Source organism: Cannabis sativa, chromosome 1 (assembly GCF_029168945.1).
Source record: "Cannabis sativa cultivar Pink pepper isolate KNU-18-1 chromosome 1, ASM2916894v1, whole genome shotgun sequence".
Taxonomy (NCBI): domain Eukaryota; kingdom Viridiplantae; phylum Streptophyta; class Magnoliopsida; order Rosales; family Cannabaceae; genus Cannabis; species Cannabis sativa.
In genome coordinates, this window is record NC_083601.1 from 49711469 (window position 1) to 49783557 (window position 72089).

The 72089-nt window shown below is 33.1% G+C and overlaps 4 protein-coding genes across 4 annotated transcripts; 2 read left to right on the forward strand and 2 right to left on the reverse strand.

Moving 5' to 3' along the window:
• Positions 1 to 1042: 1042 nt before the first annotated feature.
• LOC115705217 (GATA transcription factor 8) lies at positions 1043 to 4336 on the reverse strand. The gene is made up of 3 exons (XM_030632484.2): positions 3922 to 4336; positions 3054 to 3303; positions 1043 to 2344 (listed from the first exon to the last, which is right to left on the reverse strand). The coding sequence occupies exons 2-3, from the start codon at positions 3279 to 3281 to the stop codon at positions 1529 to 1531; spliced, it is 1044 nt and encodes a 347-aa protein (XP_030488344.2). The 5' UTR covers positions 3282 to 3303; positions 3922 to 4336; the 3' UTR covers positions 1043 to 1528.
• Positions 4337 to 15885: 11549 nt separating this feature from the next.
• LOC133034985 (uncharacterized) lies at positions 15886 to 16542 on the forward strand. The gene has a single exon (XM_061110579.1). It carries the CDS (start codon positions 15886 to 15888, stop codon positions 16540 to 16542), a length of 657 nt encoding a protein of 218 aa, XP_060966562.1.
• A 24355-nt stretch (positions 16543 to 40897) lies between these two features.
• Positions 40898 to 45123, forward strand: LOC133034986 (uncharacterized). Its single transcript, XM_061110582.1, has 3 exons — positions 40898 to 41122; positions 41692 to 41753; positions 41919 to 45123. Exons 1-3 carry the CDS (start codon positions 40898 to 40900, stop codon positions 45121 to 45123), a joined length of 3492 nt encoding a protein of 1163 aa, XP_060966565.1.
• Positions 45124 to 63440: 18317 nt separating this feature from the next.
• On the reverse strand, positions 63441 to 69106 carry LOC115706398 (protein ENHANCED DISEASE RESISTANCE 2-like). The gene is made up of 21 exons (XM_030634038.2): positions 68665 to 69106; positions 67996 to 68070; positions 67860 to 67913; positions 67684 to 67749; positions 67544 to 67596; positions 67298 to 67428; positions 67158 to 67204; positions 66970 to 67070; positions 66673 to 66768; positions 66508 to 66572; positions 66321 to 66392; positions 65884 to 66030; positions 65481 to 65788; positions 65117 to 65180; positions 64856 to 65031; positions 64622 to 64723; positions 64432 to 64482; positions 64200 to 64343; positions 64016 to 64111; positions 63821 to 63922; positions 63441 to 63716 (listed from the first exon to the last, which is right to left on the reverse strand). Exons 1-21 carry the CDS (start codon positions 68803 to 68805, stop codon positions 63621 to 63623), a joined length of 2187 nt encoding a protein of 728 aa, XP_030489898.1. The 5' UTR covers positions 68806 to 69106; the 3' UTR covers positions 63441 to 63620.
• Between the last annotated feature and the right edge of the window lie 2983 nt (positions 69107 to 72089).

Genomic DNA, 72089 nt, shown 5'->3' on the forward strand with positions numbered 1-72089 from the left:
TCAAGATGGTTGAGTCTTAAATCATCCATGCATGACTGGTTTACTGAACTAATTCAGATGGATAGGTTGGGAATCAGCTCACTAAACTAGCCACTAGCCGAATGCTGCAACATCGGTTCTATACATTTGTCTGTTTCCTTTGTACTCGATAGGCAATTAAGTTAGTTGGCTTTTAATTCTGTCCAACTGCCTCAATTGTCAATAACTATAAATAGACATAACAACCCTACACTTAAGACAACTTCAACCCCTAGAAGAGCTCTCTCTACTATTTAGTTCTCTCGAGTTGTACTCAGTTCTAGAAAGTTAGTGTGTGAAGGAGGGATGTAAAAGGGTTTATGGTGTATCTGATTGAGACTCCCCACTGTGAGGAATTATTGTAACTAGTATTGTACACCATTGATGAGTATAATTGAGTTCAAAACTCTGATTGTAATGTGTTGAAAGTCAATAAAGAACACTTTTTTGTTGCCATTGATTTCAAGCTAAGTTCCAACTTTCTTGTTCATTTTCAACTAAAAATTTGTCAGTTTACATTTGAGTACACATAACCAATTTACTTGGACACTTAACAAATTTTTTTAAATAGAAGTGTAAATGCCAAAACAGAATAAATTTTACCGTCAAAAAATAAATTTATAAAGTTAAAGTGTTACTATCCATAAAACTTTATGTAATTTTGCCCACAATATCACTTTAAAAAATGATAAGAGTGTGTTATTTGTTCTAGATGATAAGCATGATTGTGATTCACCCAATAGCTTTTATTATTTAGGGAACGTACCTTTACTTTGGAGAGGAACTTTATACAAGCTTGCTTTGTAAAGCAGCAAAAGGTGTACTGAACTATTAAGCCAATCTATAATGCAAGTAAGACAAGCTTTTCATCTGAAAGACACACTACTGACAAAATCTGTCCCATTAATACGATTGGGTACATACAACTAGTACTTACTATTACAATTTATAAACAAGGTAAAGTAAAAAAGAAGAATACTACCTCATTTCTTGAGAAAATAAATAAAATAATTAAGAAAAGAAGTATAACAAATTTCAAATTCCATTACTCGTCTCAGAATTTTCGCTACTACAAATGAACTGCAAAAAGAATTCCCTTACAAAAGGAAGTACACGAGAAAAGAATACAAAGAAAGAAAGAAAAAAAGAGAGAGACAAACACAGAATAGAGCTTAACAAACCTAATATAACCTCGAGGACTTTACTAATCATCAAACTAAACCTAAACTCTCTACTCTCTTAAACTTGCATATTCCTTTTTTCTACCATATCTTCTTCCTTTTCAGTTCTCTCATTACAATCCTTCCTTCTCTACTAGCTAAAAATATATGGTCATCTATGTTTGCTCCTATTTGCCAACCCCCCCATTCCATCCCTGTACAAAAAACCAATGAACAAAGAAATGAAATAAACAGTAAGCGGATATAACATAATAGAGGAACTAATAGGGAAGCCCAGTAAAGAAACCATTTTCCCAAACTGGGAAAACAACTCCTTCCCTAGTTGTTCCTCACATATAATCCAGGGAAATGCTGCTATTTGTATTTGGAATAAGTTCCGGTGTGGTGGCCTCGTTCAAAGTCATCGCATTCGCAGTTCCAGACACAGCTATCAGCTCACCACCCTTGTTTCTCATCTCAAGAACTTTCTTGTGGGAATTGGAATGCAATGATGGAATGAATGTTGGGCTAGCTGCAGGCCTGTATTCCGGGTAGAGCCGGCCTGATTTGTAGCGAACACCACAAGCGTTGCAAAGGGTTTTCGGCCCCATAGGCCCTGCTCTCCACTGAGGTGTCTTAGTGATTTCACAATGCATACACTTCCTAACTGCTGCTTGCAAAGTTGGATTTTGATTCATCTCAGTAGGGGGTGCAGGGAAAGTTAGTCTGATCTTCTTTTTCTTCTTTTGATCCACTGGAATTTGTCTAGGAATCTTAATCATTGGGCGAGACTCAGCGAAATTCTCAGAATCTGATGAGCTCTTAAGGCCAACAAATGGCTGCGGGGTGTCAATCACCGAGGATGTTGGTGAAATCAGTTGAATGGCAGGGCGGGGATTGAATGTGGCTGGCCGAGGACGCTTGCTGCGAGCACGTCCACGCCGCCCTCCAGGGGTGGTGGCTTCGGGGCTGCGAGGTCCACTCTTCTCACCGCAGCAAGAAGAGCTACTTTCGAGAACTGAAACCGGGCTAGAAGTTTGGAACTGTTGGCGGGATGAGTCCTTGTTTAAAGTGGACGAGTCTTCTTTGTTCATAGTGAGACTTCCACCAGAAAATGAGTCCTCCACAAATGTGGAAAGCCATTCCAATTGGACAATGTCTTCATACTGAAATTATAACCAAAAAATAAAAAATTATCAGTTATGACTCAATTGTCAATTCATTCATACCTTCTTCTAATAATAATGTAACATTGAAATTTAATAAAAAACAATGATTGTATTAATTCATAAAAGTTAAATAAAATATAAAAAAGGGGGGCAAAGTAAAGGACAGCCAGGTAAGAATAATAAAAAAAAGCACAGAGCGCCATAATTCACTTTCAAACTATCACATGACAAACTCACATGACATCCATTAATGGAGCAATTATTCAACAAGTTATCCACCGACATTGATAACGCACTGTGATTTTACAGAAAGCACCCTTCTAGACGAAGAGAGTGAAATTACCTAAAGGTACCCCTAACCAAAAGGGACCGATTTCGAAATTTAAACTCATTTTGATTTAGACATGAAGCCAAAATTTGAAAAAGAAAAACAAACAAAACCACCAAATTAGAGACACAACGATGTTGACATCAGTGGGCAATAGGCATGAAGATTTCATGGGTTGCCAGCCTGGCTTAATTTTGTATTAATCGGAAATTTGAAAACGACGCCGTAATTACAGGTTATGACGTCATTTACAAAAAAAAAAATTACTAAAAGTTTGTTTTAAAAAAAAATTAAATTATTAAAAATGGTAAGCCAAACACGGAATTAACGGGAAACTGATGAAAACCATGTGAGGGGGAACTACTGACTAATACTCACCGGAACAGAGAGCTCGGCGGAGAGGTCAGAAGCACTATTGCCGGAGAAAACCGAGTCGGAACCGGGGAGCGAGTTCGATTGAGTTGACCAAATGCTTGGGAACGATTTGTTGTCGGTGCTTGGACCCAAGCCGGCGTCGACGTCATCGCTTGGGAAATCAAGAAGGTCGTCGATGTGGTCGAAGAAGCTTCCGCAGTCAATCTCGTCCATGAAGTTTGGTCCGATCATTTTCTCGAAATAAGAAATTTTCCTGAGAAAATAAAAAAAATATTCAGAAACAAGGAAAATGAGGAGAAAAATTCTTTATAATGGGGTCGAATTTATAGTGAGAGACGAAAAATAAAACGAATATGGGCAAGTTGGGAAGCAGACCGTGTGGCGCATGTTAGCACTAATTTAAGAAAGGAATTACTATATATTTCACACTCTAATTTCTCTTGGAAAGAATATTTCAAAAACTTTCTTAATTCACTAAATTACGTAAGAAAAAAAAATGAGAGAAAATAATTTAATGGAACTGCAAAAAACACGTTTGGCCCATTCTACCGCTTAGCTGGTTCCAATTACCACGTATTACAACTTCTCATTTTTATTCTTTGAGAAATAAATTGAGTTTTGAAGATTATCTTGTGAAAGTTGAACTTGGAATATTCAGCTAAGAACTAAGCAAAATTGATAACAATTAAGTGAGCAGAAAGGAAATTGAATTACTAAATTGAAAATGGAGTAGGCTAATTTGTACGTACAAAGTACAAAATACTGTTCCTCAAATTCAAAATGTGGTCAAATTAGACAATGAATGGCTTCGTTTGTGTGTTTGCCGACACTCAAAAACAAAACAAGTTCAAGGCAAAATCAAGAGCCAAACCTGTAATTCAAAATGGCTTGGTACTAACAACACAATCGTATGTAATTCCCGCGCGAAACGAATGTAAGTATAGTGTGCTGTAAGTTGTAGCTAAGAACCCTAACTAAATTGTCTAGTGTGAGTGAGCAACTCAAATTATAGAGAATGAGAAAGAGAGAGAGAGGTGTGGTGGAGTTGCAGAAGAGAGAGGGAATGGTTTGAAAGAAGATAGAAGAGAAGAAGAAAGGCTAAAAAGGAAGAAGAGAGAGTAGTGATGGTAATGGTAGGTGAGGCTCCTCCTTCATTGCTAGCTGGCTTTTACTACTCTCTCTCTCCCTCTCTCTCTCCTCCATTTTTTTTCCCCTTCTTTCTGTCGTGATGTTGAAGTTTTCTCTCTCTACTTTCTCTCTTTCTCTCTCATCTGATTACACACGGGTCCCACACTCTCTTTCTCTCTCTACCCCCACCGCTCTTCTCTCCTCCATACCCGCCAGACCGACACTCACAAAAAAAAAAAAAAAAAAAAAAAAACTCAACGCCAAACAAACTCCCTTTTCTTTATTTCATTATTATTAATTATTAAATTTTCACGGATTTTCACCGCTACCTGATTTAATTTTCTTTTTAAAATTGGAAAATAAAATTAACCCCTGCAGTAATAAAATTGTTTGATGAATTTTGAAACTGAATGACCTTACAATAATGAGAGAAATTTTTTCTTTTTTCACTTTTTTATCACTTTGGTTTGGAGAATAGATTAGATTGGGCAGATTGCTGACAAAGAAAATATGTCAGGGAATAATAACATGTTTATTATCACCGTATAACTTTCAAATGATAATAATTAATATAGTTTTTTTTGGGCAAAATTTTTTTAAACTGTGGTTTTACTTATGTTTAATTTTTGTAACTTTAAATTTTAGCGATAAAATTCTTTAAATTACTGAATTATTAATAAATTTAAAGTATTTTTAAGTTAATGGGTTACTTATCTGTACACTCTTGTACACATGACATGTTTATATTGGTATACTTAATATTATTATTTATAAATTATTTTTAAAATTAATTAAAATATTTTAAAAAATAAAATATATTATAAATTTTGAATTATTTTTATATTTTTAAAATAATAATATTAGATGTATCAATATATTTAACACATGTACAAAAATATACATAAGCAGTATATATTAGTAATTAACTGTAAAAAAATGAATGACAACTTAAATTTGCAAGCAGTTAAGTATTTTGAAGGTTTTTCCTATTAAAATTTGAACTTAGAAAGTTAAGTGCAAGTAAATTAATAATTGAAAGGATTTAACCGAAAAAACTCTATTTAAATTTTATTGAAAATAAAATCAGTGATCAATTCTTTTGAAATTTTATTAAAAAAAAATTCTTTTAAAATTAGTATCTAAAAGGTAATTCAACTAATTTCAAATTAAACAAAAAAATTGAAATTAGTTGAACTCCCTTTATTGTAAAAGTGAAAAATATATTGGATACTGGCCTACATTTTTTCTTTAATATTTTTTTTTATACCTAACGCCCTTATTTAGTTAATATATTTTTTTTTCCAAAAAATATTATAGCTGGAAAAAATAAAAACATGTAAATATTTTTCTCCCAGAACAAGAATATATTTCAGTATCTGTATTAATATATGGGAAAAATTTGGAAGCTTTGTAATGTATATGCATCAATGGAAATAGTTATTTCCCTTTATGGTATTTAAGCCATTTCATAACAAAAAGAAAAAAGATGATAAAATAAATAATTGGATGAATTGGAACTTAATTGTACTCATATAATGTACGTAAAATAAGACAATTTAAATAGAGTTGTCCCTAGTAGTCAGTGAATCCCTTTAGTTATACAGTTTTTGGAAGCTTATTTATTGTTAGTTTACATAAATATCTTGGTTTTTTTTTGTTGGATTTCACCTATATTAATAAACTTTTTTTTTCTATATTATTTTTTCATTTATTTATGTTAATTTTGTCTTTTTCTTTTTAAGTAAGTTTTATTTTTATTTTTGTCATTATGGGTCAAAATCATGGTGAGTCAAATTTGGTAATAAGTTGTAATTATAGGATTTTTAAAAAAAAAAAAATTGAGGGGAGTTGTAATTATAGGATTTGTTATCTTAAATAGTTGTTGCACATAGAAAATAATAATGAATTCATATAAAGATTATGAAACAGCATATGAGCTCGTGGAAATTTTTTGTGTGGATCTTTTTATTTGTTTACCTGAGTGTTGGTCTAATTAAAACCATTAAAACACATTTAGGATACTAATTGAAATTAGAAATTTGTCCACTATGTGAAATACTGTTAGACTGTCCATTCAAGTGCAACTTCACCAATAATTCTTTTTTATTATTTTTGTGTCCAAAAAATGAAGCCAATAATCCCTTCAAAAATTCCTAACTACTTGTTCTTATGGCACTCATTGTTTTTTCTTTTTTTTTTGATAACAGAAACTTTATTTAAAACCAAAGAGGCCTAAAAGCTAAAGTTCATAGTGGCAACAAAGGGTGCCACTTCCCTTGAAGAAAACTGCCTAAAACAACCGGCAGAGGCAGCCCAGGCTGCTAAGGAGTGCGCACCCGAGTTCCAACTCCGAGGAATCCAGCACAGGTGGTGGTTCGGCATCTGGCTGAGAAGGAGAAATGTGTCATCGAAAAGCCCTCTAACCCTCCACTCCGGCGACTGGCCAGAAGAAAGTCCCTGCACCGCCGTCTTGCAGTCAGACAGAATAGTCACCCTCGGCCAAGAATTCTGCAGCAGCCCAAGTGAATTGCCGCAAGCTCTGCCTCAAACGGAGACGACACTCTCCTCTTAACCGTGGCTGCCTCGAGTACCTGACCCGAAAGATCGCAGACTATGACAGCAGCAATCCCGAATTCACCCCGAACAGCCGCATCCACAAAGACATAGACATCACTCCGAGGTATCTCCCTTAAGAACTCCCCCAAACTGGAATTGTGCTCCTCATGCCGAATCACCACAGAAGTCTCCTCATTAGGCCAATCCGCCACCAACAAGGAGATCGCCTGCTGGATGCTAGCCACCACAGGCCGCACTCCCTCATGGAAGGAAGTATTTCTAGTCCTCCAAAGAATATAACAAAGAGAGATCGCATACTTAGAGAACAAGGCAAGGTCACTATCAATAAGGGGGGTACCATATGGTTTTAGTAGCCACTTAGTCATGTCCAGAGTGTCAGAAAACACCATAGAATCCGATCGAAAACCCCAAGGGCCGGAGCGCCAAACCTGGACAGCAATATCACAATGAAAGAAAAGGTGAGTTGGTGAATCGTCACCTGAATTACAGAGCACACAGTGAGAGTTATTGCCGAAGATGCGTTGGATCCTACTCCCAAACGGTAAAATGTCCCTAGCAAGACGCCAAAGGAAAATCTTAATCCTCTCATGCCCCTTATCTTTCCAAAGAGTACTCCACATTCTCTCCTCAATAAGACACCTGTCACGGATGCAAGCCAAATATGCCTTTTTAACCGAAAAGGAGCCATCCGGAGATGACTTCCAGAATAGTTCATCATTAGCATCCATGGTGAGCCGAGGGACAGCAATAACATCCTTCACCATACTTGGAATAAACCAACTCTCAAGGGCCTCAAAGTTCCAATCACCCCGTCCTGGGATAACCAAGGAATTGACCATAACTCCTTTCTCACAAACTCTTGGATTGAAGGCAGCTACATAGCTCTCCCAATTGTGTCCAGGCAGCCAAGGAGAGTGGCAAATGTCCACCGAAGCTCCATTCCCCACCACAAAGCAAGTCTCATTCCGGAGGAAATCCCTAGTGGACATGATGCTTTTAGCCCTGAAAGACCAAGACTTGGACTTAGGAGCACTCCAGAAGGAGTTCGATCGCCGAAAATACTTATCCTTGAACAGCTGGCACCACGGGGAATCAGTACCAGCAGCAAGGTGCCATCCAAGTTTAGTCACAAGGGCGAAGTTAAATTCCTCAAACTTCTTGAAGTTAAGACCGCCCCACCGTTTTGGAACACAAATAGTATCCCAATTAGCCAAAGCCATGAACCGGGTCGAATCATCCGACCCCTTCCACCAAAAGCGGCGCACCATTCTATCCAAAGAATGACAAATGGATTTAGGGACTACGAAGGTGACATAGTATAAGTTGGGATGCTCAAGGCCACAGATTGTATCAACGTAGTGCGACCCGCGAGAGAAAGAAGTTTAGATTTCCACCCCTCGATCCTCCGAGCCATCTTGTCAACAATGAAGCCAAAGTCCCTTACTTTGCTACCAGAGAAAAGAATCGGGTTTCCAAGGAATTTATCACTTCGGTTTAGATCACGAAACCCCATCAGCCCCTTGATTTCACTTCTAAGGTCCGCACCCACGTTGTCCGAAAAAACAATAGCAGACTTGTTCGAATTGATTCTCTGACCCGAGTTCCTACAATACACTTCAAGGCACCACTGGACCTCCAACACATTCTCCTTATTAGCTTCACAGAAAATGAAGGTGTCATCGGCATACATAAGGTGGGAAAAGGGAAGCCCATTCCTCGAGTGAGAGAAGCCCTTGATCAAGCCCCGATGTTCCGAATTTAGGAGTAACCGAGAGAGCACCTCACTACAGAGTATAAAAAGATAGGGGGACAAGGGGTCTCCCTGCCTGAGACCCCGTTCCGGAAAGATCTGCTTAAGCGGGCCGCCATTTAAAAGAACAGAGAAGGCCACAGAGGAGACACACTTCGCCACCAACCTCCGAAACCCGACATCAAAGCCAAAAGAAGCCATGGCCTTGTCCAAAAAGCTCCATTCCATCCGATCATAAGCCTTAGACATATCCAGTTTCAAACCAACAAACCCCCTACGGCCCTTCATCTTTTTGAAAGAGTCCATAAGCTCATGAGCAATCATACCATTCTCCGCAATCCACCTCCCTGAGAAAAAAGCCGACTGGAAAGGGGAAATAAGGCGAGGCAACAACTTCTTAAGACGGTTGGCTAGAAGTTTGGAGATGATTTTATAGGAGAAGTTACACAAGCTAATCGGACGAAAATCATCGAAACTCTGGGCATTAACGCGCTTCGGGATGAGCACAATAAAAGTCTGATTAAGAGTCCTAACGAACTCCCCTGTCTGGAAAAATTGGGTAACCGACCCAATGACATCTCCACTCACAATATCCCAGTGGGCTCTGTAGAAGCGACCCGGCATCCCATCCGGACCAGGAGCTTTCAACTGACCCAAGGACCAGACAACCGCTTTGATCTCCTCCGCAGTAGGAACCCTCATCAAGTCCACATTATCCTCATGAGACACAACCCGAGAGATACAATCAAAAACCTCATTCTCCAAGCTGGGATTACCGGAGGTGAACACTTCAGAGAACTTATTACAAAAGTAATTTCCCACATTGGCCCGTCCTGTCACCCAATCCGAGCCATTATCAGAGACTGCTCCCACAAAGTTGCGTTTGCGCCGGATGATAGTAGAGGCATGGAAAAATCTAGAATTCCGATCCCCATCCTTCAACCATAACTCACGGGATTTCTGCTTCCAAATCTCCTGGTCTCTCTTATTTATCTCCTCCATCTCAAGAAGGATATCAGCTTCAATCTTCAGGCTATCGGGGGAGGGTGGCCGCCCCTGAACCTCAATCAGCAATTTATCCAACAAAGCAAGTTTTTCCTTACAGAAACCAAAGACTTCCCTGTTCCATTTAGCAAGACGTCTCCTAGACTCCGCGAGTCTAGTCACAAGTTGGAAGCTCTTAAAACCCCTGACCTCAATCTCCCAAGCCTGACGGATCACTTCCCTACAACCAGGGTCACGGGTCCAGGCATCTAAGAATCGGAAAGGAGTAGAAAAGCACTCACGATCTAAAAGGAGATCCAAAAAATTAGGGGCATGATCAGAATCTTTGATGGCCAAGGATCTAACTCCCGCCTTAGGATAAGCCACGATCCAGGAAGAATCACCAACCACTCTATCCAACCTTTCCCGAATAAGATGGCTAAAGTCTCGACCATTAGACCAAGTATAGAATCCTCTCACACTGCCAAGATCCACGCCTCCAGACACATCCAGGAAATCCCTAAAGATTTGACAATCAGATCTCGCCGGAGGGGAGCCTCCGACCTTCTCGGCTTGATCAAGAATCAGGTTCAGATCCCCCACCACAACCCACGGCTCAACAACCGCGGCCACTTCAATTGAAAGATTCTCCCAAAAGGTCACCCTCTCCCCGCGGTAAGGGGGGCATAAACACAAAAGCAGGTCCAAACCGGGCCATTAAGAACCCTCGAGAAGCGAGCAGTGATGGTTGAAGGAGTCGACGAAACAACCTCAATCTCAATGCCCTCTTTCCAACAAAGGCACAACCCGCCAGCAGCTCCACTCGAGCCAACAACAACCCCACCAGCAAAGCCTAACCGGCGCCAAACACCATCCATACGCCTATGAACCAACTTAGTTTCCATTAGAAAAAGCACATCCGGATCCTGATCGCGGATAAGGTTCCGGAGAGCTTTTTTTGCCCGGGGATTTCCCAATCCCCGACAATTCCACGAGAGGAGCTTCATGAGGCGTTGGGGGGCATGATACGGCCCGCCTCCTCGGCCATAGAAAAATCCTGAGTAGAACCCTTTAGAACTTCTTGTGCAAGACCCTTCCTAGGAGCTCTCGCATCAGATTTAACCGACTCTGCTTCCATCTCCGTGGCCGCCAAGAAAGCCGGAGCAGACACAGTTGCCAAACCCGGTTGGAAACCCGAACCAAATTCAATTTTGTCACCCGGGGTGAACTCATCCATAGGTTGACAAACATTCTCCAAATTCAAGCCAAACGATCCTTCCTTAGATCGCAAACACTCCATATCAATACGATGCCTCTTCCCTGAATCCTCGCCTTCCGATCCATTCGAGACACCAAGGCTCTGGTTCACCCCACTAACCTCCCCAAAGACCTCAGGGATGCCTGTCTTATCAACCACCTGGATGCAACACCCTCCCTGGCTTTCCGCCACAAACTCACTCCGCCGAGTGCTCTTACCAACACTCTTCTTCCTCTTGGAACCACTTAACTTATTCGGGTCAAAATTACGACCAAACATAGGGGGTTTAGGAATACCTCTTGGCCTAACAAGCTTGGGTTTTTTGAGCTTCTGAATCGGCAGAGGATTGATCCGCGGCTCCTCCTCATTTTCATGCATCGCACCAAATTTAATAGGGCCCAATTTCTCCTTGAAGATATTAGCAACATGTAGCACATGCTTGGTGGGGAATTTGGAGAGATCAACATAGTCATTATAAGCTACAGGAAAGGCCTGTTCGGAGTTCTAGGTAACTACACCTTCCATACCCAATTGCTCCACTCTAGTCACGGCAACAGGAGAAGAGGGAATCACTGCCCCGGAGCGACTACCGGACCCACCTCAATAGGACCACCATTAGCCTCACCCACCCCCGACGCAATACAATCGGATTTTTCCAATCTCCGAATGTCGCTAATATCATCAACCTCAAGAAGCGCAAATCCGTTCTCTAACTTTGATCCATCTCTGAGCCAAGGGCCATAAAGCGGGACTGTACGTCCATCTTGAACTGTCACCGTTCTTTTCCGACCCGTGCAAGCTTCTTCCTCATGGCCAATAACTCCGCATTTGAAACAAAACACCGGGAGACGTTCATATTTGAGATGGCACCACCATTTCTTCTTCCTATCATCAGTTAGAGAGACCCCAGCAAGAATCGGAACTTTAATATTGAGTCTAACCTGGAATCGTAAAAAGTCATTCGCAATGATCCCATTTCGTCGAACTTTTTTGGATTGGATGAGGGACCCCATACGAGAAGTCATGTTAGCAATCCAGGCGTCCGTCATAAACGGCATAGGCACCCCAAAGGCCTTAACCCATATATCTAGAGACTCAAGATTGGCAGACCTCCAATCTCCATCTTCGGGCAGGGCCGTCACCAACAGGAAACCACCACACGGATTCCAAGGCCCATTTTCCAGAACCGACTTGGCCTCCCTCGGGCTATTCAATCAGTAAACAAAGATCTTTGGCGATGGCTCCTGCAGACGCCACCCCGGCGAGAGCCTCCACATCCCGGACAGAGCCCGTCGCAGAGTACCCAAAGAGACCCCGCGTTTGGCAAAAAACCGGCCCACCACCGTCCTCGCCACAGTATCACGAGCAACATCATTATCGGGTTCAACTTGAATGGAAAAATCATCAAAGCAAAAATTTTCCGTTTCCTCTATCAGCTCTTCCACCGCTTGAACACTAGGGCCAGCCATAACTACGTAGAAGAAGCAAGTATCCTTTGAAAAACAGAGCAAGGAGATTGGGAAAACCTGGAAAGTCACAGAAGAAAACCAGTGCACAGAAGGGGAAAACCAGCAATACGGCGCAGAAGGATTCAGTAAAAAATACCTTTCCTTATTCCCCTTTTGTGACAGGGTATAAAACCCTAAAGAATTTTGTACAATGCTTGAGGGCACAGGCCACTACCCTGGGCCATACGGCCGGACGCACGGAGCGGTACGGGGAATTACAGTACGGCAGCGCAAAGGTAACGTCTTGTATGAAGAGAATTCAAACTTTTAACCATCCGTTTTACATGTCCATTATGGCACTCATTGTTGTTCTTGTTATTCTTCATAATAATAATAGATTTTACTTTTTTTTCTTTGACAAAAAATTTGATTTAATTTCAACAAATTTTTTGCCCAAGATCGGTTTTTTTACATAGAAAAGAAAATTAATTATTAAGGGTGCGTTTGGAAAGACACAATGTAATTGGATTTGTGTGTAATTGGAGGTAATTACATAATTTGGCATGTTTGTCTCACCATGTAATTACACTGTAACTGTGTAATTAGAAGTAATTGAGGGGTTCCAATTACACTCTCCAATTCTCATGGCCCCCCATGAGAATTAAATGTAATTACACTGTGTAATTGCAAAAAACTTTCCATATTAAACATTAGCTACTAATAGAATATTATTTTCCCATGTAATTACTAACTATTTTGCTAAACAAGATATTAAGAATTCATATGTAATTACCACCTCATATCCAAACACACCTTGCATTTTAAAATGTAGTGTAATTACTACACTGTGTAATTACCACCCTAGTAATTACCCTACTTAGTAATTACACAGTTACTTCCAAACACACCCTAAAGAAAAACAAAAATACTAAATTTCTCACTTTCTATAAGTATATGAAAATAAAAGGATATTGGCAGCAAACTCACTTGAACTTTATATTTTTTAACACTTAATTACAAAAATTAAAATTTTAGTGGCAAAAATATCCAAACCTCATTTTTGTTAAGGATATTAACGGTTAAACCACCTGAACTTTGAATTTTTTAACATTTAACCACAAAAATCAATTTTTTGGGGCAAAACTACCTAAACTCGCATTCCGTTTTGCTTTGAACCCCTCCGTCCAAAAAGCACAGTTAAGTGCCACGGTGGACTGTCCATATGTACACACTTGTACACGTGGTAAATTTTTAGTGGTCCACGTAATATTAATAGTTTCAGGCGTGTGGATCAATCAAACTCAAGAAGTTGGTACGATCAACCTCCTATTAGCCCACAAATCGGCCTGGCTAACCAGGAGAATCTCATCGACGGTCAAGACACATTTTCAACCCAAAGACTGGCTGATCAATACTAGTTGTCCAACCAAGAGTTGGTCGACCAAACATACCTCTCCAACCATGAAGTTTTGGCCGGCCAAGGAATGTTGTCTAGACAAGAAGACGTCACAGTGGGCCCATTTATAGAAGCATAGTTGGATCAACTCAAAAACATGATTAAAGACCTGTCCAGCCCAAAGTCGTCCGACCTATAACTTGACAATCAAGGGAGTCACCATTCTCTGCATACATTAATGTATTGCCCATATCCAAGTTCAAAATGCCAACTTGGAAGATGTACATGGGGAAAGAAGATTACCTAGCACACATAAAGTACTTTAAGATCCAAACGGATCTCCAACAAGTATATGGAGATGTGCAATGCCAAATATTTCTGGCAACCCTGGCTGGAATAGCCCAACAGTGGTATTTTAAGCTAGCCCCAGGCTAAGTTTTAACTTCATATATTTTCCTATTCTTTAGGAATAAATTGATCAAGGTTCCTACTGATGACAATGATGCAGACATGTTGACAAAATCACTCCCTGCAGCAAAATTTGATCATTGCCTAAATCTATTAAATATTGACAATAGAATGTGTGCCTAGTGACTTGAAATTACAAAGACAAGGTGGAGAATTGTTATGTTTGTGTCATAGTCAATTAGGTGTAACTTTTTATTTTTGGTCAATGACAATCAGGTAACAGTTTGTTAACTATCTGTATTAGGAAACTTCTGCTTGTCCCTGTATCTTGTACTATGAGGTATTCCTATATATACCTCTATTCGTTTCTTATTCATTACTGTACTATTGTAATATTGTTACCATTCAATGAAAGACATAACTGTTAGTTGTTATTCTCTCTCTCTCTCTCTCTTGAGTTTGTGTTCTGGTGCATATGTGTGTTGTCTTTGGTTTCGAGCTGAAGTTGAACAAGATCAACATGCTTTGATCTCCAACATATATATATATATATATCTTTATATATACCTCTGGACTATTTTGGTGAGAGGAGAAAGCGAGTTGGTAACTTGGCCTTTGGCGCTAATTTTGGTGACAGAGGAGAGAGAGAGGAGGAGAAGGACAGAGCGAGAGTAATATTGAAAAAATGAGATCTATTTTTTTTTTGGAGGGCAAGGTTTATATCTTAAGAGACCCGAAATAAAATGAGATGAAAATTGTGTTTTATATATAATGGTTATCCCTGACAATTTAAAATCGTCAGAGATGTCTACTAAAAATCCCACTTTTTCGTGCTGGGAAAGAAATCTTGCTTAAAACTGTCATCCAATCCCTTTCAACTTATGCTATGAGTGTATTCCTCATTCCGTTGGGTATTTGCCAAGACATTGAGAAAATTATGGCAAACTTTTGGTGGAAAATAAAAAGTTCCCATGGACAAGGAATCATGTGGATGTCTTGGGATCGTATGGCTACACCTAAAGACTCTGGGGTATGGATTTTCGACATCTCCATGATTTCAACATTGCCATGTTGGCTAAGCAAGGTTGGAGACTTCTTTGTTCACCATCGTCTCTTGCTAGTCAGGTGTATAAAGCTAAATACTACCCTCGCGCTGACTTTTTAAATGCTGAATTGGGTAACAATCCTAGTTTTGTCTGGCGTAGTATTTGGAGTGCACAAAATTTGGTTCGTCTTGGGGCTAGAATAACTATTGGTACTGGGCTTTCAACACACATTCTCAAACAACCTTGGCTTCCTGATCCTGTCAACCCCTATGTCTCTATTACAGGACCGGGCCTTGATGAGTACATGGTTAGTTCTCTCTTTGATGTTTATACTCGAAGCTGGGACGTCTCTCTTGTCAAGGATATGTTTAACACTTGGGATGCGGATTTAATTCTTGGAATCCCCTTTAGTTCTGCAGCTGTTGAAGATTGTTGGTCATGGACTGGTGATAGAACAGGCGACTACACTGTAAAATCTGCTTATTCCATGCTGCAACTTCAGAAAAATTCTCGGCCTAGTATGAACAATTCGGGATTCTGGCACAAACTTTGGCACCTTAAAATACTACCTAAAGTGAAGAACTTCATGTGGAGAGCAGTTTCTGATGCTCTACCAAGTTGTCTCCAACTGGTTACTAAGTGTGTAAGTATTTCCCCAACTTGTCCTGTTTGCCTTCAACTTGTTGAGACAGCTTCTCATATTCTTCTCAACTGCCCTCTTGCTTTAAGTTGTTGGCACAAAGCTGATTTGATCCCTCATGCTGATTCGAATGGCACTATTGGACACTGCTTGACAGTGTGTTTAATAGATATGATGATGATGTTATTTGCCTTGTGGTTATGATTTGTTGGGTTCTTTGGAAAGCAAGAAACACCTTGGTTTGGGATAAAAAAGCTTCCTCTTCTACTCAAATTTTCACTTCGGCTTGGGTTACTCTTGATCATTGGCGAAAAGCTCAAGATAAAACATGTTTATTATCATCCTCTCTCTTGCATGATGGTAGTAACATTGAGCAATGGACGACACCTGCTTCTAATACGGTTAAGATCAATGTCGATGGTGCAATATTTGAGAAGGAAAATGCCTATGGGTTTGGTGTGGTTGCATGTGATTCGAATGGCCAAATTATTGACTTTATTGCCAAGTATTACCATGGGACTTACAAGGCTAACGTTGTTGAGGCTTTAGGGGTTAAGGAGGCCCTTAGTTGGCTAAAAGCCAAAGGGTGGAGCACGATCGAGGTGGAAACTGACAGCTTACTCACTGTTCAAGCAATCTTTAGTAAACAACAAATATCTTATGTCTTTGGTTTGATTACTAATGATTGTAAAATTTTATTGTCTTCTTCACCTAATGCTAGTTTACGTTTTATTAAACGATCAGCATATCGAGTGGCCCATTTTGTGGCTAGACGCTCTCGATTCTACTCTGATCGTAGCATTCTTGAGGATAATGTTCTGGCTGACCTTCATGCCATCTTGTATTCAGAATGCTAGTTTTAATGAAGTTGATATTTCATTTTTTTCAAAAAATCCCACTTTTTTGACTTGTAACTGTAATAAACCGTTGGGGATGCCCTACGACCGTCTACAAAATCATCAGAAATACTCAACTATAATCGAGAAATTTAAACAGTCACTTTTATTAGTGACGACCCAAAAAAAAATCATTTTGAGGACCGACAAGAAATTTGCTTTTTATAGTAGTGTTTAATAAACAGATTAGCTGTGTCAACTTGAAAATGACTTAAATTTATTTTAGAAAAATTGAAACCCATTTATTTTATGCAATTTTCAAATTGTGTCATTGTGTATGATCAAAATTGTAAATACGTGCGTGTCGTGTTAGCACATCCCATATTTTTTGGGTTTTTTAAAATACAGATTGTGTTGTGCCGGACCATAAAAAATATGAGTCATGTCGTGCCATAAAAAAATAGGTCGTTCCATGTCGTAAAACAATTTTATAGGGTAGGCCCAACATAAACCGTCGAATTTGTGTCGTGCTTTATTCGAATCGACTGTTTTTCTTAAATAGACCAACTTGTTTTTTTATATAGCCCTAAATTCGTGTACTATATTTTTATATTTTTATTACAATTGAGAAATAAATTACTAAAATATATATTTATTTTGGAAGAGGTTTCAATGGTTACATTTTTATTGTAACCATCATGGTTACATTTTTTTAAGCCATTGGATTATTATTTAATGGTTGTGATTAATTTGGAAATTAAATAAAAATAAATAAAAAATAACTTGTAACCTGAAAGTAACCTAATCATTTATTTCCTTATAAAACTTTAATTAAGATTAATTATATTTTAAAATTAAATTAATTATAATTATTAATTAATTTTTTGCAATTTATTACTATATAAGGATCTTTTAGCAATTTATTTTTTATACTTAAATTATTTAAAATTTTATAGCAAAGTTTTTTATAATTTAAAATTATACACATATAATTTCATAATTTAAATTTTATTATACTTGTAATCTTAATTTTAAATTATTACACATAATTATTTAATTTTTTTTATTTAAATATTTAAAAAGTAAAAAATGAAATAAGTTGAAGGATTTTTTAGAAAAAAAATGGCTGCACTTGTTATCGATTGATTAGTTTGAGGCCTCATACTTAGTTCATATAATTGTAACAAAATAATTAGATGTCATTTAAAAACAATTAATTATTTGAAAATTTATTATAAGAAGAGAATTTTAATTTGTGTCAAAAGAAGTTTAATTTTTGTAAAAAAATAAATTTTTTTGTAAATATTATAATTAAATGGCTTAATTATTAAAATAATTCAAGTAAAGATTTAAATATAAATATTAATTACTAAAAGAGGTCTTGTTAAATATTTAATTAATTATTTAAGAAAATAGTTAATTATAATTAAATAATTCTAAAAAAAGAATGTCTATTTAATTAATTATTTTAAGAAAATAGTTAATTACAATTAATTAAATCTAAAAAAGGAAAGTCTACCTATTAGTAACCTGCTATTACAGGTTAAAGAAAAATGTAACCATATGGTTACAATAAAAATGTAACCATTGAATAGTCACCCATTTATTTTATAGTTTTAATTACATTCTAAAAAATATTATAATTATTTGAATTTGAATATTTATATTATTTTAATTGATAAATAAATTATTATTGTTACTATTTTTAAATTATTAGACTTTTTAATTTGTCGTGTTTTTGAACTAATTAATTTGTATTTAGAAGCAGTATTTTTAGGTTTATTGTGTTCTATCGTGCATGTGTCATGCCAATTTGCAACAATTCTTATGTATCGTGTTTAAACTCATATTTTTTTATCTCGTATTATATTAAAGTATATATACTTTTTTGCATTAGATCGTACCCGAACTCATACCATGTCCAAAAACCCTATCCATATTTACTGTTCTGAACACCCTATATTAAAAAAAGATGTTAAAATCGTAAAGTTTCCCAAAAATCAAAAGAATACAAAAAGTGATAGAATACGTGAAGCTGTTAACCGTACACCACATTGATTTACGGGGTATATTGAGAAATACCTCTTTTATTTATCAATTAACCAAAACTACCTCTAATTTTATATTTAATTAAAACATACCTATTTTTATATGTATTGTACCCAAAATACCTTGATATAAGAGAGTTACATGGAGAGTATATTGATGTGACAGGGGTAAAATCGGTAAAGTGTTTAGAAAAAGAGGTAAAAATGATAAGTTTTAAAAAAGAGGGTAAAAATGAAAGATAACAATTTAAAAAAGGTACAGAGTTTAATTTCCTCTTGATTTACTCTCTTATCCAAAGGAGGAAATTACACTTAGTATGGGATTTTAAAAGTTCTTATGATAAATATGGCACATTTAAGTTTAGCCAATTTATATGGTATTTTTTTGTTTTTAGATTTTTTTGTGGTATTTAATATGCCATTTATATGTAATTAGGTTTCTAAATCCCATATTTAATGTTTTTATTTGTTCAGGAAGTTTTATTTGTCATTGATGTCGGAAAAGTAACCGGAGTATGCTGCTGGTGCCGGAAAAGTCACCGGAGTAGCGGTTGGTGCCGGAAAAGTCGCCAGAGTTGCTGTCGGCGACGGAAAATTCGTCGGAATTGGCATTGTCGCCGGAAAAATCACGAAAAAATTACAAAGAAACCAGTTTCTTGAAGTCTAAGAAACTGATTTCTTGGTGATTTTTCCGTTGACAATGCCAATTCTGACGACTTTTCTGACGCTAGCAGCTACTCCAGTGACTTTTCTGGCACCGACAGTAAACTTCAGAATAGTCATCAGAATTGGCATAGTCGCCGGAAAATTACCAAGAAACTGGTTTCTGGTTTCTTGATGAAGAAACCAGTTTTTTGGTAATTTTTTCAGTAATTTTTCTGACGACAATGGCAATTCTAACGAATTTTCTGGCGTTGGTAGCAACTCTGACGACTAATACACCGGCAGCTACTCCGGTGACTTTTTTAGTACCGACAGTAAATTCTAGGAAATTTATCAGAATTGGCATTGTCGGCGGAAAAATTATCGAAAAAATCACCAAAAAATTGGTTTTTTTTCTTCATCAAGAAACCAATTTCTTGATGAAGAAACCAGTTTCTTGGTAATTTTTTTTGTATTTTTTTCTCTATTTGGTTGATTGATGAAACTCGTTTCAATTATTTTCAGTGTATATCATTTTTGTTTTGTTTTCATAATCTTTATTATTGTTGTGTAACAAAATTAGTTCCTTGATGAAGAAACCACTTTCTTAGTGAAGAAACCAGTTTCTTGATGAAAAAACCACTTTCTTGGTGATTTTTCTAATGATTTTACTGGAGACAATGCTAATTCTGACGACTTTTTTTATGCCGGCAATAACTCCGGCGATTTTTCCAACACCAGGAACTACTCCAGCAACTTTTTCGGCACCGACATCAAACTCCAGAATAGTCGTCGGACTTGGCATTGTCATCGGTAAAATTACCGAAAAAATCACCAAGAAACCGGTTTCTTCATCAAGAAACCAATTTCTTGGTGATTTTTCCAGCGACAATGCTAATTCTGACGATTTTTTCGGCGCCGACAGCAACTCCGGTGAATTTTCCGGCATTGGCGGCTACTCCGACGACTTTTCCGGTGCCAGCAGTAAACTCTGGTGACTTTTCCGGCACGAGTGACAACTTCGGCAATCATAATAGTTTTATGTGTTTTATTTTTTAAAAAAAATAAATATGAAAGGAATTTTAATATTTTTATGGTAATTTAATTAAGTTTTTATTTTTTATGAATTTTAAATTCAGATTTTTTTTTATAAGTTTTATATGGTTTTTTTTTAGTTTGATTGGTTAGATAATGCCATATTTAATGGCATTTACTTTTATGTCATATTTATCATAACCTTAATAATTTTTTCCATATTTTTAAAAATAACCCTATCCAAAGCTTAGCTGATCTGTCAGTGGGCCATAAGATACGTGGGCTGGGCCCACACGGTTGATTGTAATTTGTGGGACCAATAAGCTGTGTACTACTTTCTCTTAACTACTCCCGAGACCACCGGATTTTATCGTCGGCCTTTCTTAATTAAATGATGGCATTTGTGGTAATAATAGACCATAATCTAGGGCTATTATAGTCAATTCAATACACGCTTTATAATTTTATATAAACTGTAAAGTGGCCAATCGATCTAGCTGTAACTTCAATTTGGCAAATGGGTGGTTTTGAATTGACTATAATACCCTTAAAAACTTGATTTTCTTTCCTTTCCTTCTTTGTTAGAGGATTATACCGAAATCTTTGCTACTTTGGGGTACCAAAAGTGTAAATAAATTTAATTATAAATGTGAAAGTTAATTAAATTATTTTAAAATTGGGAAAATAACGGAAAAAAAGGTTAGACAAAACAAAAGTGACTGTACAATGGAAGCATGTTAAGTTTGGGCCTTGAAGAAATGATGGGCCTCACTTTACATTTCTTTACCTTTCACTATCTTTTAAAAATATATTTATACATATTAATGTATCTAATTTAGTTTAATCTAATCTAATATAGCTTGATGTATACTCTTTGTATCAATCCCTTCTAAGATACTCTTTCACTTTCTCTCTTAAAAAAAATTAAAAAAAAAAAATCCAGTACTGAAAGGAGTATGTGCTTCATGAATGAACTCTCTTTTCTTTTAACAACTTACTTGGTTTGCACTCTTTGTATCTCTCCCTTGTAATTGACTTTTTTCCACGTTTCAAAAAAGTAAAATTGGGCAAAATTCCATACACCATTTAGGGACTTCATGTTTGGTCCCATTACACCAAAAGAGTTTTTTTTTTTGGGACACTATTAATAATATTAGTTTGTTAACTCATAAATGAAAAATGGGTTCAATGTAAAATTGGTACAACATTTATGTATTGATATATGCTCCATATATATTAAAGCTTGATAAAGAAAATTACAAAGAAAAATAAAAGAAAGCAGAGGTCTTTATAGTTCAATGTGTTAAATAGACATCTAATCTAATATTCATCATCTTTAATTACACAAAGTTTTATTTTTTCATTTATGAAAAATGCCCACCAACTTTTTATTAATGCTGTACATTTCCAAGGATAAGATTAGTATGAGAAATATCAATAATAAAAATATCATTGATACAATGTTTCTTCCCTTCAAAGATAAGGGAATTTAAAAAATAAATAAAGGGATTCTTCATGTATACATATTAAACCTTTAAAAACCTAAAACAATTTTACACAATACACATTGTCACACTTAATAAGTACACGATTTAAATCTAAATCTAGTGTATTTTCTGTTAATTAACAATAATTTTTTTTTTAAAAGAAAAAAAAATTAAAGAATCCAAATTTAATTTAACCAAATCTATATTTAAAGAAAAGGGCCTGAGTTGAAGGTGGCACCGACGATTTTTTCCTAAATATAAATGGGCACCGACGAATATTATTGAACTAAAACTAAGTTATAACATGCATGCCACACATGACCTAAAATTGTCAAAATCCACACTATACTTTTTAAGCATTTACTATTGGCACGTTCTTGCCCCATGTATTTAATTTTATATAATATAGAAAAAAAAAATAACTTAAAATTATATATTCTAATAAATAAAGTTTCTCAAAATTATACATATATAAATTGTAAAGGGAAACATCTTTGAAATCAACATTATTCTTTAAACGAACAATCCCAACTCTCCATTCCCTTACTCATCTTGTTCTCCACGCTGTTTTTTAATCAAATTTTATATCACTTCATTTTTTTTAAATATATATTAATAAATTAATAATATGTATTAATTAAAATAAACTCTAGTTGCCTCCACAATCGTGACCCTCTCTAGCTATGTGAAAGAAAACATGGTACACTAAGAAAGCACATGGGTTTGCACCCTTATATGTTGGGCAAGAATAATGTATTTTTTTTTAATAATAGATAAAAATGTATATTTTTTATTTCAAACAATGACATGCCTTCTAATAGAAATATATATGGAAGCACATGATGTCTCCCATTTTTTTTTTCTTTCAAAATGTTATATTATAATACCATATATTATAATCTCATTAGTCAAAGACTAAAATTTGACTATTAATGATCATAGATGAGCTTGGTTAGAGAAGCTTAATCATTTTTTGTTTGTGTGCACGAGTAATTGGGATATTTTCTATTTATGGTGGTAGAGGTATAGTTCTATATCAATATACTTATAGAATACAAGTATTTTTGTAGTTGTTAAACTTAATAAATACAACTATAGCAACCTTCATCAACTGTATATGATTTTTTGTTATTATTATTATAAAAGCTCAAAATATAATAAGTTGTATTCCAAACTGGTATTGAATATCTATCTATTCACATACATTACTAATGCCTTTTCGTTTTCTTAGAAGATTTATTAATTATTAGTTGAGATCGTCATTGTCCTCTAACTAAAATGTTATTATGCGCGTTAAATACACATAACCTACGTGTGAGTATTTTTTTATTATTTAAATACGAAGAGTAGACAATTTTGTATTGAGAGTTGTATTTGCTACTTTACTTTGTATAAAATATATAATTTATACTAGTTTTTTTCACAAACATTTCTTCAATTTCACATTAGAATAAATATATATATAAGAAAATGAAATGTATCTTTAAATAAATATAAAAAAAATATTTGAAATGAAACTAAATTGAAAAACAAAATAATAAATATTATGGAAACTAACACAAAATATGAATATATATTTAAATATTATTATACTAATAGCAAATTTAAAAACAAATTTAAGTTGAATATGAGTAAATATAAATGGGATTATGAGATAATTAGATAAGGTAATATTTTTTGTAAAAAAAATTATATTTTTAGGTTTAAAGAATTTTTTTGATATTTTTACTATAAATAACTTCACGAAAACAACAAGAAACTTATATAAAAGTAACAAGAAAATATCAAAAAAATAATAAAAAATAACAAAAAATTAAGAACAAATTAAAGAATGTAACATAAAATGGCCATATTTTCAGTAAATAAAATTAAAAAAATCGTGAAAATTTTTAAAATTCTGTTAAACCGTAGTTTTATTATTTTTATGTATTTGTGAAACAATTCTTTTTATATTATTTACTGGGCTGGATAAAATTAACCTTCTGTTTAAGTCGTTAATGCCGTAACGGAAGAGGGATATTTTTGTACAAAGAAGAGAAGTATATGTATGTATGTATGTATGTATGTATATTATATTGTATGTACTAATACTAAGTAGAGAAGAAGTTAAGAACGTGAGGTGAGTGGTTGCAAAGCTTCAATTTCAGTGCGAGTGAAACTGAAAGCAGTGTAAATACGAAGACATTCTACGTATAAATAAATTAAAGGAAGAGATAGAAAGGCTTAGATTGGGCTTGGGCCCCGCACCATGTTACTGTAGGGCCCACGAAACACGTTACGTTAGCTTTGTGGGTCCACGCGTCTGTTGACATGGGCTGAAGCTGAACGAAAGATTGACTGATTAATCTCTAACTCTTAAGTCTCACCACAATGTGGAGCCCACGCCAGTAGAGAGAAGAGCACGCAATTGCGGGCCACAGCCTCACGTGACACTGCCTCGGGATTTGCTTTGCCTCTGTTTACGCTTCGTACTTGCCAAACTCCTCACATACACTAATAATATTTTGCCACCTGTCAATAATAAGGTCTACTTTTTTCTTTGGTGACCAAAATGTTAGTATTTTTTTTCTAAACAAATAAAATGGAAAAATTATAAGCACCTGACCACTTATGTTATCTGAGAGAATCTTTTAATTTAATATATTTTATAAAATTAAAAAATATTTAATAGAATAAAAAAAATTAAATAATTTATTTTATACGCGTGTAAAATAAAAAATTAAACTAAAAAAAATTATATATCTACAGTATTTTTAATTGAATTTAAAAATATTAAATATAGTGTAGTTTCACATTATATTTAGTTCAATAAGACACTAAAATGATAGGTATAAATAGTTTTGTCTAAATTTAGTGAGGTATTATAAATCACATTATTTTTTTTTTTAAGTTTTTAATAATTAAATAATATTTTTAAGAGAAGAAAACTAAATAATTATATATATTTAATATTAAAATATTTTATTATATTAATAAAATAATAAAATAATAAATAATATAAATTTTATATAACTTTTAGTATTATAATAGAATTTAAAAAAAAAATAGTATTAAAATAATAATTTTTTTAATGTTAATTTAATACTAAATTTAAATTTAACCATTAGAAATGCCGATGAGAAGGGGAAGGAAGGAAAGATAAAGTGGAAGTAGTTGTTGTTTGTGTTGTGAGGAGTGAATCTGATGACTTAGGATGATTATGATGATGATGATCATGTGGGCAGTGGGACAAGTGCCGTACAGTGTTATTTGTTGGCGACAAATATGTGATTCCAGTCTTATCACTCAGAAATGTTAAATGTCTTTTTTTTGCTCTATAAAAACTCAGACATTGTTTTTTATTTATTATTATTAACAAAAATTGAAGACATTGTTAATGTGGGCCTTAGCGCGTATGAACTGTACAGCAGTTCTACAATTTCTACTATGTGTATGTATCTGGTATTTGGTTGAAACCAACTGTGTATTTGGTAGCTACTAATACTTTTATTCAGAAAAAAAAAAATTTATTGTTATTATTTATTTAATAAAAATATGTAAGATTTGATATTAAATTATAAGTTAATTAGAAATTTTTCTCTTCGAATTTTGACATTAATCAAATTATGCCTTTGCCGTAAAAAATTCTCCCTGAACTATTGAGATTGTTAGATTTAAAGACTTTTGTCTAATTTTAGTAAAATAATTCTAGCATGGATAAAAGTTCAGGAGGACATGATTTAGTACGTATCAAAGTTTGATGGGCATGATTTGGTAGATATCAAAGTCTGGGGAACATGGTTTAGACGAGACGAGAGAGAGGCCGAGAGAGGTCGTCGTAGTTGGTCGAGCCGAGACGAGAGAGAGAGAGAGAGAGAGAGAGAGAGAGAGAGAGAGAGAGAGAGAGAGAGAGAGAGAGAGAGAGGTCGCCGGAGTTGGTTGACGTCACACAAGGGGGTCGGGGGTGGTCGCCGGGGTTGGTCGACGTCGCACAAGGGGCACAAGGGGGTCGGAGAGGACTGGGAGTTCTGTAGGAAAAGAAGAAGAAAGAAGAAGAAAAAAAAGGAAAAAAAGAAAAGAAAAGGAAAAAAAAAAGTAAAACATATATATATATTTTTTTCTGATTTTTAATTTTTTTTAATATTTATAATTATTTTTTAATATTAATGTTACGTGGACCACTAAAAAATTGTCATGAGTATACGTGTGTACACGTGGACAGTCCATTGTGGCACTTAACTGTGATTTTTGGACGGAGGTGTGCAGAGCAAGACGGAACCAGGGTTTGGGTAGTTTAGCCGCCAAAATTTCGATTTTTGTGGTTAATTGTTTACAAACCGTAAAGTTCAAGTGGTTTAGCCACCAATATCCCTTTTATAAATATAAAAGTTCGAGGAGACATATTAAGTTGTATATTTTAAGGGGCACGGTCTGGTAGTATCATAAATTCAGGAAAAAAAATGCTAATTATTCTTAATTTTAACTTTAATATAAGACTAATATTAATTCATTAAACATTAAAATATTAAATAAATATTCATTAAAAATAAAAAGAAAGAAAGAAGTAATCATATAGTATTAATTTTAAATTTTAACTTTAATATCTAAATATAATAAAAATTATTAGTTATAGTTTAAATTTTAAGTTAAACACTATAAATTTTAAACATTAAATATAAAATAGTTAATTTATGTAATATATTATATAATTTAGTTTATTAATTAAGCAGTTTAGAATAATTTTTAATCTATCCAAGATATTTATTAAGTGGTTTGGATGGACCAAACAAAATTGTGGTATTATTGGAATGATTATGAACGATGTCAGTGATTAACTTATGCATTTTTGTTATACTAAGAGGGCCCGTTTGGTACGCAGGACTGGATTGGATTAGACAGGTTAATTTGTCCAATCTAGTGTTTGAGCATATGTTACAAGTCTTGATAACTAATCCAATTAACCTCATCTGTCTGGGATTATTTATCCCATCCAGCAGGGTGGGATAAATAATCCCATGCATGTGAGATTTTTTTTTATCGTTTTTTTAATTTAAATTTTATTAATATATTTTAAATTTAATAAGAATTTCAAGGAAATAATTATCACACATTTATTCATACATTTTTTTTTTATCAAAAATTTATTCATTAAAATTAGTGAAAATGTATAATTTTGAATTATTATACATAAGTTTTTAAAATTTAGAATATTATTAATTAAATAATAGTTACTTAAATTGATTCTAAGAAAAAAATATGACAATAAAATTATATATTATTTTTAAATTACTAAAAAATTTATATAAATATTTTAAAAAATTAATATTTATATTAAATTAGTGTTTAAGATAAACAATTTTATATTATTCAAGTATTTTTATTTTACTATTTTAATTATTTATCAAATAAAAAATATGACAAAATATTTTATTATATATTTATGATATATTCTTAATTATATATGATATCTTATTTTTTTTGCTACGAATTATTTATTTATTATTATATATTTTAATTTTAATTTATTATTATGTATTTTTATTTAATTTAAGTTTTTTTTCTAAAAGGAAATAAATAAAAGGGATTTTTTCATTAATATACAATATAGGTAAATTAATTACAATTATAACGTTAATGTGGCATGGCAACACAAATAACGTTAATGGAGCGTGCACCGCATCTAACAAATAGTTTCATTAATTTCATTTTATTTTTCTTTTTGGTAAATATAAAATTTTCACTAAAATCTAAAAAAAAAATTCTGTTTTGCTTTTTTTTTTTTTGTTTGAGCGTCTTTCTTTTTTATTTTTGCTAAATTTCTTTCTTTTTTATTCATTTATATACATAGATATATATTATTGGAAAATCTATAATGTACTGATGCATCTCTATGTGTTTTAGTATCGTAAATAATTTTTAGTCAATTTATTTCTTATGGTAATGTATATTATAGTTATTTAAGACATCTTGCAAAATTTTAAAAAATTCGGAAAAGTTTAACACGCCGAAAATAGGGTTCAAACAGTGTGTTGCACGTGTGACTATTTTATTTTATACGCATGTAAAATAAACTGTTTGAATATTACTTTTTATATTGTAATTTTTTTTGAATTTCTTAAAATTTTGTAGGATAACTTAAATAACTATAACGTACATGAATATGAAAAAAATTAGATTAAGTTTTTTTTTTTTTTATGTCGAAATAAGTAGAGAGTGCATCAGTACATCCCTTTTAAAGGGGTATATTGTATAATCACCATATATTATTTTTACACTTCAAAATAACTTTTTTTTTTGTATTTCTACGGAAATTCACATAGCAACCCACATAGCAACTAATGAAACAACTTAAATCACAACCAAAATCTACATAGCAACCCACATAGAAACTACTGGAGCAACTACTGAAACAACCTAAACCATAAATTTGAAAGAAGAAAAAAAGTTAAAAAATAATATATGAGATAATTCCCCATTTTGTAATTAGTTTCTACAATAAAACTAAAGGTTACTAAAAATGTATTTTAATAATATTAAGATACTATAATATAATTTGCAAAGCAAAATACTAAAATATTATTTTGAAATAACTAATTACTAAAACAAATACTATAATATATATATATAATATATTTAACCACTTATTTCATTGTAACTTATTTATTTATTTTGATTTATTAAATATGTTTAAAAATAGCATAAATGTTACTAAAAAAATGTAACATAAAGTGTAATAAATAATAAGAATAAATATAATTAAAATGTAACTAAAATTTATATGAGATAAATAAAATTAAGAGGTTTTTTCATTTTTACATTTTAAAACAGTTTTTTTTTTTTTTTTGCATTTTTACGGAATTCTACGTAAGAACCCCTATTGCAACTAACAGAGCAACCTAAATCGCAACTAAAATCCGTATAGCAATCCACATAGAAACCACCAGAGAAACAACTTTAGAAACCCAAACCGTAAATTTATAAAAAAAAAAGGTTAAAAAATAATATGTGAGGTAATTTCCCTAAACTTAATCTAAAACTAAAATTAATTAAAATAGTCTTAAAAATATGCATTATTTGTAATGAATTTAAACTAATTTATAAAACTTATATGTGCACTAGTTCCTTAAATAAAATTAAGGTAACATAAATGTTGTTACATAAAAAAGAAAAATAAAGTAACTTAAAAGTATCTTAAATAACATAATATAATACACAAATAAACATATAATTTTAATTTTTAAAGGTAACCAATTTAAAAATTAAAAGATATACATGTGAGATATTTTAATTTTAAAGTAGATTATTTTATAAAAAGTAACTGATTAGTATTTTATTGATATTCAAAAGATGTGCATTATTAATAATGAATTTAAACTAACTTGTAAAAATTAAAGTAGCAAAAGTGTTGCTACATAAAAAAAATTTGAAAAAAATGACTTAAATGTATCTTAAGCTAAATTGCAACTAAACTAACTTGTATGTTACGTCCTATATTTTTCTTTCAATGAAGTATGTTACGTTTTACTTAGCCTAATATTTTTTTTTTTTTGAAACAGAGCCTAATAATTTATTGGCAATGAATTTTGTATATGCTTATATATTTTTGTGAATTAAATTGTCACTTGTGGGTATATTTATATATTTTTGTGAATTAAATGGCCACTAACAAATAGTATAGTCATTTCAAAAATACATATATAGAAAGAAAATAAAAAACCAATAAAGATATATATGAGGTAGGTGTGAGATTTCAAATACTACATATGAAAAAAAAAATGTTATTAAATATGTATAAAAAGCAAAGAAATAACTTATTAGATTAAGTAAGGTATATTTGATATTAAGATAGAAAAAAAGTTATGATATGTAAAAATCCATTCTACTCACAAAAACAAAGTTATTTTTGTAAATAATTTCCAAATTTAGGTGTCTCATGAAAATTTCCCTAAATAAAATAGTCCAATCCATTCTTAAACCAAACACAGGATTACTTTCAGCATAATCCAATCTTGTCCAGTCCAGTCCAATCCTTTTCAGTCCAATCCTGCATACCAAACGGGCCCAGACAGTATAATTATTACTTGGACAATATGAGATTAGGTAGTTTGTTAAATGAATATTATAATTATAAATTTAATTTAATTTTAGTTTTTTATAAATTAATTCATTATTTATATATTAAAATTAATAATTGGTTATTTTATTAAATTCTAATATTTAAGATTTTTTATTTTAAAAATATTTAATTTTAATTTATAGTAAAAAAAAACTATTACAGGCAGATTGATCTATTAATAATAGTGTTGAGTTTCGAATCTGACACAGTTATTAGTGAGAGAGTGCTAGTCTACTGCTATTACTATCATTTGCAATAAATTAATGTCGCTAGAATAATAGCGGCGGACTCCGCCGGTATTGTCTTTAACCGTGGATTCGACAATTATTTGCAAAAGACCCCCACCCGTAATGATGATAAGTGTTGTAGTGCAAGCTTCGTTTAAGAAATTGTAGCAAGCACCAACTGATTCTCATGTACTAGGTGTCTAGGCGATTACTATGCATCATTTGGTGCGCATAGAGCATTACTCGAGCGAAAGACAGGTGAACATCTTCATCAGATCTCTAAATTTGACACCAAATTTAACAATTCACCATCATATGAGGATTAGGAAGCATTAACATCGAATCAAACCCTAAACAACGTCTTAGCACAACACACCTGGCAAACAGTGATGTAATTGGTCCATCTATTGCGTCAGTTATAGCTGACACAAATAATGAATCAAAGATACGTATGGACGGATATAAAAATATTATTTTGACATAGTTGTCTAAAAATAAAATTTGAAAAGTAACTTAACAAATATACTATTATTGGAGGATGGCACTTAGATAAGTCAAACATTACCTAAACATATATAGGCAATGTATATGTTCAATATCATATTTGTGCCTTTGCTTTTGGATTTGAAGAGGAGGTACAATTTTATAGTGTAGTTTGGGATGAGTTTTAATAACTCAGCAAATTTGGAGGCACCATTTGAAAGTTGCAATAAATTTTGAAAACAAAAAGTAATTATATAAATTTATAAAAATTATTTTTTAAATATTTCAATAATTAATATATGTATTTTTTTTTTTTGAGTCAATTAGTATATGTATTTTGATATTTAAAATTTAAATATATTAATTAACACAACTAGGTGTAGTTTGGTCTATTAGAATATTTCTAATTAAGGAAATAAAATAATATTATTGATTCTGATAAATGAATATTTTATATTCATTGAATCTGGACAGAATCAATTACGTAATATTCTATATATGGTCAGATTTCTATATTCATTACCTGATTTGATTTTCTGAATTAATTGTCAAAATATTCTGACAATTAATGTGGCACGAATGCGATGGAGTATCTCACCTATAAATATAGGGTCTCGGTCCCCGAGCTCCTCACTCATTCTGTTCATAACAGCAAATTCCATCTAAAGAGAGTTGAGAGAGCGAGGAAGCCCGATTACCCATGGTAGTCAATTTCCTTTGCAGATCAAAGCTTATGTGGGTTTGAAGCTCAAGATTCAATGGCTGGAGGTATTTCGATCCTTATTCATAGTGTATATATGTTTGATTAATTCCGCACTTAATACTTAAACATATACATTTCAGTTTATACATATAAAAGTCTAACAGTTGGTATCAGAACGGTTTTTATCTCTGCCTTGATTTTAGTTTGAGTTTCATATATATATATACTCGTATATACAGTGTTTATATATATATATATTTAATTCAGTGTTGATATATATATATTTATTTTCGTTTGTGTATATATTTATATATTCATATTCATTCAATCCCAATTATATATATACATATATATTTTCATACATATATACTTGTTTATTCATTCAGTTCATATATATATATATTCATATACGTATATATATATATATATATTTTCTTCATTTCATTACGTATATATGTTGTATATATATATATATTATTTATATATCTAAATGCTATATACAAATATATACATATATACATTTCATGTTTATATATATACATACAGTATTTTTATTTTTCTGTATATATATATATGTATATATATTTATATATATATTGTATATGCATTAATACATTCATATATTAATATAGATTGTTCTAAGCATGAAAATCCACTTTGAAAAAACAAAGAAATCTCAAAATTATTTTTCAGAAAATTTTGGTGATTTTTAAAGTCTTTGTTTTATGTATTTTCGATGCATAAAATCTATATGAATGTCTTAATTTTTGCATTTAGATTCATTTGGAATTGATTTCATGATTTTTGGAAGTTTAAGGAAATTTTATCATATCGTTTATGGCAGTGTATTTTTCAAAAAAAAAAAAAAAAAAAAAAAAGGGGAAAAAATTTCGATTTTTTTTTTTTATATATATATATTTTTTATTTATTTGGAAATATAAATTATTCTCCTATTGTTAATTTAGTCAATAAATTACATTCATTAATTTCCATTTTTAATTTAATACATATATTTAGAATTAATATGTTATTTAGTATAAACTGAAAATGGAAATTTGTTTTAATATGGTAATTAATTACATGATTTATTTAGGCATGTAATAATTGTGCAATTTGTATAATTGTGCATTTAATTATTTATTACCAAATTTATGTAATTTATTGTTTAAATTAATAAAATTTGAAAAATCTGTCATTAAGTATAGTCTTTAATTTTGCATTTAATTCATTCCATATAATTAATTGTACTAATTTGTATAATTACCTTATTTATACAAATTAATTATTAGTATAAATATTTAAGATATTATATGGTCATAAATGCATAATTAATTATATATTATGGAATTAAGCATTTAATTTATTATCATACAATAATTGTATTAATTTGTATTTATTTGGCAAATTTATGTTTAATGCAATTAATTTAGATTTGTATGATTTAAATGCTATACATAAATTCCTTTTATAGTGCTAGATATATTTAGAAATATTCAAACATTAAGATAGGTTGAATATTTTATATAGCACATTAAGTTTCATAAAACTTCATAAAATATTCATAAAACTTCCTAAAATGAATAAAATATGAATAAAATGTAAGTAATTTTGTGGTTTGACATAAGAAAACATGAATTGGGACAAATGCTCATATCTAGAACGGTTTTTAATGATCTTCGGACGACCACACTAGGAGCATTAATCTCAGTGATTGTCTACTATGTTAATAACGAAATTACTTTTAGGTAGAGCCCAATACCTAATGTCAAAGTGAAAATATAATTTTATATAATTAGGGAGTAGCCACAACATCCTTATTTGTATAAAATTATATATTAATTAAAATTCACCTTAATGGACATAACTTGTAATTAATTATATAGGTATAATAATTTTACCCCACAGGGATTTTATTATATTTGTATAATTAATTAGGATAATATGTTAAATTAAATTCTCTTAATTTACCCCACAGGGAGTTATGGGGATTTAATTTAATAGTGTTATCATAAATTTAATTAAAGATAGATAATAAACCTTCATTTTCCAAAACTAATTGTTTAATTAAATCTATCATAAAGTTCATCTAATTTTATTAAATTTAAAATTTAGCCCACGGGCAATTTTGGATTTAGTAAAATTTTAATCTTCGCTTATACTTTGGTGTCTAGTGAACCACATAATTTTATATAATTAGGGAGTAGCCACAGCATCCTTAATTATATAAAATTATATATATTAAGTGGATTAAGATCACATAATGGACATGAATTATGTGAACATAATAATCTTACCCTACAGGGATTTTATTATATTCACATGATTAATATGTTAAATTAAATTCTCTTAATTTATCCCACAGAAATTATGTAGATTTAATTTAATAATTTTATCATAAAGTATAAAATTTTGAAACATTTATAAATAATTAAGTGTTTCATACCTTTCATTAAGATAGAAATATTAAACTTTAAGTTTTTCATAAATTGTGTAAATCTATCATAATCTACATCTAAATCTAATCTTATTAAATTAAAAATTTAGCCCACAGGCAATTTTTGTTTAATAAGATTTCATATTTAAGCATGTTTATTCATTGGTAAAAACATGATTCATTTAAACCTCAAAACTATATATGTAATTTTATTACATCACTATTCATAAATTTCTTCCATACTAGTAGAAAATTTCTTCCATAACAGTAGAAATTTTCAAAATTTATTACGATAATTTCATCTAGCATATACGGTTTTTCTTTGTATAATTAAGAAAAATAAATCACACTTTATTATCACCAATAAATTTTAATTTATTGTGTATGAATTCATTCTAATATAGTTAATGTGATTATTAACACATAGTGGATTATTTTAGATTGTTATTCCACATTCATAATTTCTTGCAAGGTTTACAAATAAACCTAAGAAAGTCGATAGAATCGTGAGCAAATCTTATCCACGGACAAGATAACTTCTCACATTTAGAAGTTTAAGGAACAAGCAATATAGTAGTGACTTTGTTTTAAAATTGGCAAAGATCTTTATGTTCCAAGATTCTATTGAAACTTGATTTAGACACATTTAGAGGTCTTTACTACAAATGATGTCACTCATAAAGATATGCAAGTTCAATCTGACAATAAGAAATGTGTTATTAATAAGAATTCTTCTACATTATAGCACCAAAAATTATGGAACATATCTCCATAAATAGAATAAATGTTAGTAAATGGTGGGGATCTTCATTACACTTGATTTTACTAACTTTATTTAGAACTTGTGTGAATTTCATTAAGAATATGTATTCCAACAAGTCAAAATCGGTGCATACTAGAATTCTATCATATTAGAAATCATACAAGTCAATTAATTTTGAAGACATGAACTCAAATTTTGCATCTCTTTTTTAACGATTACTCACATAAATAATTTTTCTACAAAAGTATGGATTTATATGTTTCAAAGACATTTAAATCTTAAGTAGAGAAATGGTGCATTTTGCATATTAAGATAGTGAGATCAAATATAAAATGGAGAATACTACATCAAAATTCGTGAGTATGGATAAACTCCCAGTGTATTTGTAAAGTTTCTTTAAAAGCATGGGTTTATTGCCCGATACATATGCTTGGTACACCCAAATTATAGTGTGTAACAGATTTAAGAAACTAAGCATTTTTTGGACATGGGGTGGAGCCTACATAGCAAACTCCAATCTTTTCTAAATCTTTGTCTATTGATACTCAACAATGGGGTGTACATATCGAATCGTGTTCTAACCAAAGTTGTTTCTCAAACATATTTTGAGTTGTGATAAGGTTGAAAACCGACTTGATGACATGTACACATTTTATAAATACCCATATATAGTTAGAGTACAATTATCAAAGAAAAGATCTGGGCCCTAAACCATAAATGAGCATATTTCATTTGAAAAGCTATAAGGTTTGAGGGTTACATATTTTATTATCCATCTCACAACACTAGAATTGTGGAATTAAGAATTGACTTGATCAGTGGGAGTGATCAATCTAGGAACCTAGTTTCCGAGAAAGATCATTCATATTTTCTCAAACTTCCACCTCAAGTGTTAGATTAATTATGATTCACAACATCCCTTAAGATTAATGGTTATTGAGAATTCATAACTAATCATTAATAATATACAAGTCATTGGTAAAATTCTAATAAGTTATGTTATTTAGTAATTGCTTACAATTTCTAAAATAACATGTTATTGAACCATTTGCTCTTTTAAGAGTTTGTTGGTCCATCCTTAAGATGACTTATTAGAACAGTAAGATCAATGTTTTCTAGTGATTACATTTTGTACAATAAGAGTTCAACTACAATATTAATTTGAGACACAAATTAAATTATAGAATGATAAAGAATTGAAGTTGTAGTACAATATGCCATGAATGAAGAAATGAATATCTTAAATAGCAATAAAGTTTATCTTTAGTAAAGTTGTCTAATGGGGTGGAGAACATTAATTAAGCATAGGTTTTTTCACCAATAATATTCATTAGGCAACATTGAGAAACATAAAGATATAAAAGAATATTCATTGCTAAGAAGTTCATTTTGAACTAAGAATCAATAACAAATGAGATTTACATTCTCACTTGTTTTTATAAAAGATTCTATTATAGACCTTGGCATTTGTTGCTTGTTTCAATTCATTAATCAATTCCAAACAGTGAACTAAAGAAGAAGGTATACAGCTGCCATAAAGATTTTTCTCTAATAGTGGTGAACATATGCAAGCTTAAGATGTCTACCTATAGATTAAAACAAACATCTCACAAATTGGTATTATATCATCTTTTCCTTTAGGTTTGAAAAGAGAATTATGGAAATAATTATATACCAGAAGGTTAGTGGGAGTGATATTTGTTTTATACGTAGACAATATGTTACTTGCAAATGATGATAAAAGTTTTCTATATAAGTTGAAATAATTCATATCTCAAATTATTATTTTGAGATAAGGAATATAAATAAGATATATATTTTTAATTAATTAGAGAGTAGCCACAGCATCTCTGATTAAATAAAATTATGTATTATTCATCTGATATAACTTTTATCTTTAAGTGTGATAAATTCAACTCGAACCAGCATCTGAAAAATGATCTGGAGTGAGAATAAATTAAGAACATTCATTTGCTTCTATTTTAGAAGCCTAATGTATGCCTAAGAGTCTGAAATAAGACTTTGCATTACATTTGTTTTAGGATCGTTAAGTAGTATCAGAATAACTAAAGTTAAGACCACTTTATTTTTCATACAAAGTGATGAGGTATCTTTAAGATACAAAAAATTATATTCATACATATTTTAAGATGAATTGACCATCTGGAAATATAGTTAACCAATTAGATTCTAACATACTTCACTGGTTGTATTTATTAACGTAAATCAATATTTTATTACGTCCTTAAGATTACCAGTAAGTTATATTGTAGAGAATCTTGATTGTTATTTCACTATAGAAGTCAGATTCATTTATTGTTTTGAGGATACATCTCGTATGATGTATTATAGAGTTTCATAGTAGGCCTAGAGTTCAGAATTACAGTTTCATTAGGCCATTAAGAAAATTTTGCGATAAATTCAGCTACAATATTTATGGCTAATAACTCTAAGAGTACTGGTCGAAGCTAGCATATCGACATTAAGTATTTAGCCATAAAAAGGCGTGATAAGTGGTCATTAATCACGCAAATTGAATTGGGTGATCGCATAGATCCTTGACTAAAGGCATGCCGCAACACGAATTCAAGGATCATAAAGTAAATATGGGATTCAGTTAACCCATATGCAGTTTTTTTTATTTGTACAACCAAAAAAATTATTTAATGAAACTCTAATTTCGATATTTTCTCATATTTATGTGCACCTTAATTTCATCTGAGAAAATTATCGTAAGAGGACCTGAATAAACATAAGGGTTAGGGTTTATTCACTTAAGTACATTGCCACATAAAATACATTGTTATATAATAAATATATCGTAATACATGGAAGATAATACTCGACTTATAATGAGGACATGTCGCTATGATTCGTATGTTTATTATATAATGAGGAACGTTTGGGTTTGAATGTTTTAGTTTAAATGCTGACCAAGTGGGAGAATATTAGAATATTTCTAATTAAGGAAATAAAATAATATTATTGATTCTGATAAATGAATATTTTATATTCATTGAATGCAGACGAAATCAATTACGTAATATTCTATATATGGTCAGATTTCTATATTCATTACCTGATTTGATTTTCTGAATTAATTGTCAAAATATTCTGACAATTAATGTGGCACAGATACTGATGGAGTATCTCACCTATAAATATAGGGTCTCGGTCCCCGAGCTCCTCACTCATTCTGTTCATAACAGCAAATTCCATCTAAAGAGAGTTGAGAGAGCGAGGAAGCCCGATTACCCATGGTAGTCAATTTCCTTTGCAGATCAAAGCTTATGTGGGTTTGAAGCTCAAGATTCAATGGCTGGAGGTATTTCGATCCTTATTCATAGTGTATATATGTTTGATTAATTCCGCACTTAATACTTAAACATATACATTTCAGTTTATACATATAAAAGTCTAACAGTTATACATATAAAAGTCTAACATGGTCATATTAAAAAAGCATTTTGACTAAAATTGGCTTAGGATCCTAATTATATATTTTGAGAAAACAGAGTTGAAAAATCAATTTTTAAAAATGTAAGGGCCAATAAGATAATGAGACAAAACATTAGAACCAAAACAATATAAAACCCAAATTAGTTTATTTATCAATTGGAGAAAAAATAATGTATACTAATACTATACCTAGCTTAAACAAAACTAGCTAGTATATAATTAAATTTTCCATTCAAAAAAATATTTAATTTCAAAAAATCTATCTCCACTAAAAATGAGTCAAACGCACAAACATATGCGTGTGAAGCTCTTAACATTATTTTAAATTTCTAATTTTAATAAAAACTTTTCAAATTAATATTATAGTCAATAAGTTAATGTCACAATATTAGAAATCTGGACAAACAGTGTGTCGTTCTTTACAATAACACCCAACAATTTTGTCATGGAGTAGTCATTTTCTAATAATCATTATTTATTCATTTATTTTTTAATAACAGCCAAAACTAATATATGTACACTAATATAGATTTGATTTGATTTAAATTAAAATAATAACCAATAATTATTATTTTAAATCCTACAACAACATGTTTGCTGGATCCCAAAAAAGATTCAGAAAAAAATATTGGCATTATATATATAGGTATTATTCATATTATTATTATTATAAATAATAAATGGTGGTGACGTGGAAAATATTATAAGCATAATATATTTGGTCTTGAAGCGTCATAAGCGCCGTGAACATGGACATGATGGCAATGGGCTTCCATTCCATGTGAAATGAAAATTTTTTACTTTGAAAAAAAAAAATTACATTAAATTATTTATAGTAAGAAAAAAAAAAGAAAAAGAAAATACTCTCAAGTCTCAACTCAACCCTCCTATTTATTACTTCTAAAACATAAAAAAATAAAAATAAAATGTATATATTAAAAGAAAAGTTGAAAAACATCCTTGCATGTAGCCACATGCCACGTGGGAGCCTCAATTAGCCATATATCGTGGGGAGAACGTTTCAAAATTTCGATTGGTTGATGATGTTGGCAAAATGACAAACTTGCCCTTAAAATTTAGAGGTTTTGGATTGATATCGATCCATATTTTTTTTTTTGGATTTTTAAAAATATGTGTCGGGTAGTGTATAGTCATAAGAAATATAAGTTGTATCGTGTTATAAAGAAATATGAATTGCGTTGTGTCGTGTTTTACGGATTTACTTTTTCAGACAGCGGAACACTCGTATAGTATCTTGACTTCTCTAAGTCAATATCAGCCTTCCAACCATCCAAGTAACAATGAGCTCATTTTTCGTGCGACTGTATACCTCGTGTACACTTCCGTATCTCGAACAACTCGCAACCAGTGGCAGAACTAGATATGCGTATGGAGTAGCCATGGCCCCCCTAACTTTTTAGAAAAAGAGAAAAATATACATAATATATAAATTAAATTAAGATAATTAGATTTTACTTGTTAGAAAAATGTGATAATTTTCTTATTACTAAGCTTAATAATAAATTGTGAAGTTGAAATTGAAAAAGAAGCCCAAACCCAATAGTCCATTTAAATTAGTTATCAATTTTATGGTAAAAAGTGACAAAAAAATAATTAATATAATTTATTTTTGAAGAGTACTTTTGTATGATATATATTTATATGTGTCTTTATATATGTATTCTTATGGTATCCAATACCATATTAATATGATACTTTATAAGTGGTTAGCGGTTTTTTATATTATTTATTAAATTAAAATATTTAGAACTCGATATTATTTTACACCAATAACGATATCCCACTTTTTATAGTACTTGATACTATAAGGTGCCCTTTATTATTTTTCATTATTTTATATACGTTGTATAAAGCTAATTAACTTCTTATATTGATTTATAAAATACTACATACTAAAAAAAATTAAGTGAAAATACATTTTATTTGGCCTCCTTATTTCGTCATCTGGTTCCGCCACTGCTCGCAAGCATCCATGCATCGAGGCTCTCTAGCCAAGATACTCGCACTGTCCATAGGTTCTCACTATGTTAAGATAAATCCCAACATCGACGCTCACCTAGTCACTCGTGACCAAGGTAGCATGTGTGGCAAGATGCCAACACTAAGTTGACGTGCCAACGCTTCTATCATGCCCCATTCGATACTGTCCGAACAGTCTCCCTCGTCACCCAAGGACTCCCATACGTCCACGGACCATCCTCAAGGCACCATGCCTCCACGCATGTTGGCAGGCCCTCGAGACAAGCCACCAAACTAGTTTCATACATTAGACCTTTGTCTCTTTCCAGCATGGTGCATATGTCCCATGCGCGTATGCAAACTAGTCCACGAATGACTACCCGTTTCATCTCGTGTTGAGACTCGTGGCCAAGGCGCGCCACAACGTCTCATGGAGGTTTAGGCCACATCCCGTGCAAGCGACATACCGGCAAGCCAATGGAAACGTACCCGTTAACCTCTGGCGGCATTCTTAGATGCACTACTAGGTCGGTCCGATAATGTCCATGAGTACTCTAACTTATGGAGACATATGAGTCCCCTCATGGTCCTCATATGCTCGCCCTACTAGTCTCGCTGACTAGTAGTAGCTCACTTAGCACCAAGGTGCCAGGGGGTGGTGGAGAGCTGACACCAGGGTCCCCCCTTAAAGAGCATTCTAAGCTTTTAGCCTTCTACGAGGAACATACATGATTTTGGCTCTGTAGACATATGGCCAAACCATATACCAAATCACAGAGTTTCTCCAATCCGATTGTACCATTGTATTCGTAGACCCAAATAAATGGGTAATACCAGGTCCCTTCCCAATTCGGACAATATTGAAGATATTTACGAAAATGCCACTTTTATTTATTATTATTTTTTGAATTTTATTTATTATTATTCCCCTCCACGCTTCCGGTGGTTTCTCCGGCTTGGACCCCTCCGCTTGAAGATTGGGTCAAGATCAACTGTGATGTCAAGGTTGGTGGAGATTCTATGTGTATTGCGGCTCTGGCTAGGGATCACTCTGGTTCTGTTTTGTGGGCTGTTGTTTCCATGCTCAATTTTAGTGATCCTCTGATCGGCGAGGCAGCGGCGTGCCATCTGACTTTAGATTCATCTAAAATAAAGAACAACAACTACATTTTGGTGGAGAGCGATTCAGATTTAGTTATCAAAGCTCTAAAAGGAGTTCACTCTATTTGGAATATTGATAATTATGTTTTGTTATGTAATCAACTCTCTAAAAAGTTTTTATCTTGTAATTTTTCGTTTATTTCTCGTGATTGTAATTTTGCTACTCATAATGTAGCTAAGTGGGCGTTTGCCCAGAACATCTCAGATTTTGTGGAGCCATCCTCGATACCTGATACTATCCTTTGTAATGACCGGGTCTAATGTTCCTATCTATAATACGCTTTATTTTCAAAAAAAAAAAAAAAACATAGACTTGAATAACACAAATATTTTTACAAAAGCAAAATAAAAAAATAACATAAAATATTTAAAATAACAAATTAATTTAATATAATTTAAGAATAAACACATAAGTTTCAAAGGAACCAAAAGTTATATAAAATAATTGGTAAATAAAAATAGTAGTTTATTATATTATATGATAACTCATTAGTTTTAAAAATAAACTTTAAGGTTACCTAAATGTATTTTAAATAATAAGATAGCATATAATATAACTTAAAAATAGCTAATTGATTATTATAATGTTTACAAATAGGTTTTAGAGGTAATTCAACACTGCTCTCCATGATTGCCGATTGTGTGAACTTCAGCTGCGTGGTCATAAGTACACTTGGGAACGTGGAAAAGGGACTCAAAACCACATCGAAATAAGGTTAGACAAAGCTTTTGCTACTCAGTCTTGGCTAACTATTTTTAATGAGGCTCGTTTGTCAAATTTTGATTTCTCATCCTCCGATCATACGCCTATTTTTCTTGAACCTGCTCCTTGTGTGATGAGTAAACCTGTGGTCATTTTTTGATATGAAAATGCTTGGAGCCGTGAGCCTCTTTGTAGTGAAATTGTTCGAAGTTGTTGGGAGCTCAATGCTACTCTTTCCCTTGCTGAAAAAACTAAACTTTGTCTTGATATTCTTCTTGAATGGGGCCGTGATCTTACTGGCCAGTTTAAGAAGCGGTTGGCTACTAGTAAGAAGAAGCTTTCGTGTCTTAAGTCCCGTGACAATCCTGATTCTCATGAAGACTTCTTGATTGAGCAATGCAACTATTTTGAGATTTTGGCTCAGCAAGAACTCTATTGGAAGCAGAGGTCTAAGCAATTCTGGTTAAATGGAGGAGACAAGAACAGTAAATACTTTCATGCTACTGCAAGCTCTCGCAAACGGAATAACCAAATAGTTCAGCTTCAGGATAGCCACGGCGTGTGGAAAGGCTGGGATTCTGGCCTTGATCAGGTAATTATTGACTATTTCTCTGTTCTCTATTCTACTGATCATGCTATATGTGGCTCTGTTGTTAATGGCATTCGGCGTACTGTAACTGTTGAACAAAATGATGCCTTACTTTGCCCTATCACACCTGAGGAAGTTAAACAAGCTCTCTTTCAAATGCATCCTGATAAAGCTCCTGGTCCTGATGGTATGAGTCATGGTTTTTATCAGAAACATTGGGATATAGTTGGCGCTGATATTGTTAGGCTTGTTATAGAGTTCTTCAATAATGAATGTATGCCGCCTGGGCTAAATGACACTCATCTTGTGTTGATTCCAAAGAAGAAGAACTTTTCCTCTATGGGAGACTTGCGTCCTATTGCTCTCTGTAATGTCTCTTACAAGATTCTTTCGAAGGTCCTTGCCAATAGAATGAGGGTGCTAATTGATCATATCATCTCTCCTACTCAGAGTGCATTTATTCCTGGCAGGCTCATCTCTGATAATATCCTGATAGCCTTTGAAATCATGCACTATCTCAAGAGGAAAACGAAAGGTAAAAAAGGATTCATGGCCATGAAGCTTGATATGAGTAAGGCTTATGATCGTGTTGAATGGGATTATCTGTCTGCTGTCATGCATCGTATGGGGTTTGCTAGTAAATGGGTCAGCCTTATTATGAAATGTGTTACTTCTGTTCAGTATTCTGTTTTCCATGATGGCCATCTCATGGGGCCGATTGTTCCCTCTCGTGGAATCCGCCAAGGTGATCCTTTATCCACTTATTTGTTCATCATTTGTGCTGAAGGGTTCTCTTCCTTGATCAGAAAGTTTGAAGAAGATCAGGTTATTCAAGGTTGCCGTGTTGCTAGAAATGCTCCTCCCATAACTCATATGTTGTTTGCTGATGATAGTTATCTTTTTTGTCAAGCAAATCCCACCACAGCCATCAACATCAAGCAAATGCTTCACTCCTTCGAAATTGCATCTGGGCAAAAGGTGAATGTGGCTAAGTCCTCTATTTTTTTCAGCCCCAACAATGCAACACCACAACGTAATGAGATTTGTAATGTTCTTGGCATGACAGAAGCTACTGATGGCTCTCTTTACTTGGGACTACCTAACATTATAGGTAGAAAGAAGACTGTGATACTTGGCTTCCTCAAAAACAAGATTATAAATCGGCTCAATAGTTGGAATGGCAAGTTCCTATCTCGTGCAGGCAAAGAAGTTCTCCTTAAATCTGTTATCCAATCTCTTCCAACTTATGCTATGAGTGTCTTCCTTCTCCCATTGGAAACTTGTCAAGAGATTGAGAAGCTTATGGCTAACTTTTGGTGGAAAACTTCAAGTGCTAAAGGTCAAGGAATCATATGGATGTCTTGGGATCGTATGGCAACTCCCAAACATTCTGGTGGTATGGGCTTCCGCCACTTACATGACTTTAATCTTGCGATGCTGGCAAAACAAGGGTGGCGGTTTCTTGTCTCACCCACGTCTCTTGCCAGCCGTGTGTTCCAAGCCAAGTACTATCCCAACTCTGATTTTCTTTCTGCAGAGCTTGGCAACAACCCAAGTTTTGTTTGGCGTAGCATTTGGAGCGCACAAAGTTTGGTTAAATTGGGTTGTCAACGAACCATTGGTAATGGAATGTCAACAAGTATCTTGAAGCACCCTTGGCTCCCCGATCCCGTCAATCCTTTTGTGACATCCAGTGCTCTCGGCCTCACTAACCACATGGTCAACTCTCTTATGGATACTCATGAGACCTCTTGGGATATCCCCTTGGTTCAAGATATGTTTAATTCTCGAGATGCTCACTTGATCCTTGGAATCCCGTTGAGTGCTACACCAATTGAAGACTGTTGGTCCTGGAGGGGTGAAAGATCTGGTTCCTTCTCTGTCCGTAGTGCCTATGATTTGCTGCAGATTAGTACATATGGTCAGCAGAATCAACCAAACTCTGGATTTTGGCACAGGTTCTGGCATCTTAAAATACCACCAAAAGTGAAGAACTTCATGTGGCGCGCTATCACCAATACCCTCCCCACATGTCTTGAACTGGCTTCAAGGAATGTCGATCTATCCTCCTTGTGCCTTGTGTGCCATAATGCGGGTGAGACTGCTTCTCATGTGCTATTGAATTGCTCATTTGCTTTCAGTTGCTGGGAACGTTGTGGGTTCACCATCCAATCCGATACTTCATCAACTATTGGTTATTGGCTTGAATCTACATTCGCATTGTATGGTGATGATATAGCTTGCCGTGCCATCATGATCTGCTGGGCACTTTGGAAGTCTCGAAATAAGCTTGTTTGGGAGAAGAAGACTTCCGCTCCAACTCAAGTCATTCATTCAGCATGGACTACACTTGACCACTGGCGTATTGCTCAAGATAAAACTAGTTTATTATCATTGTCACTCTTGCAACATGATAATAACATTGAGCAATGGACTAAACCCGATTCTGACACAGTCAAGTTAAATGTTGATGGAGCATTATTTGAGAGAGAAAGTGCCTATGGTTTCGGCATTGTTGCTCGAGATTCGACGGGCCACATTGTTGATCTCCGAGCCACTTATCAGGGAGGAAACTACCCAGCTGAGGTGGTTGAAGCTCTTGGCATCAAAGAAGCTCTAAGTTGGTTGAAGGACAAAGGATGGAATAAAGTTGACATGGAAACTGATAGTATGGTAACGGTGCAAGCAATCTTTAGTAATCAAATTATGTCCTCTACTTTTGGTTTGGTTATTAGAGATTGTAAGAGTTTATTGTCAGCTTTAAATAATGTTAGTATTCGTTTTGTAAGATGATCAGCAAATCGCGTTGCCCACTTTGTTGCTAGGCGATCCCGATTTTTCTCTGATCGTAGCATTCATAGGATTGATTTTCCTGATGAGCTTCTAGCTCTTATGTATGATGAATGCTAAATTTCAATGAAGTTGATATTTCATTTTCAAAAAAAAAAAAAATAAGTAACCAAAATGTTACTTATGAAAACCTAGTAAAATAATAATAATAAAAAAAAAATTTGGGATTAATTTCATTTCAGATATATTATTTTGAAATGAGTAATTTGCAGCATAACCTCCTTAAGTGGCCAAATTTTTACAATTAACCCCCAATTCTAAAATTTTGGTAGTAAAACCCCCTAAACTGCTAACAGAACACTAGTTTAGGGGTTTTACCATCAAAATTTTAGAACAGTTTAGGGGGTTTTACCACCAAAATTTTAGAATTAGAGGTTAGTTGCAAAAACCTGCACATTTAAGGAGATTATGTCGCAAATTATTCTTTTGAAATTAATATATTTTTTAATGATGTGGCAAAGTATTATTGTAATCAAAATTTATTAAGGTATTTTTGTAAATAGTTTATATTTTAAGTATATTATTGAAAAAATTTATTTTTTTTAACGATAATTACACAAAATCATATAAAAAATAATTATAAATTATTAGAATTTCAATATTACTATCACTTTAATTGATAAATAATATTTATCATTGTTATTATTAACATTAACATTATCAGATTTTTTAATGTGTCGTGCTTATGTATTGTATTGTGTCACTAAGCTCATATTTTTCGTGCATGTTGTGCTAATTTACAACATCGTAACGCATAGTGCTTAAGCCCATATTTTTTTTGTATTGTCGTACCTAAGTATATATTTTTCATGTCGAATCATGCTCTTGTTTCTCGAACTTGTGCTGGTTTCTTGTTGCGTTAAAAAACCCAGTGTATATTTACAATACTAGTTTTGGATTCTTAGGATGAGGACAGTTTGGGGATTGTGGGTTTAGGTTAGGACATTCATTCAAGTGACATATAATTGTTTTAGTAGAGATGGGAGAGAGTGGCATCCCACACCTCATTAAACCCAATTTGAGGAGAGAGACAATCCAACGGTAGGAAGGAAGCAATGTATGTACATTACAATTATTAGTGAGTATTAGTTGAGAGTGAGAGTATTATAGCAAGAGACTAATACCCCACATTTTTATGGCCTTCTTATTATTAAATGTTTTTTTTTTCTTGATTTTATTTGTTTCCTTATTTGTTGCCAATAAAACACCCATTTGTCAAAATATATGTACCTCCAAAATAAAATTTGATTTCATGGACCATTTTTTTGGCACCTTATAAAATGTATGCACCCATTTTTATTTTTACTTTTATTTTTTTTTTGTCGGCAGTGGTTTTTATATTTTAATTATTTTGTGTAAAAAAGATTCTTTCAATTAGTGATGTTTTGGAAAATATTCAACATAAAATGGTTAATTATACGATAAAATGCAAAAATGCAAACAGAGAGGTCAACATGTAAGTTTAATGCGAAATTATTGGGCTTTGGTAAGGTATTGTTTGTTTTGAGATCTTAGAGAAATGATAATTTTTTATTGCAAATATCACTAAATTTTGAGAAAATTTTCAATTATTTGCGGTATTAAAGTTGAGTTTAAAATAGTTGATTACACATTTATATGTATCTATATATAAAAGATAATCACGTATTTAACCTTTAATTTCAACACTAAATTATTTGATTTATTTTTTTAAAAAAAATTGGTGGGATATTTTTTATAACAACATTATATCCCATTCCCATCAAATTATAAAAAAATTAGGTTGTAATTTCTCAAAGTACCAAAAGAAATTATAACTACAGTAAAGGCGAAAAATGATGACCCATACCTAAATATCTGCTTAAGCAAGCATTTTTAAGAATATAGTTGTAAGAGTGATGGTTTAGATTTTTGAATTAAGTTGATTGAGATGTATGTAGATATCTGAATTTGGTGGCTAAAAACTTTTTGTCATTATTAACTTAATTTGATATCTTACCACTTGTGTTGAAAAGACTAAAGAGAATTTGTCAAAAAATAGATAAAGAAATAAATAACGAGTTGCTAGTTTGGGCTGCAATGACCGACACTTTCTAGCCCAGCCCCTAATCTCTGGGCTACGCCTGCGGGCCCATACTTTCCAATGCACGGTGGGAAATGGACTTCAATTTATTATTATTGTTTTGACCATTTAATTAAGGGCTATTTTCAAAAATATGGGAAAAATTATTAAGGTTATGATAAATATGGCATAAAAAGTAAATGCCACTAAATATGGCATTATCTAACCAATCAAACTAAAAATATGGGTTTTTTTTCTAAAAAAAACCATATAAGACATTAAAAAGAAATCTGAATTTAAAATTCATAAAAAATAAAAACTTAATTAAATTACCATAAAAAATATTAAAATTCTCTTCATATTTATTTTTTTAAAAAAATAAAACAAATAATACTATAGTGATTGCCGAAGTTGTCACTTGTGCTGGAAAAGTCATCGGAGTTTACTGCCGACACCGGAAAGTCGCCGGAGTAGCCGTCGGTCTTAGGAAAAGTCGCCGGAGTTGCTGCCGGCGCCGAAAAAGTCATCAGAATTAGCATTGTCGCTGGAAAAATCACCAAGAAACCGGTTTCTAACATCAAGAAACTAGTTTCTTGGTGATTTTTCCGGTAATTTTACTGGTGACAATGCCAAGTCCGACGACTATTCTGGAGTTTGATGTCGGTGCCGAAAAAGTTGCCGGAGTAGTTCCTGGTGTTGGAAAAATTGCCAGAGTTATTGCCGGCGTAAAAAAAGTCGTCAGAATTGGCATTGTCGCCAGCAAAATCATTAGAAAAATCACCAAGAAAGTGGTTTTTTCATCAAGAAACCGGTTTCTTCACCAAGAAAGTGGTTTCTTCATCAAGGAACTAATTTTGTTACACAACAATAATAAAGATTATGAAAACAAAACAAAAATGATATACACTGAAAATAATTGAAACCAGTTTCATCAATCAACCAAATAGAGAAAAAAATACAAAAAAAATTACCAAGAAACTGGTTTCTTCATCGAAACCGAAAAAAACCGGTTTCTTGGTGATTAGTCCGATAATTTTTCCTGTGACAATGCCAATTTTGACGAATTTCTCGAGTTTCTTGTCGATCTTGAAAAAGTCACGGAGTAGATGCTCGGTGTATTAGTCGTCGAGTTGCTACCAATGCTAGAAAATTCGTCATAATTGCCATTGTCGTCAGAAAAATTACCGGAAAAATTACCAAAAAACTGGTTTCTTCATCAAGAAACCAGAAACCAGTTTCTTGGTAATTTTTCCGGCGACTATGCCAATTCTGATGACTTTTACGAAGTTTCTTGTCGGCTGGAAAAGTCGCCGGAGTAGCTGCTAGCGTCAGAAAAGTCGTCAGAATTGGCATTGTCAACGGAAAAATCACCAAGAAACCGGTTTCTTAGACTTCAAGAAACCGGTTTCTTGGTGATTTTTCAGTGATTTTTCCGGCAAAAATGCCAACTCCGACGAATTTTCTGGCGCCGGCAGCAACTCCGACGAATTTTCCGGCACCGACCGCTACTCCGGTGACTTTTCCGGCACCGGCAGCAAACTCCGGTGACTTTTCCGGCATCAATGACAAATAAAAATTCCTAAACAAATAAAAACATTAAATATGGGATTTAGAAACCTAATTACATATATATGGCATATCAAATACCATAAAAAAACCTAAAAATAAAAAAATACCATATAAATTGGCCAAACTTAAATGTGCCATATTTATCATAAGAACTTTTAAAATCCCATACTAAGTGTAATTTCCTCTTTAATTAAGGATAATTTCACAAAAACACAAAAACAACAAAAAAAATTACAAAAGTTTCACGGAATTTTAAATATTTTTACAAATTTTTTGATTTTATTTATAAAAAATACGGTCTTTTTATATCGTATTCATATTACTTTGTTGTTGATTTTTTTTTATTTGTATGTTATTTTTTATTGTTGTTTAGGTGTTATTTTCATGTTACTTTTATTTAGTTTTCTTGTTGTTTTCGTGTTATTTTTACGGAAAACCGTAAAAATGTAAAAAAAATTTATTAAACGTAAAAATGTAATTTTTTTACAAAAAATAGTACCTTATCTAATTATCTCATTTAATTATTTATTTTGAGTATGGTACATTTTTCTTTATTATTGTTTTTTTGTTTGCTCATTTTGTTTTTAAAGAATATAGCTAAATTTGGGGTTTCGGATGTATAGTTATAGGGATAGTCTACATGCACCACCAATATGTTTGCATTAGTAAATCCCTACATGTAGAGAGGATATTTTTCTCTCTTTATATATTTTTTTTCTTTTTATAATTTGTGTACGGTATAATTATATAAAATAATTTTTTACTTTACGCATAAGAAAAAATAATCATGTACAATATAATATTTAAACTTTATTTTTCACACTTTAAATTATTTAAAATTTTAAAAAAAATTATAAATATTTATGAGAAAATTACCTCACCATTTTGACATTTTAAAAAATTTATAAAATTATGTTGTAATATTTTAATATTAAGTGTTTTACTAAGATTTTCATAAACTCAATATAATAAAATAAGAATTAAAAAAATGATTAGACAAATGAAATAGAAATAGAAATTTTTACGTACTTTTGGATGTTAAGAACCGTAGTCTACAAGTCAGTTGTATTAGGTAGGGCTGTACAGAAATTTTCGTAAACCGCCCAACCCGAATAACCCGACTAAACCAAACCGACAAAACCGAAAAAAAATACAAACCGACATAACTTGACAAAATTCTAAACCGCCCAATCTGTAAATTGGGCGGGTTGAATTTTGACCCAAACCGCCCAATGAACCGCCCAAACCGATTTAACCCGATTAAGAGTTTTTTTTTTTTTTTTTTTTATATATATTATATATTATATAATATATAATAATATATAATATATATTAAAAAAAACCCAATCCCTAAATTGAATTTAGATTTGGAATACTATGTATTTAATGTTATTAATTTTTATTTTAGTTGAATCTGAAAAAAAAAAAAAAAAAAAAAAAAAAAAAACATCCTAATTCGGTTTGGGCGGGTTAACCCGCCCAACCCGCCCAACCCGTCGGTCGGGTCCAGAATTTTTTTTTTTTAAATTGGGCAGTTTGCATGCAGAATTTTATAACCCGATCTTTATGTCGGGTTGGAAAATATATAGTATAAACCGACTAAACCGACCGATGTACAGCCCTAGTATTAGGTTTGTTAGAGCACTCACAACAAGTGAATTATAATAGCTAGAAGCTAAAAAAAAAAAGCTAAGAGCTTAAAATTAAGCTCCAACAAATGCTTTAAACCCTTAGCTATTATAACTCATCCCAAATTCCAATAAATTTTCTCTACATTTAGTTGAAAATAGTGAAGAGGTAAATCATATTTTATACTTTTTCTTTCTCTCTTTCATTAAATTAATTAATTTTTTATTATTCTTTTTACTCATTTTCATATTTTTTTTATTTTAATTAATAAAGTATATGTAAAAATATAATATTTAAATGATATAGAGAAAAATATAAAGAAGTTGATGTATGATATAATATAAATGTGTGAGGTAAAATAAAGAAAATGGAGTTTTAGTGAGGTATTTTAAAGAATAGAGCAGAGAAACTGTTAGGAGTGCTCTTAGCCTCAAAGTATTACAATGGTGTCCTTAACAAGTTTAAGAACTCTAACTTTTTGTTATAGCATTTGAGTAATGAATTTCTCACCCTTTGTATGAAGGTATCATGTAGTATTTATAGGGTAGAATCTGGGTATGGATAAACCCGCAACTCGCTAGGATTTGCGTGTAACATGGCCCACTAATAGGATAAATACATAAAATTTACTGACTTCCGGCCCACGGACTGAAGCCCAACCTGTGGGGCAGTTATGCTCCGTACGACAGGAGACCACTTGAAGTTGACAAGTGTCGTGTGTGCGACGACTTTCTGTATTGTAGTGTCAGAACAATGGTAGTAGGATAAAAGGAATGTTCTTTTTAGTGGTACACACACTCTCAGGCTCTGACATAGGAGGCAACCCCCTAATTCAGTGGGATTCAGTGTCAGATGATCGCCACGTCAGCTTCATCCTAGCTTTCGGGGCATCTCTTGGAGAACCCTTCCGGATGTATCCTACAAGCTCATTTAGAGGGTCTTGACTACTTCATTTTAAGTAGGGCGAGGCGTCCTTCCGGATCCGGAGACATCTGGTTCCGAGTGCAAATTTTCTATATCTCGAATGATTGTGAGGCCCATCTCTCCGTATAATCTTTGCCCATTATCTTGTTGGGCTTTCGAGCGGGCCTTAATCAATTAATTTTGTATTGGAAATGCCACATGTCTTCTTTCCAAAAATACGAATAACACTAAGAATATGAAATTTATTTTTAATATCTTGATATGCATGTAGAATAATTTTTTTTATTTCATTTCTAACTACTAAAAGTCAATGCATATTTGATATCATAACTAAAAAAATATTTTTTTTTTTCAGAACAAGAGTGTTTGGTCATAAGAAAATAATTAGATTGAATTCATCATATTTGGTTGTAAAGGGTTTGAGGAGTAATTTGTTGAAGAAATATTCAAGTAGCTAATTTACAAAAGAAAAAAAAAAAGACTAGTAGTCTTGGTAAGGGAAATTTGATTTTCTATGCTTAGAAAATCAAAAAATTTGATTTATAAACCAATAATTAAAACCCTAAAAAAACTATACCTTTTTTTTCAAAACCCCAAAAATACCCCCAAACTAAAACTATCTCTCTTTCTCTCTCTATCTAGCCGGTCCCAATAATCCCACACCCCAGGTCCGATGGTCGGACCATGGGGTCCGATGGGGTCCGACCAATCGGACCCATCGGACCCCGAGGTCCGACCATCGGACCTCTCTCTTCCCCTCTCTCTCAAATCGCAGGAAAAAAAAAAAAAAAATTAAAGCCGACCATCGGACCCATCGGACCCGACCATCGGACCCATCGGACCCATCGGACCCGAGCCATCGGACCACTTTCTTCCTCTCTCTCCAAAATCGCGAGAAAAAAAAAAAAAAAAAAAATTAAAGCCGAGCCATCGGACCCATCGGACCCGACCATCGGACCCATCGGACCCATCGGACCCGACCATCGGACCCTTTCTTCCTCTCTCTCCAAAATCGCGAGAAAAAAAAAAAAAAAAAAAAAAAAAAATTCAAAGGTCAGATGGTCGGACCTTGGGGGTCCGATGGGTCCGACCATCGGACCCCCAAGGTCCGACTATCGGACCTTTGTCTTCTTCCCTCTCTCAAATCGCGGAAAAAAAAAAAAAAGTTTCGGGGCGGGGTTGCTCTTTCGGGTTGGGGTTGGGGTCGGAGGGGTTGGGGTCGTGGTCGACGGGGGTGAGGGTGGTGATCGGCGTTGGGGTTGACGTGGGTGGGTGAGGGTGGTTCGGGTGAGGGTGGGCGGTTGGGGTGAGATAGAGGGAGAGAGAGATGATGCAGAGAGAGAGAATATTGTGAGGGGGGTATTTTTGGGGTTTTGAAAAAAAAGGAATAGTTTTTTTAGGTTTTAAATTTTTGGTTTAAAAATCAAATTTTTTGATTTTCTAAGCATAGAAAATCAAATTTCCCCTTGGTAATTGGTACTTCGGCCGGTGCTCTTTTCTCAAACCAGAGCAACTCATCTTTTCCTTGTTATAAATACAAGGATGTCATTATTAATACATTATAGACTGATTTAAGATGAAAAAAATTACATTTATAAACTAAATTTTGTTTAAATTAAATTTTAGTTAATTTAATATTTTGTAAATTATTTAATTAATTATATTGAATTTTATTTGAGTAATTTTATGTTAATGAATTATGGTATTTTTGCAAATAGTTCATTATTGTGGTATATTGGAATAAATCAATTGGACATACTCATATATTAACAAGTTAGACCTATCCAATTATTTTCATATCATACATCATTACAAGTGACCTTTTTGCACCAGTTACCCATATTTTTGAATTGTTTTGAATTTTTCTCAACAAATAATATTTTTCTTGTGAAAAAAGGCATATTTGTGTAAACTTTTCCATAAAAATGATAAAATCTATTTCCAATGGGTTTTTTTTTGAGTAAAAGTAGAAACTTCATTAATTCAAATCTTCCGAAACCAAGGAAGCAATTACAAAAGGTAAAGATAAACTATTAAAAGTACGATCAGCCTCAAGAAGAGAGGACCGCGCCAAACAATGCGCAACCCTATTAACAGACCGCTTAACAAAACTGAAAGATATGTTTCCAATCTCGGCACAAAGAGCCTTACAATCTAAAATGATATGGCCATAAGGAGAGACCATACTTTTATTACTTTGAACATCAGAAATCACTCGCAAACAATCCGATTCCAAAATGACCCCCTCCCAACTGTTGGACTTTATCCAACTCAACGCTTCCTTAATCCCAAAAGCCTCCACCTCATGCAGCTGCAGCAAACCAGTTTTAAGCAACGTCTTGGCTTGAAGAACTAAACCCGCCGCACTTCTAGCCGCCATTCCCACACCAAACCGCCCTTCGGAAGCAAATATAGCACCATCAACGTTTACTTTAATGCTTGGAAAAGAAGGAGGGAACCATTTCTCACTTACAACCATTGAATGACCATGAAGAGCATCTTTTTCGAACTGTTGTGCTTTACACCAGTCCGAATAATTCATCTTAGCAACATGAATTACCTCTTCACTCGACGGAGAAATAGAGTTCCAAACTACATCATTACGCACCTTCCACAAAGCCCAAAGAGTCATGGCCGCTTCAATACTCTCAACCTCATTCCATTTCGACAATCCTTCCTCAAACCAGCTCCTAAAAAACATTGCAGCAGGAGCTACAGTCGGCACCTTAGCCTGCTGCCAGCATAACTTCGCAAAATTACACCGCACCAGTACATGGAGAGCGGTCTCAGGAGCAGCCGAACAAAAGGGACACAGGCTATCAACTTGCACATGTCTTAACGCCAAGAGAAATCTCGTTGGAAGGCAGTTCGCACTCACCCGCCAAAGGAAATTAAGTACCTTTGGGGGTACTTTGAGATTCCACAATCTCTTCCACATATCAGTAGGTACATTAAGATTGATATGTCCATGAGCCTCTTGTTGATGCCTATAGGCGCTCTTTACCGAAAACATGCCCTTGCTATCCTTCACCCAGTACCAAACATCTTCCCTACCAGCTGTTGTAAGAGGAATACGCCACACCAGCTGTTGATCTCGATCATTTAGGACATCTGAAATGACTTCCTGATCCCATTCAAGTTTATCAATTTGCATCAGCGCTTTAACCATCTTCCCTTGAAGGCTCGGGCTAGAGGTTTCGATATACGGGTTAACATCATCCATAAGCCAAGGCTCATGAAGTATACTAACCTGAGACCCATCTCCAATCAAACGCCTGGCACCAGCACGAACCAAACCTTGAGCTTCCAACACACTACGCCAGATGTAACTTGGGTTACTACCTAATGTAGCAGTAAGAAAGTTACCAGAAGAGAAGTACCTAGCTTTAAAGACTTTTGTAGCTAGAGTATCCTCACAAGACAACAGCCTCCACCCTTGTTTGGCAAGTAAGGAAATATTAAAATCTCGAACATCTCGAAACCCCATACCTCCATTACTTTTATGGGCCGTGAGCTTGTCCCAACACAACCAATGAATGCCTTTAGTGCTATTCGACTTCCACCAAAATCTACTAATAGCACTCTCAATTGCTTGACAAGTTCCCACTGGAAGAAGGAAAAGATTCATAGTGTATGCTGGGAGTGCCTGTACCACCGCCTTAATAAGTACCTCCTTACCGGCTCTAGATAGAAACTTATTGTCCCAAGATTGAATCCTTTTTTGAACCTTGTCCACCACAAAACTGAACGCCGCTGTTTTATTCCTTCCAATTGAACTAGGAAGGCCAAGATATTTGCTATTTTCTTCAGCTTCTCTAATACCCAATCGATCACAAATGGTTGCTTTCATGTGACTAGTTGTATTGGAACTAAAAAAAGCCGAAGACTTTCCAAAGTTCACCCTCTGTCCCGAAGCGTTAGCAAAGATCTGGAGCATCTGTTGAACATTAGTAACCTCTCTCTCAGTAGCTTTGCAATAAAGAAAGCAATCATCAGCAAAAAGCATATGTGACACAACAGGAGCACCATTAGCCACTTTACACCCATGAATAAGCTTCCTTTCCTCATAACGTTGAATAAGAGCTGACAATCCTTCCGCACAAATAAGAAACAGATGCGGCGAAATAGGATCGCCTTGACGAAGCCCCCGGGTTGGTATAATAGGTCCAATAGTATATCCACTACTCACTATATTATATTGAACCGAAGATAGGCACCCATAAACAAGCTGAACCCATTTTTCACTAAACCCCAATCGAGATAACATAGCCGTCAAAAAATTCCAATTCACTCGATCATATGCTTTACTCAAGTCCAACTTCAAAGCCATACAACCATCCCTCCCAGCCTGTTTCCGCTTAAGGTAATGAAGAACCTCATACGAAACCATAATGTTATCTGTAATCAATCTTCCAGGAATGAACGCACTTTGATTCAAAGAAATAATCCCAGGGAGTAATCCTTTCAATCTGTTAGCTAGCACTTTGGTGATCACTTTTGCAACAACATTACACAAGGAGATAGGCCTTAATTCACTCATGTCATCAGGCTTTTTCTTCTTGGGAATCAGTACAATATTGGTATCATTCAACCCCACCGGCATTTCCTCAGTCATGAAAAAATTCTGAACACAAGCTACCACGTCCGCCCCAACAATGTGCCAATACTTTTGAAAAAATTTTGGGTTCATTCCATCCGGCCCCGGAGACTTATCCGGATGCATTTGGAATAATGCATCTTTGACTTCTTGAGTTTCAATGGGTCTAACTAAGAAATTATTTTGCTCTTCATCAACCTTGGGAACAACACAACTCAATACTTCTTCCCAATTACCAGGTTCGGCTGAAAATATTTTTGAATAATAATCAAGCATTAACTCACCCAAGCCAGCGTCCCAATATTTCATCTCTCCCATATCATCTTTTAAACAAATACTATTATTATTACGTCTGCGAGAAGAAGCTTTTGAATGGAAAAACTTACTATTTCGATCACCATCTTTGAGCCACAGTTGCTTCGAACGTTGGCGCCAATAGATTTCTTTCTGGTTTAGAGTTTCAAAAAGCTGAAGTTTGGTGTCCGAATACCGTTGTTTCCCCTCAGTATCACAGCGACCTTTAAGCAATTTAAGATCATTGTTGCATTGCTTAATTCTTGCTGAAAAATTCCCAGCAACACTACTTCCCCAAGCTTTTAAATCCTGGCCGCATTGATAGAGTTTTTGTTGCATTTGCAACGCTCCCGAACGATTCCAGCTTTCTCTAATAATCGACTCACACTCCTCCAACCGAGTCCAATAATTTTCGAAACGAAAAAAATTTACCCCAGCCGGTTTAACATGTTGTAACATATCCAAGAACAGTGGAGAATGATCCGAGGGAGAGACCGCCAAATTAAATAGTTTTGCTTCAGGATACCGAGTCAACCACAAAAAGTTCACCATCGCCCGGTCTAGTCTAGCCTCTATCCACGCAGGAGTATCTCTACTTTTTTCCCAAGTAAATTTGTGCCCAAGCAAATCAAGATCACACAAACCACAGTGGCGAACCGTGTCTTGAAATCCATCCAAAAGCCAAGTCGGATAAGCTCTTCCTCCCTTCTTTTCAGAATTGTGCAAGATGTTGTTAAAATCCCCCATAACACACCAAGCTTCTTGAAATCGATCATGTAGGGTGCGTAACAACTCCCAAGAATTCTTCCTAAGACTCCTATTCGGTTCCCCATAAAAACCAGTAAATCGAAATTTAGGATAACCCTCAAAATGAACAAAGCAATCAATATGGTTTGCAGAGAAAGAATCAATTACCACTTCTTCCTCAATTTTCCACAATAATGCCAAACCCCCACTTCTACCCTGAGCTTCAATAATAAAACACCCTTCAAAACCCAACTTCCTACTCACCATATTAACTTTCTCCTTGTTGCTTAACGTCTCACACAAAAATAACACCTTGGGCCTTTTTTGGTCAATCACCTCTTTTAGGAACTGAATGTTACGTGGCGGCCCCAGCCCACGACAGTTCCAACTTAATATTTTCATAATATTTGGCGAGCCCCCAAACCAAGGCCCGCCACTAAAGAGTTTTTTGAGAGTCCACTACCAATATGGGCTTGCCCCACGTGACCAACACAATCCTCATCACCAACCTTTCTTTTTTTATTATCATATATAGTCACTTCAGAATTACCACCAATCACTATCCCCTTTTCTTTATTATTTCCATTTTTAGAAACATTGACTTCACCATCTTTATTACTAGCAAAATCCCCTTCCAGATCACCTTCTATCATATCATTAATCATAGCATGATTCTTTCCATTCTTGTGCAATATTCCTTGGCCGTGACTTGTGGCCACACCAACTGGAGGATTAGTTTCCATATTAGTCTGGTTTGAACTATGACCAGGTGCATTGTCCCCAGAATTTGCCGCCGGCGACCACCCTCTGTTCCTCAGCCACCTTGCTCCGATATTCTTGTACGATTTTTGTGGCGTAGCAATCATGCACTCACCATAAGGCTTCGTAATCTGGTCAATAGGCTGCTGGAATAAACGACTACAGAACTTGTCGGAGTGGCCAATTACACCACATATGAAGCAAAAGGTAGGAACTCTTTCATACTTGAAGTGAACCCAAAACCAGCTACCATTTTCATGAGTGAGCTTCAGTCTTCTCCTTAATGGCTTCCTAATATCAAGAGTAACCCTTACCCGAAGGTAATCCCTCCAAACACCAACAAAATTTTTAGGATCGTTCTCTAAAAACTTCTCGATCGTATTTCCTACCCCTCGCACCATCGTTTCTTTCATACATCCTGGTTTAACATGATGTATTTGAACCCATATATCAAGATGATTTAATTGAAGAGAAGTCGGATCCCCTCCTACCGGTAGTCGTTCAATAATCAGTTGCATACGATCAAAAGTCCAAGGACTCCCATTGATGACTCTTTGAATGTCCACTTCGTGATAGAATTGAAATAAGAAACGATTATCTTCAAGCTTTTTGACAAACATTCCCATTCCGGGTTGCCATAACGAGGCTAGAATGTTCTGCATCTTATCGAAATCTATCATACGGTTCGACAAAAATCTTCCTACAAGACACCATCTGTCATCGATCCCCTCTTCCTCTCCCTCTTGTCCGACTGGTAGCTCTGCTAAATCTTCTTCTTCAATCTGAAAACTAAAGACATCCTCCCTGCCACCTACCCCACTTGAACTCGCCATGAGATAATTAGAAAAAAACACACTCTTGAACTCACTCTTTCAACAGCAAAAAAACAAGAAAACAGAACAAAACTCTCACACCATGTCAATAGACAGGACTTAAAATCTTATACTATTTTTTTATTAATTACTTGTCATTTCAGAATCAATATTCTTAATATGTTGTTTACTAAAACTTTTTGGAACTGAAATGATAGTGATTTATCTTGTTTAACTTATTTTCAATGGGTTTAGATGCATTATAAATGACATTTTTTTGGGTTGTTACAAGGGAGATTTTCAGAAATATAGGAATTGGAGGTGTAATTCAAACGAAAACTTCTCTAGCGATCTTCTCTCCCAAAATTCTCTTTGATTTTTTCTCTCAGAATCACGATATTCTCCAGCGATTTAATACTGCAATTCGATCTCAAAAACTAAAAAATTCATCTTTTCACATACCAACGATTGACGACAGACTAGAAACAAAAATCATCATTGCCGATTGTCTTCTCCAGTTCCGGTGAGTTTGTCAATTACTTCTGATCGTCTTCTTCAGCAACGTGAACTTGAAAATCAATGCATATATAATTGCTTAGCCAAAAAATATAGAATAAAAAAGAATTATACATAACAAATTTCGACAACGATTCTCAAAATCATCAAATTAGGTATATGCACTCAAAAATCAAAGTTACATATGATGATAATTATTTATGAACCTAGAATATTTGAATATATATATCATTTGAAAAATAAATAAAAATCAAAAATTTCAATTTCAATATAAAATAATGAATATTTAGAAAATTTATAAAAACTTAAACAAAAAGAAACCAGTTAAATCAACAGAATTAAAAAAAAATATAACTTCATATATAATAGTATTAGAAAACCGATTATAAATAATATTAATGAAATATGATAAATATAATAAACAACTAGAAAAAAAAATAATCAAAGTCATAACTGACAATTCTACCTATAAAATAATAATAAGTATTAGAAACCAGTTAAAAACTTAAAAAGAACAATCATACAGAAAATTTAAACAGAACCGGTTCCAAATAAAAAATTATAATTAGATTCTAATATTACTTTTCCTTTAAAAATGCAGGTATACAACAAAGCATGTGTGTGATCAAATATGGGGGCCAATAGATAGAAAATACAAGTTATGATGACTAGCAAACTTGGTGGCCCTGATAAAAATAGAAATAAATTGCAATAGAAGCAGCATAGACGTATCATACCAGATATTTCCGATAACAACACCAATGAAGATATTGAGTGACAATTCCCTCAGGTTCTACATTGAGCTAAGAAAAACATAGGTTGGAGTAACTAATTCTCCACTATGCATCACAACTATAGAGGAGACATCTATACAAACAGTGGAAAACTAATCTTTCGAACAACTAATACAAGAGCAAAGCAAAACAGTGGAAGAACTTGTTCTACAAATACATAATGAACTATTCAACCAACAATTTGATAATGAAGGACAGGATTCAACTCATGATAATAGTTAAATAATAATCTCTCCAAATATGTTTGCAATAGCTGAAGAAGTTGCAGATTTTATAATAGAGAAATCAAATGAAGTAACAAAAAAGAAAAGGGATGAAGAAATGGAGATCATCAAAGATTACATCGTGCTTGAGATCGAAGAAGGACAAATATATAGTGACAAGAATATACTGAAAATAGTAACTAGTTTCTATACAAAGATAAAGAACTTTCAAATTAGAACTAAGAGATCCGAACCAAGGCAATACATGGTTACTGGTGTTGATGAAAATTGTAACTGGTTTTTGTGTGCTTCAAAATTGAAACAAACACAAACTTTCAAGGTTAGAAAATCTGTCAACAATCACACCTGCTCATTGGATGTCATAATGGAAGCTAAGTGTTTCAAGGGTAAAATACATTGAGGGGTAGAATGGTAAATTTGTTCGTACTCGATGTAGATCATCTACAGAGGATCTTTGATTATTTGGATTGAAAAAAATGGATAATTCATAGCGTATCTATATTTGAAACATATAGAGCATTCTATGTAATAAGGAGTGTAATTTTCACTAAGTAAGGGATTATTTGAGAAGAAGAGAGAATTTAGGGTTTATTTGTTAATTAAGAGACTTTATAAGGTCTAATTAATAAATAAGTTAAATAATAATTTTATTTGATAATTAATTATTAAATATATAGATTTAACATTTATAGTGTTAGAATTAAATATGTGGTATTTGCGAAAGAAAAGATAAGTTATTAAATAAAATGGTAAAATTAAAATCTATAGGGTCCACTATAGTGGTTGGTTCGACCAAAAGGTTTAAATTAAGACCCATTATTTTATCTTTTTTAATTTCATATAATTCAAAACCTAACCCTAGTAGAAATTCTATAAATAGAATAAGATGCTCTTATTTTCTACATCTTTTTCAGACTACTTTGTCAGACAACCTAGAAAATAAAGAAAAAGCCTCTATTCTATTTCAAAATTATCCTCATCTTTTCTTCTTATTTTTGAATGCCCTATAGTGAGTTGAGGAATTGCCTACACAATTTAAGCCAATACTCAAGTCTTTGTGGAAAATTGTGAATAATTCCAACAACAAAAGAAGATCCAGATTTAGATCTTGATCATACTTTGAGACAGAAAGGATAAAGGGTTAGGGATCTAAACAGGAGGAGACATTATATTCTGCTGCCATCAATGTAAGGTTTTCTATAACTTTATATGTGTTTATTTTATTGTTTTAGGAAATTCATATTTAGGGTGTTAGATTATAGTTCTATAATCAACATACATGTTAGTAAGTTTAGATCATGGTAAAATAAGTTCCAACAAAAATATGCATCCCATGGTCACTAGATCTAAAAATAGGAGTTTTCACACCCAAAGTGTACCTTACCACTTCACCTCATGATCTTGAACCAACCACTGTTAAAGATGCCTTGGCCAGTCTAGTTTGGAATCCTGCTATGACAGTTAAAATATAATATTGATGGAACTGTGAAAAGGCACCAAGCCATACTGGTGGCCAAGGGGTTTTAACAAACACCTGTGATAGACTTTTTTGAGACATACAACCCTGTCATAAAATCATGCACAATTCGTGTCATCTTCACTCTTGCAACCACTCAGAATTAGGATATCCAACAAGTTGATATCAATAATGTTGTTTTACATAGAGAACTTCAAGAAAAAAAATTATATGGAACAACCCCTTGGGTTCATTGACCCTCAATATCCAGATCACGTTTGCAAACTCAACAAGGTAATTTATGGTCTCAAATAGGCCCCTTGGGCCTAGTTTGACACTCTCAAAACATCTCTGCTTCAATGGGGATTCAACAATTCAAAATCAGATACCAATTTGTTCTATATGAACAAAAACAAATCATTATTGCTACTTTTCTATGTGGACGATATACTTATAACATGAGCTGATTCTCGTCAAATTCAGCAAGTTATCACTGCTCTTGAAACACAGTTTTCACTCAAGCAACTTGGTCCTATTAGCAACTTCCTTGGTTTTGAAGTAATTCGAGACAACTCAACAATATTTCTCACTCAACACAAGCATACCAAGGATCTACTCATTCGTATCAAGATGACTGATGCTAAACCTCAATCCACTCCAATGTGTCCAAGTTCAAAATTGTCTCTACATTTAGGAACTCCTCTGCAAAATCCAACAGAGTACAGGAACATTATAGGGGCTCTACAATATTAGTGTCATACAAGGCCTGATATAGCCTTTGCTGTCAATAGGCTAAGTCAATACATGCAATCTCCAACTTCAGAACATTAGGGTGCGACCAAACGTGTTCTTCGATATCTTGTTGGGACACTACATCTTGGAATTGTTTTCACACCAGCACACAATCTTCAACTTCAAGGCTACACGGACACAGATTGGGCAGGATTGTCATGACGATAAGAAGTCCACATCTGGTTACAACATCTTTTTAGGGAACAATCTTATAAGCTGGTGCTCCAAAAAGCAACAAGTTGTTGCTCGATCTAGTACTGAATTCGAATACAGGGCCTTAGCTCTTGCTACTTCAGAAGTAATTTGGATTCAATCCCTGCTATCCGAACTATCAATATATCTGCTCTATTGTCCAATTTTATGGTGTGATAATCTTGGAGATGGCTCTTTAGCATCAAATCCTGTGTTTTTGATGCAAAAACGAAACACATCGAAATAGACTTGCATTTTGTAAGGGATCGAGTCCTCTCTTAGCAACTCAAAGTAAGATACGTTGACACCATTAAACAAATGGCTAACATCTTTACTAAACCATAACCTATATCCTTTTTTGCTTTTTTAAGGAACAAGTTGACACTTGGTGTCTTCTTGTGTCACTTGAGGGGGGATATTGAAACAACCCAGCAACAAACTGATCAACAAGACTGAGTGCCAGCTGTCCAAATTCTATTATAACTAATTCAAGTTTGTTAAATCAGTTACATGTTGGTTGTACGATCTTTTTGTAATCAAAAGTCAATAAATAAGATTCTGTCTCAACAAGTTTAGTTGAACAACTTTTCTCTTTATTGTTCATCCTTTTCTCCTTCGTTTTTCCACTCTTTCTGTTCATCAGTTTCTTTCAATAAGGATTGATATGTTAATAGAAAGGAATAACTAATTATAGTGAAACCGTACAAAAAAAAATGTTGATAAAATTATTTAAGGAAAGTTATTAGGGTTACACTAAATGAAATTAGTTATAAATAAAATAATTATTATGTTTTGTTTGTCTTAGTTATTACTTATTGTTATTAGTATAAATGTATAAACGGAGTGTCAGTTATTAGGGTTATCCCTATGAAAAAACAACTTAAAATATAGGAATACTATGCTGAAAAAGTGAATTAGTGAAACCCAAGTACACAGTGGTAGATTGTTACCACTTTCAATTTGATTTGATTGTAAAGAGATAAAAAAGTCTGTACATGGCACTGTAGTATAATGTATTTCATCAGCATCTCTTTAGGACTAAAGTCAAACTTTGACTTCTGCCCTTCACAATAATGATCTATGAACAAAATATTTCAGGTTGAATTACTCAAAACAGCTTTGGATACATCTAAATGGTTAAGTCTACATGTTCCAAGTAAGACTTCAGGAAGCTCATCTTCTGTATTAGCCTGCAAATAAAGTAGATTTCAGTTAGTGTCAAAATCAAAATAATGTAAAAACAAATATACATCCAAAGTTCCAATTCTAAACTCCCTTTGCCTTAGCTGAATACCTGTATCAAAAATGCCATTTCTATGACCAAATTGCTGAGGTAGCCAAGAACAAGATTGGCCACTCCCCTTGCCACTGTTGAAGATGCCACATCAACTTCAACCTAGTATTTATCAAGATTTCAATGTTAGACAATGGACACCTTAAACAATGATTTGTGTTAATAGAAAAGAGTTTTGAGTGAGTTTATTATTACCTCCAAGTAGTTCTTTCCTCGAAAATAATGTACCTCGAGTGCATGGCCTATCAAACAAGCTTTCTTTCCTACACTTTGCTTGACAATCCATGATCCCTGAGAAAAACAAACTCTAAACCATTATACATTGAAACAAGCATGCATGACTAGTCTACTAAGATCCACCACATAAATATATACTTACCTGAGAAATGTATGGGATGAGCTTGAATCTTGAATTTCTATAGGCATCATCTCCATTGACAAAGCTATGTAAGGAAGGATTCTCTTCTAGAGGAGTTTTCAACATGTAATAAAAAGCCAAGGTATGCATAGGTGTACCCGGAACCTGATAAGGTAATAAGTTTGGGGTTATTGGTGATCAAACACCATTTTATAATGTTTATTCAAAATAACATTTTGTGAAAGACACTCACTTGAAAGTTGACAACAATGAAGAATTCTGGTGAACCTAGATTTGCAAACTTCTGCATAATGAAACTAACTATGAGATTCTTTTAATCAGAACAAATATCTAAGTGTTCATTATTACAGAACCATACTGATATATTTTGTTTTGTTTTATTCTTTTTTGAGAAAAACTGAAATGATATGATTTGCTCTAACCTGAACAATACTATCAGGTCGGCCACCAAGATCATCTTCTCGCTTGTTCGATTTCATCCAGTCTGCACCAACCATTTGCATTAAGGTGCCTTTTGCCTTGACCTGGTGTGGAGAAACATGTTCATTCCATGATTAGAGAAAAATAAAATTAACTATTTCATTTTCAAAGAAAAAGAGAAGAGAACAGCTTTATATGGGAAACTATATGAATAGCAAAACAAGGTATTTATTTACCTTTTGATGGTCTTGTAAATAATTTGGTCCACGTATTAGAAACAATGAAGGATCACCTTCTGCCCAACTTCCAGGTAAAGCGCAAGTTGGGTCCTTGAGAAGAGTAGCTCCATAAAAACATGATATGCTGTCTTCCCTAGCTACTTCTTGTAAATCCATATAACCCTTCTTCTGAGCTGCAGCAATAAAAGAAACCCATGTCAACTACTCTAAAATCATACAATATCATTTCAAGAATTTGGTGGACAAAACTAGACTTACCTCTGAGGTCTTGAAATTTTTTCACAAAAACAGCAGCTGATGAGAGTTTGGGCTGAATTATGTTCTGTACATAATCAATGAGGAAACCAATACATGTCAACACATACTGAACTACAGTTCCACTCACAACATCCTAGTATGCTTTACATTACAAAATAAAAACTCCATAGAATATTTCATGTTAAGTGTATTGCATTATTGTCCAATATGAAAGTATACTAAAGCATCCTATATTTGGATATTACACTAAATTCCTTGTAGGAATTTAACAATAACATTAAACACTGTATCATGTTATGCAAACATAAGTATATGCATCAGCCTCTTGGAAGTTGAGGGTTCATATTTTATTATCAGTAAGTACCGGAGAGTTCTCTCCTCCACTCAGCTCTGATTGCCATTCATTCTCATATTGGTCATATTCTGTTGGTTCAGGTTCAGGAACATCAAAAAACTCATCTGCTGCATCATTCAAATCCATCAAGCTTTTACGGCCAGAAACTACTTTATCCATCTCATCTTCCACCGAAGAAGCCTCATCCGTCTTCCTAGTATCTTCACTCTTGAGTTCTTCCTTTTCAGTACTTCTTGGCAGTCCATTCTCTCTTTTCAATTCTTCAGCTAAGAGTTTAGAGGAATCTTTAGATTGGACTCTAAACAGCTCTCTTAGTGCTGTAAATTGTGAGAACAAACACACACATATGATCAGCATTGGAATTGGATAGATGCACAATCATATTAAGGAATAATGTAAAGATTATTAGTACCGGCGAGTCTTTCAACCATACGGATGGTTATTGATCTAGCAGATGATGGACGCAAGTATAACTTCCAATACTTCCAATCAATAGAAAGCATGTGTTTTACAAGTGATTGTTTCCCTTGGTTCACAGGTGTTATAACAAATCCTCCACCTGCATATTTGTACAATAGGTATTCTTGAATGAATTATGACCAACCATACATCTCTAGCAAAATAATCCAAAGACAGTTCAGGAAGAAAATTATGTGTCATTACAGTTTCTAGTCATATTAAGGTGCTTAAGTTAGTTATTCAACCACTATTATATACTGAATGAATAGACTTCATTCACAAACTAATTCTTGAAAAAGATGAAGATGTTCCATAACCATATCTTGTAGTATATATGGATAATATAATAGAATGGATACATTCCCATTCCCAAGTTAAAGCATACATTACTTTTAAGGCAAGCACGGACATAGCCTTTCTGTGGTAGACACTTCTTGTGAAACACTGAATGGTAAAGAATTACTGCAATCACATGGTAAAGAAAGTAAGTACACCATTCTTTAATATAGTAACAACAACAAAAAATGGCTTCAAATTCATTTGGATGAGATTCTTATGTTCTCTACAAATATTCTACCATATGTTCCATCGTCCTCTCTTCTCCAATAGCGACACAACAGTAAATCTCTTCGTTTCATGCCCCTACAATGCAATGCAAACCAGTATTCTATGTCAACAATGAAAAATTATTAAATATTAATATGAATGAATGAAGTTTTTCATATGAAGCTCCATGTCTGACCAAGGTAGCCAATCGCTGTATAATTGCTTGTGAACTATATCTGTATGGCCATCAAGGTGCTCCACCACACTGCCCCGGTAGAAACAGAAATCCCATCTGCGAAACACTCAATGATTCAGTTTAAGACATTCTACAACATGACAAATCCTCTCATTTATAACATCATGCATATGAGTTAATGCTAATGCATATTCTTCTCATTAAGTTAGTTGAAAATGTTTGATTTATGGAATAAGGCTATGGTTCAATGACTTTTAGGAACTTAAAACTTAAGAACATGAATATGATTGATCATACTCTGATCTTGAGGAGCCAAGAGACATGAGAGTACGGAAAATCCCCTCTGAAGTTCCATCAACTAAGCCTACTCCCATTATAGCTGGATGGTCATCCCAATGCTGCAAATGAAAAAGATTGTCTGTCAACTAAAAGAATAATAATAATAAAAAAAACAGAACAGTTGGTGATTCAATAAAGAAACCTACTCTCCCACGAGAATCCCAATCTTTTGATTCCTTGAAAAGCCTCAAGCCTGAAAGACAGTGCACTTTGTAGTTGTAAGAACATGCATATTTTGGCTATTTAGAATAATAATACACAAAAAAAAAAGGTATATTTTGGGTACCATTTTGACAACCGAAAATTTTCCATGGTGAGGGAGCAATAACATCAGATGCCATTGCCTCTGTATTAAGAGTTGAATGAAATGTCCAGTCTATTGAGGGTTTTTGGTGTGGTCTCTTGGAACCACCCAATCTATCAACAAAAATTATATTGAGAGGCTTGAATCAATCATTTATACTAGAACAATACATTACTATCTACACTTAATAAAACTAGTAGTTTGTGCATGGAATTAAACAAGGTGCACCTCATAGATGGCCATTTTCTCTTGGAACAAGCCACAAAATTGTCTTGACATTCCTGTAAAGGAAACTAAAATATGAGACAGTTCATTCACACTGTGTTGAAACTTGAAACACACTCACTGCTTCAATTTAACAAAACTACCTTTGATGCAGCATCTTGAAGAGATCGAATCCATCTTGCTGCTTCCTCTGGACTACTAGCCCCCAACTAGAAAGAAAAATCAAAATTTGATTAGTTTCCTAGTACTGTGTGTGAGAGAGACATAAGACAATATATTAAATACACAATTTGACTATAGTAATGTAATGATGTCCCACCTTAAGCTGATCACTATGATTGGATGTATTGTAAAGTGTAAAGAGAAAGAGGACCTGCAAATCACAAGCACCATTGACTTGATTACAATTTTTGAACCATTAATTATTTCATTTTCATAAAAAACTTAGTGCATACTTTTCTATGAATACTCTCTCTTCCATTATCTGTAACCCGAATGCATGAGTCTATTATTGCACTTTTGACTGGTTCCTGCAAAATCAATAAGATTTAGTGACACAACAATTTCTCTAAGTATAGTAAGCTATATTTTAAAATACATATGTACTTGTTTGGAACTTGGAAGGACCACATGAAATGAAATGAGAATTCAAGCAAATAGGAATTACAATTTCATGTCTCTAATTCATTAAATCATATATCTATCTTCAATTTTGACTCTTTAGCTAAAAGGTCAATTTGACCAAAACAATAAAATCTTGTACAAAGGAAAATTGAATTTGATAATGGATTAACTGTACACGACAACAAATATTTTTTCTTTTTGTAGCAATTTTTTATTTAATTAATTAACAAAAAATATCACTGTAGTTGACATGAAGCAGCTGATTATATGAGTCATGTATATGACAGTGAATTCAGAATTTGTTCGTGATTTATTTATTTAACAACATTAATTTTTGTATTCATTCACATAGAAATATATATATATAAAAAAAACTTATATAACAGAAAGATACAAAACCTCACGACACAAATACTGATACAGGGGTAATCAAACCCATATACATATATACATATATTATAAGAAGAAAGAAAAGAAAAGGCAAAGGCAAATTCATTTACCTCATTTTGAGAAATGGGTATGGTCTTGAAGCTCGTAAGAGAATGATCCTTAAGAATGAAGTACCTTTTGCGTGAATATTGCAAACCAAACCTATTGAAACGAATGATATGAAGCCAACCCTCCATTTCTCCTTCAACCATATATTATTTCACCAAAAATATTAAATGCTTTGTTACAAGCTTGAGTTCATGATGGTAATGGAGATGGTACATGTATATATGAATAATAAGTTGAGATGATGAACAATCAATTGTGCATTTATTTAAAGATTTTTTTGGTTCATTTTTATAATAATATAATTGTTATGGTAATATAAATGGTAGAAGTTGGGAGATGATGATCCTCTGATCCCACAAGAGGGAATCAGAGAATCATGAATTGCAGGAAATTCCAGTCCCTTGGTTTTTGCTCTTCTCTTTCTCTTTTTTCTTTCTTCCCGGTTTTAAATAACTGATTTTGACGTATTAATTGTTATTATTCACAGCCCATTCCTAACCTCAAATTACCAAATTGCCCTCCTTCTCCTTCTTCCTATCTCTTTAACTAACATTCATCTAGCAAAATTATAGCTCATTAAATCCTACACATTTTATTATTATATTTTTCTAAAATAACCAATCAATACTCTGATCAATTTTATAGTTTAAAAGCCAGCTATTTTTTTTTTCTTTTTCAAATGATGGGGGTGACAGAATTATTTTTCTGGATAATTTCATTCCATGGTTGATGAATAATATATAGTAAATAACATTTTTAAATTTGGACACGTTTGGCTCCAAATATATACTCACTCACTGATAAGTGATAACAATACCATAAACCCAATTAAAAATTAACACAAGATGTTGTCAACTACCAGAAGTATTATAGCATTAAATGCAATTTTGATGACCATGATGAATGAAAGCTGAAAAGTATGTATTCGAACAAAAAGGAAGAGGGGTAAAAGAGTAATTGTAGGTGAATGAGACACTCTCTCTTCATTAAATTTCTTAATGGAGAGTTCAAGCAGACTGAAGATACATCGTTGTTTGAATTATTAGATAAGATAATGGTGTCTTGTAGAGTTATTATATCCGACAATAATCATGTTTAATATACTACTAATTATTTTAATGTTTAAATGTTTTTGCAAGTAAAACACCAAATATTTAATCCACATTTTTTTTTTTTTTTTCATTTTACTTGATTGCGTGGCAAGATGGGATTGGTGCAAACAGAAGAGTGTTGCTGTCTGTTTTTTACTAAATAATAATTTTTTGCATTTATAAAATAAAAAAGTAAGAATTTTGAGCTGTAAAAGGTTTCCAAATGGTTGGTTCCTAATCAAGATTTGCTGAAATATATGTTTTAATTATTCTATTTTTTCATTGTCCCTTTTTACTTGGTCAAACAAAGTTGACAATAATTAATGTATTTGTTATTGTTTTCAATTGCCAAAAATTTAGAGAAGACAAAGGGAAATTAACTTCACTTTATAGGTCAATCTCTCCCTAATTCTCAAAAAAAGAGATGAGATACTAAAGCAAGCAACCAATAACTGCACAAAACCCGAAGCATTATCAATTAGAAATTACAATTTCTTATTATAACTTTTTAATCAATTTTCATGTCCGAAATTATATGCGAAAATATTTTAAAAAGTTTTTTTTATAACGGTATTCGTTATAGTTACAGTATCATTCCTGTAAATTTTTAAAAAATTTCGAATAGTTTACAGTACCGAAAATAGAGTTTTTGATATTCCAGTTTACCATACGCGTTCAGAAAACTTCAAACGTATTTTCAGCACTGTAAACTATCAAAAAAATTTCAAAAATTTACAGGGATGATGTTGTAAGCATAACAAACACCCAAGTGCAAAAAAAATTAAAAAAAAATATTCTGACATATATTTTCGAGCATAGAAGTTGACTAAGAGGTTGTAATAAGAAGTTGACGGTAGCATTCTTCATCATGAGAATTGTTAAATGACACTACTAGTGTCTAGCAACTTCCTTAACGGAATTTATATAACTTAAGAAAATAAATTTTAACAAATATCACTAATTAATTATAGGGTAACAATAAAAATTAGTACCCAATAACAATTAGTTATTATAGTAAAGTTGTTTTTTTTTTGTTTTGAGAAAAATAGGGTACAATGTTGTTGCATGCAAACGAGTTTTTAATGGACATCACTATGATTCGGACACGAACACATGTTTCAGTTTTGGGTCAGTGATCGTCCTACTTCAATTTTTATTTTTTCCTTAACCTAAAATATTAATGTTGAAAGCAATATATATACAAATATTTAACTCATTCGCCAAATTTGTGTAAACAATATATATTTTCTTATTAATCTCATTCCCATTATTCCTTAATAAAATATCTCATTCAGACTTGTACATAGTTGAAATAAGGTGCACATGTTTGTAAATAAGGTATTTTGAAAAAAAAAAGTTTGTAAATAGGGTAATCCAACAATGTTGAAACTGAACTCACCCATCTTGGTAGTTGGGAAATAAAAAAAACTTTAATATGATCATTTTTTTATTGAGATATTTAATATAATCATTTAGGCTTCTCTAATTTGTTTAAATATTTATTTATATATTCATATTTTTAATAATACCGAGATCTTTATCTTTAGAATAAATACTATTTTTTTTTCCTGAATTATTACTCTTTTAAAATTTTAATGTCTGAACTTTCTTAATATGTTGCAAAAATTCTTATAAAACTATACAAATCGTTTTAAATATCTTCATTTAATTGCATTATGCTCATTTTTTTTAAAATAATATACTTATGTGACCATGAGTCACAGGTATAGTGTAGCATGTAATTGAAACAGAGAAAAATAAAAAAGAAAGAGAATTTGAGATACAATCTTGATTCATCAAAATCTCAACTTTATTAACGATATAAGTGATATTTATATAGGTACATAGATCAAGAAATGAGCTAAAAGAGAAAAAACTAACTAACAAACAATTAGTTAGTAGACAGTTTTATAGCCTAACTATCTTAACCACTTTTACTACTTAACATATTATTTACATCCCCCTTAAACTAAATGGTGTAGAAACTATTTTTAGTTTGGACTTTAGGTACACAAATCGATCCGTGGTTAAAGATTTAGTTAAGATATCAGCTGCTTGATCGAGCGCAGAAATATATCGATCTGAGACTTGCTTTGTCATAATTTGATCTTGGACAAAGTGTAAATCGATTTATATATGTTTAGATTTAGTATGGAACACAGGGTTTGCTATTAAAGCTGTAGCACTTTGGTTTTCGACCCAAATAACAAGACATTGAACTAAAGTTACTTGTAGTTCTGTTAACAAAGATCGAACCCACTTTAGTTTGATTGCAGCATTTGCCAAAGTACAAAACTCAATTTCTGTGCTCGACCGAGCAACGACTTGTTGTTTCT

What these genes read in the sequence shown, in the direction of transcription:
- LOC115705217 (XM_030632484.2), bottom strand. Translation starts at nt 3,281, where the DNA reads ATGATCGGACCAAACTTCATGGACGAGATTGACTGCGGAAGCTTCTTC. An exon ending in CCGCCGAGCTCTCTGTTCCG is followed by an intron (nt 2,345 to 3,053) that starts GTGAGTATTAGT and finishes TTATAATTTCAG; the next exon opens with TATGAAGACATTGTCCAATT.
- LOC133034985 (XM_061110579.1), top strand. Translation starts at nt 15,886, where the DNA reads ATGATTTGTTGGGTTCTTTGGAAAGCAAGAAACACCTTGGTTTGGGAT.
- LOC133034986 (XM_061110582.1), top strand. Translation starts at nt 40,898, where the DNA reads ATGTGTATTGCGGCTCTGGCTAGGGATCACTCTGGTTCTGTTTTGTGG. An exon ending in TTTGGAATATTGATAATTAT is followed by an intron (nt 41,123 to 41,691) that starts GTTTTGTTATGT and finishes TGTGAACTTCAG; the next exon opens with CTGCGTGGTCATAAGTACAC. An exon ending in CAAAACCACATCGAAATAAG is followed by an intron (nt 41,754 to 41,918) that starts GTTAGACAAAGC and finishes AAATGCTTGGAG; the next exon opens with CCGTGAGCCTCTTTGTAGTG.
- LOC115706398 (XM_030634038.2), bottom strand. Translation starts at nt 68,805, where the DNA reads ATGGTTGAAGGAGAAATGGAGGGTTGGCTTCATATCATTCGTTTCAAT. An exon ending in TGTCCGTGCTTGCCTTAAAA is followed by an intron (nt 66,031 to 66,320) that starts GTAATGTATGCT and finishes ACAAATATGCAG; the next exon opens with GTGGAGGATTTGTTATAACA. An exon ending in TCATTGTTGTCAACTTTCAA is followed by an intron (nt 64,344 to 64,431) that starts GTGAGTGTCTTT and finishes TTACCTTATCAG; the next exon opens with GTTCCGGGTACACCTATGCA.